Source organism: Rhinatrema bivittatum, chromosome 6 (assembly GCF_901001135.1).
Source record: "Rhinatrema bivittatum chromosome 6, aRhiBiv1.1, whole genome shotgun sequence".
In the NCBI taxonomy this organism is placed as follows: Eukaryota; Metazoa; Chordata; class Amphibia; order Gymnophiona; family Rhinatrematidae; genus Rhinatrema; species Rhinatrema bivittatum.
The window spans coordinates 119,425,665-119,497,753 of NC_042620.1; the positions used below are offsets into that span (position 1 = coordinate 119,425,665).

General features: G+C 43.2%; 1 long non-coding RNA gene across 1 annotated transcript; it reads left to right on the forward strand.

Annotated features, from left to right (window-relative positions):
- The first annotated feature begins 10,150 nt into the window (after positions 1-10,150).
- Positions 10,151-24,784, forward strand: LOC115093224. Its single transcript, XR_003857234.1, has 3 exons — positions 10,151-10,246; positions 17,894-18,078; positions 24,233-24,784. It is a non-coding gene; the product is annotated as an uncharacterized LOC115093224 (long non-coding RNA).
- Positions 24,785-72,089: the final 47,305 nt, after the last annotated feature.

Genomic DNA, 72,089 nt, shown 5'->3' on the forward strand with positions numbered 1-72,089 from the left:
AGAATTCTCCCATAATTCACATATCAACACTGCTACAGGATCCTCTCCATTTTTTATTGTATATGGGAGACAACCGACTTCCCCACTTCCATTACCCCTACCCATCTCTTCCCCAGCTGCTTAGTTAACTGTGCAGGAACTTCAAGAACTATGGGTCTGAACAGAAGCAATGATCAAAAGGGCCACCTAAAGAGCAAAACAGATGACAGATCAGCCCCACAGTTCAAACCAGGGAACAAGGTCTGGTTAAGTACCTGCCACATCCGACTCAGGGTACCTTGCCTTCTATGAAACTTACACCTTGCTACATCGGCCCTTTTCTGATCATTTCTCAAATAGGACCCGTTACTTATCAACTATGCCTACCCGTCTCACTGAGGATTCACAACTTATTTCATGTTTCCCACTGACATCATTGGGGCTTCCTTTTTAAGCCAGCCTGAACCTGATTCTGATGCCTCAGCAACAGGTCTCCACACCTTCGAGTAGCTGGTTGTGTTCTGTGTTCCTGGTTCCTGTATCCCTGGTTCCTGCATCCCTGATTCCTGCGTTCCTCGTCTAGTCCTCTCCTGTTGTTCCTGCTCCCTCGTTTTCGGCTCCCTTCTCCCAGGATTTATTCTCTGGTTTGGACCTTGACATGCACTCGTCTTCTTCCTGGACTGACTTCTGGCTGACCTCCTCTCAACTTTACTTGTGCTGCTGCCTGCCCTGACCACAGATCATCTTCACGTTCACTGTTCTACTGCCTGCCCCGACTCCAGCCTGTTTGGATCTCCTCTTAGCCTGCTCCTTTCTTCAGATTCCAAGCTTTTCAGAGGCCTGAGCCAAAATCCAGCCGGCCCCGGCACCCAAGGGCTCAACCTGTGGGGAACAAGGGCTGGTAGTGGCAAAGTTCCTGTTAGGCCTCTGCATCTGCCAACTTATGCCTGCTGACAGCAGGGACCTAGAGGGCTCTGCTCTGTAGGTGGCGCCAACTTCACTTTCACTCAAGCATCCACCGACGTTACAGATGTGTCATTTATTTGGCATTTTGTGATCTCCATTATGCATCTATTCAATCTGAATTTTATCTAAATTTCTTGATTTTACTTTGGTGAAGTATCCCTGTTATATATTTTTAATATCTGGGAATGTGAATCCAGGTATTTTAAATGGTTCAGAACAACAGAATACAAGTGTTAAATGATTGCTAACATAGACAATGAGTTAAGAGGTTACTATATGAAAGATATAAACTATATGAAAGATATAAACCTGCACCTTCAAGATGCATCTTTGTGTAGGTGCAAACATTGCATTCACATACCATAAAGATGTAATATTCTCATGTTTCTTTATAATATTCAAGTAATGTATATTTGAAAGATTTCTTTTTAGCAACTTTGATTACATTATGCAGTGTTTGTACTTCAGTCCTTGGAGCAAATGCTTATAATGGATTGTATAGATAACAATGAAATTAATCATCCTAGTGGTGCTCAAACTTGCCCTCAAACACCATCCCCCCCCCCCTTCTCCTAATCTGAACCCCACTCTTTGCCAGCCATTCGTGTTTTCTGGATATCCCTGATGAATAGGCATGATATATACTTACATACAATGGAGGCAGTGCATGCAAATACATTTAATGAATATTCATTAGGGATATCCTGAAAACCCAATGGGGTCGAGGTGGAGCAAGGACAGGATTTGGTACTAGAGATGTGAATCGTGTGATCGATCGTCTTAATGATCGATTTCGGCTGGGAGGGGGAGGGAATCGGATCATCGCCGTTTGGGTTTTTTAAATATCGTGAAAATCGTGAAAATCGTGTAAATCGAAAACCGGCACACTAAAACATCCCTAAAACCCACCCCGACCCTTTAAAATAAATCCCCCACCCTCCCAAACCCCCCCCCAAAATGCCTTAAATTACCTGGGGTCCAGAGGAAGGGTCCCGGTGTGATCTTTTACTCTCGGACCTCCGGTGCTTGTAGAAATGGCACCGGCGCTACCTTTGGTTTTTCCGTACGGAAAAACGATTCGCGGCAGGAGATCGCTCCCGGACCCCCGCTGGACCCCCAGGGACTTTTGGCCAGCTTGGGGGGGCCTCCTGACCCCCACAAGACTTGCCAAAAGTCCAGCAGGGGTCCGGAACGACCTCCTGCAGTCGAATCGTGTTGTCTACGGCCGGCGCCATTTTGCGCCGCCATTTTGCGCCCTCCCCCTTCCCCCGATTTACGATTTTTTGATGATAAATCGGGGGAATTGTTATTGTATCGCGGCTCTAACGATTTTTGACGATTTAAAATATATCGGACGATATTTTAAATCGTCAAAAAACGATTCACATCCCTATTTGGTACCACTGACCTAGAGGATGCTCTTCTACTGCAGGTATCCCAATAAATATTCTGATTATTGTAGTAACATGGTAACATCTTTAATAATAATTTGTATTTCAGGAATGAGCTGCAGCAAATGATTCTTGAACACATGCTACTTTATGAGGTTTATTGTCTAAATCAGTGCTCTTACTTTTTAGAAAATTCATTTTACTTATGATAAACATACTTTCCTAAATATAAAGTCTTATATTATTTAAGGTGAATTAAAAAAAACCAGCACACGCCAAAACTGGGAGATATGCATCTAGATATGCACTTATCTCTTGCTGCACACACACTTTTTTTTTTTATGAAAGGGGTGGGACCAGGGGCAGATTGGCCTATCGGGGGATCGGGCATCCCCCAGTGGGCCGGTCGCGCTAGTCACATGGTCTGTCTGCCGAGTGTGGCCGTGACAGAGCCGAACTCGGCAGACCACGTGGTATCTCCTGGGCCGGCCTGGGTGGCGAATCCCTGGGCCGGGCTTCATCGGGAATCCGCCGCTGGGTGGGACGTGGGCATGGGCTGGACATGGATGCTCCTGGATTCCTCAGTGAAACCAGCGTGTAAATACTTACACACACAAGGGCACGCTGGGCTCCCATACCACAAACTTTACTTCTGCTATGGATGGCATGTAAGCCATAAAATAAAAAATATAGACATGTCAGCAGGGTTTTAAGGGACAGATTAACAGGGAAAAAGAGAGGCTATTAAACTAGGGGGGTTTGAAAGTCCAGTCCCTTGCCTGGGTGAACTGGGAACAAACTGATGAAACTGGCAATGGCATGGATGTATGCCCCTTTTAAAATCTCCCCACTTAAGCGGTGGAAGTGGGATTTGCACACACATATGCATGTCCACTTAAATTCGTGCACACATGTGCATGCGCTCAGCTTATTTTATAACACGCATGCATAGATGCATATATGCCATAAAATAGCCACTTCCATGGGCACGAGCTTGCAAACGCCTGCACATGTGCACCCGCTAGCCGTTTAAAATTTACCATCCCTAATCCTACAGTATCATTACACCTTTTGGGGAAAAAGTCTTTTTGTTATTAAGGGATAAAATTCAAGAATCCAATACTTGGTCTACATTAAAAAAAATTCTTTAACATCTGAATCATCATTTTCCTTGGGTCTTTCTGCTTTTACTATTGAGATAGGATACACCTTATCTGTGGAAACACTTAATCACTAGTTTACATATTCAACACATTTTTCTTTTTCCTTTCTTTCTGTATTATTTATTTGCAACGTCTATTGTTAATAGTTTAAGAAAACATGTTTTAAAAACTGTCTATCATATATATATTATATATATAGAGAGAGAGAGAGAACTATAAAAACCCAATGTTAGTATAAAAGATATGGCTGAAGGTAGCCAATTACTTGATGCTTTCAAAACTGAAACGTGCTCATAGAAATCCCCACTCATGACCACAGATTTGTTCTTGAATTTGTGAAGAGAATGTTTTCATTAATATATGTTTATTTGAACTATAGTTGTCAGCATTTTTATTAACTTCTGTTGTCACCACAAATGACTGGTACAATAAGTGCTATATGAACTTTGTAAAAAGTTTTTAATTGAATGAGTGGATTAATTCACTTACCGCTCTATAATTTATAGCTGGAAGCAACACTTACCGATTTGTTTAAAACTATTTAAAACCTACCGTACATATGGCTACAGAATGCTAGCACCCTGACTTTGACTGATTGAGTTATACATTATAGAAGTCATTACTTTTGCAGCAAGCCCAATATTTGCAACATAATATGTTTTTAAACAGATCAGGACATCAGGGGGCAGATAAGTGTATCACTTATCTTTATTTTGCAATTTAACATATGGCGTGACAGGGAACAAAGAAATGGAATAAATTTATAATTCCTGCTCACACACAGCACAGAGAACTGATATAACTGTTTAATAAAGTTAAAAAGTGGAAAGGATGTGAGTGTGGGGGCAATCCTGCCAAAGAAAATAGAACATGAAGGATCATTTTGTAAGAGGGGGGAGTAATGAATTACTGGTCCAACAATGAAGTCACATCATACAGGACTTCTTTTATTTTCATTCCCCGTCCAGCACTGTTGATGACTGGTGGGTTCCTCCAAGTTTCCTCTGCGAAGGCCCACTAGTAGTTTTAATAAAAGAAGTCCATCAGAAAGAAAGAGGGGTTTTTATGCAGAAACAGTAACTCAACATAATATGAGAGAACAATTTTTTTTCCAGCTCCTGCTGCTCCACTGCTTCTAATAGCAACATGGAGCTTAATTTCCTCCTCAAGAACATTGAATTTCATGCAGAATGTCAATTATTAATATGCAGTGTCCCGTGTCTTACTTTTCCCTAGATGAATTCATTTGCAAAATGTACTAATTTATGCTAATGATCCTTATCCTGTAAGAGTCTGCAATGCAGGCTTCGGATAGTATTTTACTTTGCAACTTCTTAAATGAAAAAGAAGATATTAGGGTGACTCCATCTCTACAGAAATGGTAGTTCTTATATTAAGTCACCAAACATTTAATTCTGATTAACAAAAAGCAAATAGAATTCATAACAAGAAAATTATGAATCTAGTACCATAGGTAAGACTTAAGGCAAAAATAAGGCCCAATGTAGACAGGATGATCAGGTCTTTTAGGGATCCTTTAAGGAGAATTTTAAAAGCCTGACGCATGCATTAATTAGGGGATGCATGAATATGCCAGCCTTGCTCGCATCAAGTGTATTTTAAAAGATATGTTTATGTCCCAGAGCGAGCCAGGAATACAGTGGGAGAAAGGTCCACACTTGATATGCAATAGTGAAGACACAGCCTTTTGGGTGAAACATGGCATCCAGGTCAAGGGACATTCTGATCTGTGTCACATGAATGTTTTAAGATTCAGGAGTTCCTTCATTTATTAAAAATGAAAATTGCACCTGATTTGCAAGTATATTATTAACTTCTTTAAAGGATGATCATATTAAACTGCACGCCGTCTCTTTTCTATGTCCCGGAGCGCACATATCTCGGAAGTTTTCAAAAAAGGTGTGGGGTCTGGGCAGCCTACTCTGTGCCGGGCCTTTCCTAGGCACACGGCCGCGCCTCCTCTGAACCTTAAAGGGCTAGCCACGAAAAATGCAGCCCAGCACCCTGGATGACGTCAGGAGCCTGGGACTACTTCTGGGAGCTTCCTCTTCTTGTCCCTTGACTTGGCAACGAGTCTGCTCCACTTCAGTGGTGTCTTCTGAGCTTCATTGGTGCCTTGCATCCTGTTCCTGCCTTCCGAGTTCTGTTCCTGCCTTCCGAGCGCTGCTCCCACTCCCATCCATTGGTTTCTGCGGACGGATCTTCTGGCTTCTGACCTTGGACTGGCTATCGGTGACTCTTCTGGCTTCGACCTCGGACTGGCTCTCGGTGACTCTCTGGCTTCTGATCCTAGACTGGCTATCGGCGATCCTCTGGCTTCCGACCTTGGACTGACTACCGCAATTCTCCCGGCTGTTATCCAACCGCCTTCACAGGGGCCCACCTAAGACCAGCCGGCCCCGGCACCCAAAGACTCAACCCGCGGGGAACAGGGTTGGTATTCATGAAGCTCCAGTTGGCCCCTGCTCCAGCTCAACCTTGCCTCCTGGCAGTGGGGACCTGTGGGGGTTCGCCCTCCCAGGTAGCACTAACTCCCCCTCGGGCAAAGGGTCCAAATTCTCGTCCATCAACACAATAGATTGCCAAGTCCATGGACCCGGTAGAGGCCTCCACCCTCCAAGCCATTCCAGGCCTCGCTCAAAGGATCCTTGAGGAGCAGAAGGCCCTGGAGACACTCGCCTCTGCAGTAGAGAATCTAAACCGGCGCCTAGAGTCCGCAGCTCCTACGGTCCCTGCCACGCCACCGATGCCTACTGCCTCGCCTTCGGTAACGGCTGGTTGCCCGATGATTCCCCTACGTGCTCCTCCCCACTTCACCAGGGACCCACAGACTTGTAGGGGCTTCATTAATCAGTGCAGCATGCACTTTTTCTACAACCAGCCCTCTTCCCAGAAGACTTCACAAAGACAACCTACATCTTGTCTCTTCTTGATGGGAAAGCCCTGGCCTGAGCATCTCCCTTCTGGGAATGTGCAGATCCAGTTCTGTGAGACCTGAACAGCTTCCTGACTCTCTTCTGCACAGTGTTCAAAGACCCTACTTGGCAGGCGGTGTCCGGGGAGATGCTTCTTCACTTGCAACAAGGTTCCCGGACTCTATCTGAGTATGTGATTGAGTTTCGAACCTTATCCTCCAAGCTCCACTGGGACACTAGTTGTCTGAGGGCTATTTTTCTGGAAGGTTTAAATCCCAGAATCAAGGACAAACTCACAGCCCGTGAGCTACCAGGGTCATTAGACGCCTTGATCGACTTGACCGGGTGCATTGACCGGCACCTCCAAAAACGCTCTCAGGAGGTTCAATTCTCGAAGAAATCTTCTGCCGGCTTCAGATGCCTCTGGAGTTCGCTTTCACCGAAGGCCGACCCAGGCTCCCCAGGAACTGCAGTGGAGGAACCCATGCAACTTGGCCGGGGTAAATTAACCCCTCAGGAACGGCTCAGGTGCCGGAAAGGCGGCCTCTGTCTCTACTGCGGTGGAGCAGGGCATGTGCTGGCATCATGCCCAGTGCGTCCGGGAAACTCCCGGGCCTAGGTCCTGAAGGAGGACTCTTCCTAGGCCTTGCCTCACCCACTCCTCCATTAACCTTACTAGTAACCCTTAGGATGGAATCTCACGACTTCCACACCCTGGACCTGGTGGACTCGGGGGCCGGGAGGCAACTTTATTATGAAGAGTTTGGTGGAACATCTCTGACTTCCACTTCACTGCTCCCCGGTTCCATTGGTTCTCTCATCTATCCAGGGTGAACCCTTACCAGGTCGAGTCTCCCACATTATCGCTCCAATCCAAATCCGCACTAGGGTGCTTCACGTGGAGCATCTTGCCTTCCATGTACTTGATCTTCCTTTTGTAGCAGGCCTATGGCTAGCCTGTGCTGACAGTGGCCTGATAAGGTGATGTTTGTCTATATGACAATTCTAAAAAAATCACAGACTCCTTCTGAAGAACCCTCCATTGTACCACACCCATGTTTATTTTCTGCTGTTTTTATTGTGTATGTTTTGTCACCAATTTTTAATGTTATGCTTGTTTTACTGTAAATCGTTTAGGCCTATTTTGTGTTAAGCAATTAATACATGTTACCCAGGTAGAGAGTCCATCAAGCTAGGTTGAGAGAACCTTGCCCAAATCTCATCTTGGAGTGAGTTTCCTCACTCCGAAGGCCAGCAAATCTTCACAAGAGACCACTGTTCTGTTTGTAGGTGTCGCATAGAATGTCAGAGTGGCCCCTAACCCCCTACACTCTTACCTAAACCCCACCTCGAGTTACTAGGTGGGCCTACCGTAGGGATACAAATACCTACCTATGGGCCATGATATTATGGCCAGGCTTGCTCTCTCTCTCTCACCATTAACAATGGTCCCCGAGTGGTTGAATGCAGGAAATACAACAGGTTGGCACTTATCACAGAATCTGAAAATGGTATTGCAATTTGTGCTAACTTAGCTCTTCGCACAGGTAATTAGCACAAATTGTGATAAATGCTATATTAGCATAAAACACACCCCTTTTGCTATTGCATGCGGTACTTACTGCATTTTGATAAATCCACCCCTTAGCTGGATAAGTAGCACTTTTAAGACTTATCCAGATAAGTGGAGTACAACTACTATACCTGCATATATTTACTTCTGACTTTAAACATATACACTAGGACATTTTATCTGTGTAATTTTTATACATTTACATCCCATAAGTCATGTTTTATATGTGTAAGTGTAAATGGGGAGATTTTCTAACATGTGCAATTAATCAATTAATCTCTAGTGCATGTGCAATTTACATGTGCAATTTACAATGTGCAAACATGTGCAATTTACATGTGCAATTTACATGTGCATTTTACCAATTAATCTCTAGTGTGCCCAGTCCATCTGCAGGTCATCAAGATCCTCCTGGCGCTTCAGCCTCAACTCTCCCATTTCACCCAGATCCCCCACCTAGTCAGTATTTCACTTTTAAGATGTTTATGATCACTTACTCTAGATAAAGAACAGGTACAAATATATGTGAGTAAGCTGACAACTCTACATACATAAATCTCTTATAAAATAGCAACTTGAAGATGTTAATGTTTGTCCCTCCCAGGAAGGCACCTGCACCACCCTTTTTTTACACACGTAGATTTACCTGCGCACTGTTACTTACTTGTGTATGTTGTAGGTTTCTAAACTAAATATGCAATTTATACACACACACATATACTGATTTTTACCTGCTCAGCTTTTGAAAATTCAGCTCACAGTTTATAGCTGGCTAACTCCTTAGCCAGATAAATCTGTGGTTTATCCATAATTTTTATATATGGACCTTCAAGTTTTCCCAAAATCATATTTCTTTCTCCAACCTTCTTTGACCACTTGTTTCAAATTAAGATTTTAATATATAGTAGCATTTTTGTTTTCTTGTTAAACTGTTACTTTGTTGGTAAATATTTCAAGGTTAAAAATATCTCTATTATGCTTTTTTCATCTATCTCAGTTAAGAAAGAAAAAGTAGCAAAAATAAATCTTGAACTAAAAAGAAAAGGATAATATTTTGATAAAGAATCAATCTTTACACAATATATCTCTGCAGTTTGTATAATCTATTGTTCTTAAATTATCAATTAAATTGTCAATGACTTGCCGCAAATATTGATATTGCTATTCAATTAAGTGAAGCACTTCTATTTGCTATCTCTTTCTAACCATGATTTATAGGATGATATCACTTTAAATTCATCCAGGAAGATTTTCTTTCTGGCCCACAGGATGCCAAAATGACTTGATGATTTATTTATGTAGAGCTTGGCAGACTGTAGTCCAGATTGTGACTTAGCTTGCATTTTATGAACCTTTCCCTAGTGAGTACATTAAAGAAAATAAATAAAAATATATATATTTAATACCTTTGCAGAGATGAGTCCAAATACAAGCAAATAAAATGTACAAAGATTAGAAATGACTAGGAATATATTTTAACAGACAGAGTGAAAGTTAACCTATTGGTATTAGTATTAATTTTGCTAGTTTAGGAGTTTAAGCTGATTTAGTCAAAGGTGATGTTTGGCTAAAGTCATCGTGCCTTATATTGGGGGGTATTTTCACTCTATTCATTAACACATTAACTATCCTAATGCATTGCATCTTAGAAGGAACATTTGCATAGCTAATTCACATAGAAAAGCAAAGAAAATATATCAATATTTATTGCATCTTCCTTTGTGTTATCCCATAGTGAGGAAATAGCTAGTTGAAAAATTAGAAAGTGAAGTCAAGGAAAGGTGGCAGGATATGTGCATAGGCTGCCTCTGCCTACTTGGTCAATCAGGATCCAAAGGACTACTTAGTTTTCTGTCTGTGGCATAACAGAAGGATGATCAGGACTTGTAAGGCTTCTCTCTCTTCACTTCTCAAGGTTGGGATTAAAATCAGGCATTAGTGTGTTTTGTCTCCCTCTTCAGTGTTTGTTGGCAGGTGAGTTGGGTTGCCCCTATTTTCCTCCATAAACCTGTGCAGGACCAGGCTGGATGCCTAGTCCACCTTAATTCCCATTCAGAGAGAGAGAGAGAGAGAGCTCTGTGGGTGGGGCCCCACAGGGGAGGAATAAGAGTTGGGATCCAGGTGGGTTCATCAGACCAGTCCCAGGACTCCAGGAGGAAAGCAGCTCCTGTAGAATAATGCTGTCCAAAAACTGAGCTGTGACGAAACTGTGAATACTGAGGAAAGCGGAACTAAACTGTGAGTAATGAGAGTATACTGTTCTGAAGATAAGGCAATCTACTAATGTTTGTTTGCTGTACTTACTAAATAAAGTTAGAAGTGCTGTTAACAGGTCGGAGACAGACTAAGTTTGTGCCTCCAGGCCTGAGGGATCACCACTCAATTCCACAGCAGGATAAAGTTAGTCCAGGATTTGTTTCTTATTGGGTAGCAGAGTTACCACTGAGTCCTGTCAGAATCAGCAGAGTGTGTGTGCTTTTCAGGACTTATAGTAAAAAAAGAAAATTACAAACTGGAGGACAGCAGTTCATGAGTCCCAGCTATAAGTTTTCTATACTCTGTCTTGCCAGGGAACTTAAGAATTTCCCCTAGTCTCTGGGATCACTGCAGAACTCCCTGTTTTCAGTTCAGAGTCCTGTCAGATATGTCAAACCAAAGGGGTCCATTTTCATCCACCGACGGATTACAAAGTTAGGTAGATAAACTTATCTGGCTAACTTTGCTTGGATATTCAGTGGTGCAACCAATCAGCTGAATAACATCCACAGCTATTTCAAAGTTAGCTGGAAAAGTATATCTAGTGTACTTTAGGTCTGGTTCTAACCAGGCATGGAGACGGAAAGTTATCCAACTAACTCAGGCCTAGATTTATCAAAATGCTATAAATATAGCAGAAATAGCACCCACGATAAAAAAGAGGGCTTGGTTAGGCTAATTTCCCTGCTCCTGCATAACAAAGGTAATTTCTGCAAGCTGCAATAAATTAAATTTATCGAACCATTGCTAATTTTTCACATCACATGCTGATTAATCTACCACAGGCACATTAAAAAACTTTTTATTGCATATGACGAGAGAGAGAGACTTTGTAGAGAACAAGATGTAATTTTACTATTTATACCACTGTAAGAGGAGGCACTATTAACTCGGGGGTGGGGTACGTTGGGGGGGGGGGGCAGTTTTACAAACACAGTCAGAGGTATGAAGAGCAAAGTTGACATCACTGAAGATTTTCTGTCATTTGGAGCAATGAAAGGTAAAAGAGGAGTTGATTTGTACAGTGTACTCTCTACCTAGCTTATCTTGATCTCTACAGTGTCTCTCTCTCTCTCTCTCTCTTTCTCTCTCTCTCAATCAACATTTTTTACCACTAACGCAGGCTCAATGCACAGAAAAAAGGTGTAGTTATTTCTGGCATTAAAACCTGCATTGCTGTGCATTACTTTATTGCATTTGATGTTAGGAGCTGCTCATTTACATTAACTCCACCCAAATTCCTCCCACTTGCATAGCAAATGTTGCATTTGAATACTATCGCAGGTTGTGGTATTTACCGTGCACCTTACGTCATTATCGCTAGCATTAAGGCCTTAATGTGAAATGATAAATGATCCTGTAAGTCGGCTAAAGCTGAATATTAATTTTTTTTGACTAAATTAGCCGGATAGCTGATTTTATCCTGGAATGCTCAATCCTGTCTCAACTTACCTAGATAACATTTTAGCTAGATAAAAAGCCAGCTACGGGCTAGGTAGTAAGTCTGGAACCATTTATTTTTGTACAGCATACCAGGATTTAGCAAATGTTTTAGATATGTAGACCCTTTTCAATGCCTAAAGTTTTGGGGACCCAGCCCATCCACACCATCACCACTTAGTCCCCACCTGTATCTCTAAACTAGCCCCACCAGTCTCTTTCTTTCCCTCCAGCCCAGCCCCATCAGATTCTCTATCTCTATCTTTCCCAGTTATTTCCAACCAATTTGCCTTTTTCATTCCCAGCTCTTCCCCACCAGCCTCTTTCCTAGTCCAGTCTTCCACATTCTTTCTCTCCAGAGCCTATTTCCACCAGCCTCAGAATTCATGAAAGCATGGGATAAATACAAGGGCTAGATTGGAAGACTAGATGGGCCATACTGTTGTAGCGGGTTCCCCAGTTGGTGGTTTAGCTGGAGCAGGAGAGCTACAAATAACTGGGGTTTAACCTAGGGTTACCAACTGTCTGGATTTTCTCCGGACTGTATGGAAGCCAGAGGGTTAAAATGTCCAGAAATTGTCCGGATTATAACATTCCAGTTGGGCATAGCAGCTATCTTGGCACTTGTCAGCAACAAGCTTCTCCAAGCCTAATCAGAAGGAGCTGTGGTTTAACTCCACAGCGAATGGTGGTGCAACCTCTACATCTGGGAGATTGTCTCAGATTCTTTGGCCACCAGTGGTTCCCCTCCTGCCCACGGTAAAACATTAAGAGGCCCAGCAGGGGCATCGCGTGGCAGCTCCCCTCCCAGCCACAGTCCACAAGTAAATGCCAGTGGGCATTATTAGAAAGTTTTTGTGACCTGATAAGTAAGTATTTATGATTCTTCTCCTAATCCAGTGCATGTTTTCCTAATGGTGGAGATAGCAGTTATTAAGTAATTGTCATTTTCCTGACTATTCTAATGGAATGTTATTGGAATTTTTATATTTGAGATCATTTGGTTGTACCTCGCTTTGTGCACAGTTTTCTAGTAATAAGGCAAGTAAAAGTTTAAAATAAATAGTGTGGAAGCACATAGGTGAAAAGTTTACTCCGTGCGTCCAAGTTTTCAGAATATTCACAGTTGAAAGTTGGCAATCCTAGTTCAACCAGCAGGGGAGGAGGATACCCTCCTGGGCCCTAAGAGCTGTTGCAAGGATATCTCCCTGCTTCTCACTCCTCTCCACCTTGATAACACTGATCAGGGATAGTCTCAGCTGTAAATTAGGTTTACTAGGGGATTCCCAACAGCAAAAAGAACCACAGACCCCAAGGATGGTGTTCAAAATAAAAGTTTGCTTGCAGAAAAAAACAAAGACCAAACCAGTAAGGCAAAATCAAAACAGCATCAGAAAAAAATCATAATCAGAAAAAAGCCGAAGTCTATGATACATCTCCTGGATGTTCTTCTCCCATCTGAACCAGTGCCCCTTCAAGAAGTCCTTCCCTATGAAGGGTAGAATAACTCTTCAGACAGCAGCATAAAATAAGGGCTGGAGAGGAGAAAATCCTCCTGTCCAAAAATATAGAAACATAGAAACATAGAAATGATGGCAGAAGAAGACCAAACGGCCCATCCAGTCTGCCCAGCAAGCTTTCGCACTTTTTTTTCTTTCACATACTTATCTGTTTCTCTTGGCTCTTAGTAACCTTTTTTATTCTATTTCCCTTCCACCCCCACCATTAATGTAGAGAGCAGTGTTGGAACTGCATCTAAGTGAAATAGCTTAATTAGTTAGGGGTATTAACCACCACAATAAGCAAGCTACACCCATGCTTATCTGTTTATCCAGACTATGTAATTCAGTCCTTGTTGGTTGTTGCCTGAATATAGATCCACCTTTCTTCATTCCCCCCTGCCATTGAAGCAGCGAGCTATGCTGGCTTTGCATTGAAAGTAAAGTATCAGTCTTGCTCCCCTGCCATTGAAGCAGAGGGCTATGCTGCTGGATATGCATGAAGTGTCAAACTTTCTCCCCTGCCGTTGAAGCAGAGAGCTATGCTGGATATGCATTGAAAGTGAAGTATCAGTCTTGCTCCCCTGCCGTTGAAGCAGAGAGCTATGCTGGATATGCGTGAAGTGTCAAACTTTCTCCCCTGCCGTTGAAGCAGAGAGCAATGCTGGATATGCATTGAAAGTGAAGTATCAGGCTTATTTGGTTTGGGGTAGTAACCACCGTAACAAGCAAGCTACTCCCCGCTTTTTTGTGAATGCAAATCCTTTTTTCCACATTTCCTCATTGCCGCTGAAGCTTAGAGCAATGTTGGAGTCGCTTTAATAAGAGTATTATCACCAGGTAGTAGCCGTCGTTCCCGTGAGCCACCCACTCTTCATTCACATCCTCTAGACTTTGTATAAATAGATCTTTTTTTAAATAGATCTCAAAACTGTTAACTTCGACAGTCTGTACAAAATTCCCACAGTCCAGAAACTCAGCAAATCTCCAGCTTTGGTTGTTAACTGGTTACAAAGGCAAAAAATCCAAAGCCCAAGCCCTTTGAGACACTGGGGGTATGCCCTTCTCTCAGCTAACTTGGCTTACATACACAATTCCAAATAGCAAAAAGTCTACAAACTCTCCTCAAATCTTCTCCTCTTGATCAGTCAACCTTAGGAGTGGCAAAGACCCTCCTTTCCTCTGAACTGGTGAGCACAGTCCCAGCAGAAAGCTCCTTTCCTCTTCTTTCCAGTAACTCCTGCGCTTTGACTCTGAGCATGCTCAGAGGGCACTTTATAGTCCCTTCAAGCCTTCCCACAAAAAAAGGTGGGGTTTCAGCCAGGGTAGGATTCCTAAACCCATCCCCCAGCCTGTCTTGGACAGTTACATAGGTTAGTAACAGGCAAAGCCAGGTCACACGCTCTTTTGCTGCCTTTACATTTCAAAGTTTCTATGTTTCTATCTCTCTCTAGCCCATCCCCATCAGTCTCTTTCTCATCAGTCTCTCCCCCACCCCCCACCTCCCACCCAACTCTATCCCAGTCTTTCTCCCCCAGCCAAGCACAGCTCCAGCAGGGCTGATGCTAGTTTTCTTGCTGCTGCCCTGTGTGAAAAATTACAGTGCTGCCCCCCCGCCCCCCACCCGATTCATTCAGTACCTGTCCCGGGTCTATCAAATAAAGCCCAGCTCAGTCCTACAATCTATAATTTTAAAAACTGACAAGCCCCTCTGCCCAGAACCCATGGATAAGGAAGTGTGTTAGGTACCCTAGGCAAACCTTATAGCCCTGCACATATGCCCCCCCCCCACCACCACCACCACACACACACACACACACTCTCCCACACCCTTTACAGATACACACAATTAAATTATGCATTTATAACAAATTGTACATGAAAAAGAATATTCAAGAGTACAGTCTTCTGAGGCAAAAATATCACTTACAACATGCTTATTATATTTACATGCACTCCTGTGGTGCCAACCAGAAAACTCTGCAGAAAAGACAATTGGAGCTCCTATGGAATAAGACTTTCTGTAATGCGTGCTTGATGTGGGCTTGGCCCTCAGAAAGCCATGAATAAATGGAATTACCATTACAATATAGTAAATCTCTCATACTAAAACATCCCTAACAAACTTATCTATGAAAAGGCATCGCTGCACATATTACCCCAGGCCCTAGAACACCAATAAAAACTTTTATTAGGAAACCAGGCTGCTATAGAACCCTACACAGAAATTACATGCTAGAAAAATACCTCACCTCGGTCACATATGCAGAACACAGACAGACCCTCACCAAATACAGAATAAAGAGATCAGAAAGTATAAAGAGAAACGTGCTGAGAAGAAGTGAACTGGAACCAACAATAAGCCAGCCTCTATATGCAGAGCAACAATGGAAAACAGAAACATTACCATTCTTCATAAAACATTAAATAAAAGCAAGAAATATAAAACATTAATCATAATAGTAAAGTCATTCATAGAAAGAATATTTCAAACTAGTTAATGAATAGAATATCAAACATTTCCCAAACACCAAAAATAAAAAAAACAATTAAAAAATGTTCTATTCCCCCCGCCTCCAAAAAAAAAATATTTCAAAAGAGCAGAATCATCAAATTATACCCAATAATTAAAACTAATAAGGATTTAAAATTCTGCTTTCTATACCTGGGATCTGATTTCCAGTCACTCTGAGATTGTCGTGAACTGGAGAGGTAGGACCACACAAATTTTATCTTCTCTCTCACACACATGGACAGTAGCACATTCATTCTCTCACATACTCCCTCTCTCTAATATAAAGAGGCTGCCTCTCCCTCACCCTTGTAGATACAATATGTGTGTGTGTGTGTGTGTGTGTGTGTGCTGGTGAGAGCCTATATGTGACACACAGGCTCTCACAGACATAAAACATACACAAACACACAAGCTCTCACACAGACACATTCACAGGCCCACAGGTTCTCACACAGATTCACACAGAAGCTCTCACACAGACACACACATAGGCTCTTATACAGTCACTCTTTCACACACTCACACACAGACACCCTCACACACACAGACACCCTCACAGATATACACACATACACTCACCCTCTCATACACAGGCACTCTCTGTCATAGAGCCAATCTCTCGCTCTCTCACACATATTTTGGACCTCTTCTTCCGCTGCTATTTACTGAGCAGGGACTCTTTCTGGCAGGGAGTAGGAATCCTGCCAGCACGATACTTTGCACCGTCGTGGGACCTTCCTGTACCCGATCTTACTGCTTGGGCGGGAGTGGAAGCTGTGCGTAGGTGTGCCCACATGCATGGGCCTCTCCTTCCATCACCAGCACTCTGTCTTTCTTTGGCCGCCAGCTGATTAGGCTCTGCCAGCAGCCTGAGGCCTCTCCTGCTGTCTCCGGCCTGCCGCCTCCCAAGGTGTACTGCTCTGTGCAAATGCACGGTATGCACACTCTTTCACACCGGGCCTGAGCTCCAGTAGCCTCTCCCAAGCTCCTCGCTTTCATGGTCATAACAATCTCTATTTAATGCCTGTCCTTACCAGTCTTTCTTTCCATTTCCAACTCTTCCCCATCGGTCTCTCTCTCTCCATCCCCGGCTCTTTCCCACCAGTCTCTTTTTTTCTCCACCCAGATCCTCCCCACCAGTCTCTCCCTTGCTCTATCCCCTTTTGCTCTCTCTCACCACTCTCTCTCTCTCTCCTCTTTAATTCCTTATCTATCCCCATCCCAAACTTTTCCTCACTATTTCTATTTTAGGATCCCAAGTGAGGCACTCATTTTCAACATGTAACTTAGATTCCTAAAACTGAGAAACCTAAATTAGGCCTGCTATTTATTGGCCTACATTTGGGCACCAAAGTGAGATGCCTAGTGCTAGAAATCAGTAGTGAGTTCCTAACTGTTAATCCCTGACCTGACCCTACCCCTGGACCCACCCACTCTTTAGGAACCTGAATTAAAGTGCCTAGAAAAATATATACTTAAATTTAGGAGTTCAGCAAGGGTGAAGGTAGATCTCCTCAAGTTAGGTGCTAGATCTTTTGAATATTAGACTATCTGAGATTAGGTTGTTAAAACTTTTCTCTAGGAAAGGCTTCTCCAGATCTCTTTGGTAGGGTAATATAACAAATATTTTACATGGTAAACAGTTTTTATCTGCATAAAATCTTCTCTGAAAATTGTGCCTTCCCCTGCCAGGATACATACTATTACCTGCAGGATAAAAGAGGCAGGGTTAGGTCAGGGGCAGGAACGTACAGATGGGAATTTTATTATGAAATACCTGCGGATACTTTCACATATGTACTTTGCACCTGCTTCAAAGCAGGTGCAAAATTACAATGGTACAAAGTACCCACATTTCCCCCACTAGCCCCACTTTTCAAATGGAAGCTTCATGGGAAGTGCCTAGGCAGGGTTTTCCTGATCAAGAGTACCTACTGCCAGAAACTGTTTGGTTTCTTATGGGATTACCAGCGGTATATGAAATCTAATAAATAATAATAATACATGTGACTGGGCCTTTGATTTCTTTGAACTTTATTTTCTATATTGATTGTGCACCAGTCAAAATGATATCTACTGTGATTTTCATCTGCAATGAAGTGTGACTAGTAAAGGATTTTATTTTGAGCAACATTTATAGTGGTGGTGTGCATTTTTCCTACTGGACTGTTGCAGAGAACATCTAGAGAAACCCTAATGGTCTTGAAAGGCTTGTCCTGCCCGCCTATGCAGAGAGAACCCAAGAGAATGAGTGCTGCAATGGCTCATGTCCTCTCCTGTGAACCTCTGCCACCAAGAAGATGGGACAGGGACTACAGATTAATTTATTCAGATTTAATTTTCTGCCTTATCCAACACAGGTGACTAAAATTATCTTTTGTTTTTCCCCATTACAAAAATGTTTTGAAGCTAAATTGGCTGGTGCCTGTTCTGTAATTTTAAACAATTTTAAAGATAGTTAATCCATAGTGAGCCATTTGATACTACTTAGAGTTTTCCTCTGAGGTAGGCTGGGGCCAGTCTCTCAGTCAGAGAAAACATGGCTCATATTGGGATTTTTAAAATGTAGTTTGTTATCCATTGGGATATTTAGTCAGGTATCATTTTTTCAGGTTCCTGCCTTTTAGGTACTTAGGCTCAGGCAAGGTCAAGCCTTAAGCTTTGGTGCACAGGCTGGGAAACACTCAGGAGTCAATAGTTTCACTCAGGTAGACAGAGGCCTAGAACTTGGCATCTGCAGTTAACAAAAGCTGGAGCAGAACTGTATCCAGAGCTTTGCTACTGACCAGGAACTGGAATCAGCAGGCAGTTTACAAGGCTGGAATAGGTACTAGAAGCAGGCTGGATCTGCAGGTCAGGAGCTGGAGTCAGGAAGGTCCCAAGAAACAAAAAGGTAAGCGATCTAGAAAAGCCGTTAGGACAACAAAGGAGTCAGGAAGCCAGGTCACAAGCAGTAGCAGTAAACATTGGCACTGGTAGAAATGCAGGAAGGAAGTAAAAAACTTACAAGTTTGCAGTGACAGACTGGAACCAAAATCTGAACACAAAGGCGGGTCATATTATTCAGTAGGGCGTTTAGTGGACAAGTTATCTGGCTAAAGTTAGCCGAATAACTTGACCCGCCTACTCAGCAGGATAAACATCCCACTGAATACACTATCCTACAGTTAGCCGACTACATACAGCTGGATAACTTTAATACTAACTGGCCATTGCTTGAATTTGGTCGGTTAAGCCTAAAGTTATCTGGCCTTGTGTGGCCGGATAGCTAGCCACCTCCCAGATATCTTCAAGATTACTGGGTAAGCAGCACTTCTTTAAAAACTCTTGCAGGCCTCCCATCCCGATTCCCACACCCATAAAGTCTCAACACACCTGCTGACCAGGACACCCTCCAGCCCCTTGAAATGTTTTAAATTCAGAGAAATCAGCGCCGCTGGGCCTGGCCCTCCCTCCAGCCCTCCCTGCCTGTTAAATAGAAATAGAAATCTCTTGCCTTCTTCCCCCACCCTCCAAAACACCTCCCCCCAGAAGCCCTCCCACCCACCCTGGTGGGCCCCCTGTTTTGCCAGGATCAGGGCTGCTTCCTGCGTGATTTTGGGACTCTCTCAGCGTAAATGAGGGCTCCCAGCATTATTGCCAAAGTAACACTGGAAGCGCCTGTGATCCCCACATACTGAAAGTGGGCCCCACGTCAGGTTCTGGGCGGGTGGAAGGGCTTCTGGATGAGGGTGGCAGCATGGAAAATAAGTGTTTGTGGGGGGAGGGGGGCAGGAGGGAGGAAGTGGGGAGGGCTGAAGGGCTGGGCCAGGCGGTGCTGAGACTTGTGGCATAGGGACGGGGGGGGGGGGGAACGGGCCAGGAAGCCTGCAACTGTTTTTCTTTTTCCAAAAGGAGCACTGCTTACCCGGATATCCTTGAAGATATCTAAGTAAGTAGCTAGTTACGCGGCCACAGAAGGCTGGATAACGTAGCCAGTTAAAGTTTAAAATCGGATAAGTTAGCTGGATAACTTAATTCCTCCCCAAAATGCTGCTGGAATGCCTTTTTTTTTTTTTTAATCCAGTTAGATTATAACTGGATATTCAAAACTTTGCTATTTAGATGGATAACTTTAAGCTATCCATCTAAGGGGGTCATTTATCAAAATATGCTAAGGCTTTTTTGCATGTGTTAAGGGTATGCAAAAGCACCACATTGTATGATGCAAATATGAGCAGGGTTAGCATCCAACTAGGAGAGGGGGAGAGGGGGGGGAGAGAGAGAGAGAGAGAGAGAGAGAGAGAGAGAGAGAGAGAGAGAGAGAGAGAGAGAGCGAGCACCTGGCCATGATGGAATATCCCTAGATAGGTATTTGTATCCCTATGGTAGGCCCACCTAGTAACTCGAGGTGAGGGTTAGGTATCAGTGTAGGGGGTTAGGGGCCCCTTTGACATTCAATGTTAGATGTACAAACAGAACAGTGGTCTCTTGTGAACATTTGATGACCCTCGGAGTGAGGAAACTCACTCCAAGATGATATTTGGGCAATGTTCTCTCAACCTAGCTTGATGGACTCTCTACCTGGGTATCATCAAGCTAGGTGGAGAGAACATTGTACAAATCTCATCTTGGAGTGAGTTTCCTCACTCCGAGGGTCATCAAATGTTCACAAAAGACCACTGTTCTGTTCCTACATCTAACATTGAATGTCAAAGGGGCCCCTAACCCCCTACACTGATACCTAATCCTCACCTCGAGTTACTAGGTGGGCCTACCATAAGGATACAAATACCTATCTAGGGAGATGCCATCATGACCAGTCTCTCTCATTTGGAATCAGCCCCAGCCAATCCCTGATACTTAGGCATGTGGCCTTGGGGGGAATGCTTTAGGTCTGCAAGTTAGGAGTCCTGTTCAGAACCCCAGGACCAACCATGAATCAAGGCCTGGTCTGGATAGGATTGCAGGGGATGCAGAAGCTTAAATATCTTTTCTGAATTTTATCTCACTTGCATGTTTGTTGAACACTGGGAAGAATTTGGGTTAGCTTTTCTGCAATGCAAAATAGAGATCCGTGGTGAGCGGGAAGTTACTCAGGTAATTCTGCTGAATATATTCCGGTAACTTTACCCAGCTTACTTTAGAACCATGTTTTGTCTGATTTACATAGTAAATTTAGCACTCGATATCAGTGCTACCCAGCTAAACCTGAACCCCCCCCCCCCCCCACTCCTTTTTACCTGAGTAAAACATTACCTATAAAGGTGTTGCTAGGTATTTCAAAGATCAGGATCATGAGCCTATAGGCCCCTCAACATTACGATAATTAAACTGAACAATTTCCTCTCCTACAGCTCAGCATTCATATTATGTGTAAACCATTTTAAACAGAGTGGCCCAAGGATTAGAACAATGTACTAGAAATCAGGGAAATCAAGCGTTGAATCCCACTTCCCCCACTGACAGTTCTTGTGACTGTGGGCAAGTCATTTTATGTCCTGTTGCTTCAGGTGTCCACTTAAATTATAAGCTCTTTATGGCAAGGACTTATTGTACTTGGATTCTTTAAAAAAAAAACAAAAAACCTGTAAACTGCCTTGAGCATTATTTGGAAAGCAGGCTAAAAATCTCAACATTTAAATACATTAAATATGATTTTTAAAAGAAAAAGTACAATACAAACAGGAGCAGCTGAGACTCAGAGCATTGCTGAGCTGAATCAGGGCATAGGCCCTGAAGGCCCAGTTGTTAATGATTCCCCTGGTTACCTGGATAAAATTAAAGCAGTGAGAGGGGGAATGTTCAATAAGGGCCGGATTTTAAAAGGTTACTTGCATAAATCCCGGGGGTTTATGCACGTGGTCGGGCCTTACGCAAGCAGGGCCAATTTTCAAAGGCTCCGGCCACGCATGTAAACCCCCAGGATGCGTGTAAATCCCAGGGTAAGTGAAAGGGGCAATCTGGGGGGTAGGGCTAGAGGCGCCCGGCAGGGTGCCGGTGTGTGCAACTTGCTCCTGCTCAGAAGCAGGAGCAAAAGGAGGTCAAAGAATTTGGGGGGATTTAGGATAGGGATTGGAACCCATCCCACCCTGCCCCTCCCTGCCCAGACCATGCCCCCCCTTTTTCAGGGCCTGGCACTTGTGCACATATTGGTAGTTACTTCTGTGGCTGGGCCCTTTAGAAAATGCGCGCAGCACGCGCAGGCCAGGCTACATGTGTAACCGCCAGTATTTGCACACACAGGCCTTTGAAAATTTGGCCTTATATTTCTATTCATGTGAAAGAAAATGACATTAATGCATGAAAGTTCTACAGAGGAGAAATGAAACAGTTTTTTTCATGTCTTACACACAACACTTTGCTCCTTAATAATAATAAGGCAATGATAATTTAGGCACAAAAAGCAATTCTCAGTGCACAAAGGGCCTCATTTTCTAAACGGATCGCACACGATAAGGGACGTTTCGCATGCGAAACATCCCTTATCACGTGCGATACCAAAATGGGGGCGGAGTCAGCCCCGGAAGAGGAGGAGTTGGGGCATCACCGGGGCCGACTCCACGAAGACGCTGTGGACGACGAAAAGGTAAGGCCCTTTTTGCGTCCGAGTTCGCATCCAATAGCTACACCTTCTATGGTGTCGCTATTGGGTGCGAAACCAGCAGCGATCGCACCGCGACAGTGCGATAGCTGCCGGCTAGCGCACGCCCGCCCTCTGTTTCAGCCCCCCGCCCCTCATTCCCTAAAGTATCGCAGGCCTGTGATACTTTAGAAAATGAGGCCCAAAGTGACTTATCTTCCTATTATGTAGTTTGGCTGCAGTGTTAGTTCACTTGAATGCACAGAAATAAAGGTTATCAAATACGAGGGTAAGTCAGTAAGTCACAAACATACATGGGATTAATATTCATGAAATTTATTTAAATGCAAAAGATGAATTATTTACTGTGAAATATACAGAATATAGTCACAAACAGTTTTTCTGGAAAAACCAACTACTTTTCAACGTAATCGCCGCAAACATTTATACATTTGACCCAGCATTTGAAAAAGTCCGTCAAAACCTTCTGTGTAAAAGTCTTTTGGCTGGCATCATAACCGGCGCTTCACCTCTTGTTCCTCTTCTTCATTGCTGGTGAAATGTTTACCACCGAGATGGCTTTTCAGTTTGCCAAACAAGTGAAAATCACTGGGTGCCAAATCCGGACTGTATGGTGGATGTTCAAGAACTTCCCAGTGCAGGTTCACAATTGTCTGACGAGTCTCATTCGAAGTGTGTGGTCTGGCATTATCGTGAAGAATCAGCACTCCTCTTTTTTCCAGACCTAGACATTTTCTACAAATAGCTCCTTTAAGCTTTACTAGAGTAGCACAGTAGGAAGCCGAATTAACAGATTCACCACGCTTCTGAAAACTGGTTAAGAGTATCCCATTTCAATCCCAAAACACAGTCAACATCACCTTTCCTGCAGAAGGCACAAGCTTGAGCTTTCTCAGTGTCGGTGATAGTGGATGCTTCCACTGCATGGAATCGCGTTTCGCTTCTGGTTGATAGTGGTGCACCCACGACTCGTCACCAGTAACAATACGTGCCATCATTGATTCACCTTTGTTTGCATAACGGCAGAGATTTTCCAAACAGACACCCATCCGGTTGTTCTTATTGTCTTCGGTCAGCTGTTTGGGAACCCATCTGGCACAAACTTTGCGAAAGTTCAATGCATCGTGCACTAAGGAATATGCTAATCCGTGAGAACACCCAATTTCTTTGGCAACTTCGTCAATTGTTACCCTCCGGTTAGCGCGAACCATCTCTTCAACCTGCTTCACAGTTGCCTCTGTCGCAATCTCTACAGGTCGACCAGGTCTGGTTTCATCGTTCACATTGGCACGTCCTTGTGCAAATTTATCGGTCCAGTTAGAAATTGCTTTACGCGAGAGACATTTCTCTCCATATACTGGATACATTTCTTTATGAATGTCTTTTGCCACTAAGCCCTTAGCCCATAAAAATCGGACAACAGCACGTTGTTCTTCGACCTTACAATCTGTCAACATGGCAGCCATTTTCCTTGTGTACACAGCCCCTGCGAATGCACAGTTTAAATAACTATTTATGTACATAAGCACTTCTAAGGTGCTGCCATCTATGGAATATGATAACATTACAGATATATGTTTTATTACCTTAGTAGAGAGATTTGTGACTTACTTACTGACCCTCGTACAAAAAAGTATATTTACAAGGTGCCATCTTTTTATAGGATTAAAATCCATTTTTTGACTATCTTTTGAAAGAGGTAAAATAGGATTCTTAGTAAACTGGCCCCTAAGTTGTTTTCTCATATTTATAAAATTATTTTTCTCTCTAGATAATTTAAGGCATTTTAAAATGCATTTCTTCCTATGACTTTGTATAGGTTGTCATATATTTTCAGTATTAGAGTTACCTAGAATGTTTATAAAAGAAGTTGAATATGTTATTGTCACATTTCATCAATAATACAATTTTTTTAACATTATTTTTAACAGATCTCAGAGATGTGCCATAATCCAGGATAAACCTTCCAGGAATTTCCACCGTTTGCTGACCTTATTCTAAAATAAACTCAGCAATGTATTGAAACATGCAAACGCTTCTGAAAAGTGGAGGCAGACAATGATGCTGATGGAGTCTTTTCCCTGATATCCACAATGGACATCAGCCTGCCAGATGCCGTTTTGTAGGCCAATACATTAATATTCTTTGCAATCAAAGCTGAGCTAAAGAGCAAATAACGGTGTCAAGAAAGACAAGGAAGACCAACCATGCCATCAGCCCAGATTGGCCAAAAGATGGCATTAGAGCCAGAGCGACACTTCACAGCTGTCATCCTATGCAACATTGAAGCCATACATGAAACCAGCTAAGGGGCCAACCAGAGGGAGACACATATGCTACTGAAAAATCCAGATGTGAACCCTGCCGATGCTTGCAACTCTTAACAGCATTAAATGCATTTAAATGAAACAACATTTATTCCATGTAGGATTCTCGATTTTCAATAAATACTAATATATATAAACAAATAAAATGTATTTTGTAAATCACCCTGAACTTTATTACATTCCTAGAAGATGCCACATTTGTTCACTTTGTGTAGAATGTAAGAAAATATAATGATGCTGAGGCATTTTTATTCCCATGGTCTGAATCAGTAATCTTTTGAGCTCTAGAAGAGGATTTATATACTGTGAGGCATACAGTAAACACAGTATATGAAGTGCCTATAAGGTTTAATTGTTTCTCTTCCATTTCATTTCTTGATTGCTAGACTGATATACTCAGGTTCAAGAACCTAAAAAAATGGAACCTAAGGGAATACCTGCTACAGATCTCCTGCTGTGCTTTAACTTATCTCATCCACCTGCATTGGAAGGAGGTTGTAAGCTCTCTTTTCTGTATGTGTAGTAGTTTGGAGAAAAAAAAACCCCAATTTTAAAGGTAGGACTATTGCATTTCTTTTTGTTTCTCATTTCCTTTTAGAAGCAAAGTGCAATAATGCAAATTGGCACAATGAGGGTAATTTTCAAACAGCCTGCATTTTATTTATTTGCATTTCAAATTATACATCAAGCAACTTGACAGAAATAATCCCTGCTCAAATGCATACGTTTGAAAACAACATTCTGTTATCACTGGATGGTATGAGTCAGCATTAGGGTACAGAAAAATGAAGGTTCATTCAAAGGTGAGGGTGCTAGACTTCAGAAAAACCAGCTTTGCTAAAATGGGAGGAGTATCACCTCAAGGAGTCATTAGCTGGATGGGAAAATCTAGGGGAAATAGAAGAGCAGTGGGCAAAACTATATAGCGATATAAGGGCAACAAACCTTTTTGTTAGGAAAGTAAATAAAGGAAAAAGAAGCTGTTAAGGTTTATAAAAAAAACCTTAACAGCTTCTTTAATGTTCATAAACTACAAGAGATTGCAGAAGGATGAAGATGGGAAAAGCTAAGAGAAACTGGGAAAGTAGTCAGGAATGCATGGATTCAAAGGAAGAAAAATAGCAAATTCTTTAACATGGGGACACAAGACTTTTTTCAGATATGTTAGCGATAGGAGGAAGTGGAAAAGAAGCATTGTGAGACTCAGAAGTAAAGGGAAGGAATACGTAGAGGCTGATGAGGAAATAGCAAAATTGCTTAATAAATATTTCTGCTTCGTGTTTATTGTGGAAGGGCCTGGAGCAGGACCACATAAAACAAACACAAATAAGATTCGATATAAGGTAAACCTCAACTGAGTTTCAGAAAAGTGTGTTTGTGAAGACCTAACTAAAAGTCAATAAAGCAATGGGGACAGATGGAATATATCCAAGAGTATTAAGGAAACTTAAAGAAGTTCTAGCAACTTTTCTTTTCAATGCATCTTTAAAGTCGGGTATAGTTCTGGAGGACTGCAGACGGGCGGATGAGATTCTTGTTCACAAAATTAGAGCTAAGAAAGAAGCTGGGAAATACAAGCCGGTTAGTTTGACATCTGTGATGAACAAATTAATGGAATCGCTGCTTCCAAAAAAAAAAAAAAGGAAAAGGATAATACAGATTTTGGAATACAAAGGATTGCAAGATCTGAGGCAGCATGGTTTTACCAGAGGTAAATCTTATCTAAACTAAAGTTCATACTTTAGGGGTAGATTTTAAAAGGTTGCGTGCAGGCATACATGTATGCGCACTACCTGGCGTACGCACATGTACACCCCATTTTATAACTTGCGCGCACAGGCGCATGCAAGTTATAAAATCCGGGGTCGGCACACGCAAGGGGATGCACCATTGTGCACCTTGTGCGCGCTGAGTCGCGCAGCCTTCCCCCATTCCCTTCCCCTAACCTGACCTTCCCATCCCTTCCCCTAACCTTTCCCCCCCAGCCCTACTCTAACCCCCCCCCCCCAAAAAAAATTTTTTGTTTTACCTTTTGTGCCTGCCTCTGGACAGGCGCAAGTTGCACGCTCCGGCCAACTTCCGGCGCGTGATCCCCGGCACAACGGCAAATATGGCCACTGTGCTGGGAGCCTGACCCCGCCCCGCCCCGAACCGCCCCCACCCAGCTCCCCTGCCCTTTTTGCAAGCCACGGGACTTACACACGTCCCGGGGCTTTATGCGAGTCACCGGGCCTTTTAAAAATAGGTCCGGGCGCATAAGGCCGGTAACGCGCGTAAATCCAGAGGATTTATGTGCGTAACCTTTTTAAAATCAGGCCCTTAATGTCTAAGATGCAGAATATATCCCAATTAACTTGTTTAAAATCTGATTAGTATTGTCTCAACTGTTAGTTTATCCCATCCTTCCTCAAATAATTTCAAATTGTTGGTAAGGCTGAGGTAGAAAAGTATTTGTTTTACTTATACTGTCCTTAGAGTGGAGGAGTAGCTGGTGGTTAAAGCAGTGGGCTATGAACCAGGAGATCAGGGTTCCAGTCCTGCTGCCACTCCTTGAGACCTTGGGCAAGTCACTTTACCCTCCATTGCCTCAGGTACAAACTTAGGCCTCGATTTATCAAAATGCACCAAATATCGCCTGTGATAGGAAAAGGAGTGTGTTTTATGGTAAAGCAGTTTATCGCAAAGTGCACAATCTTAGCGCTTTGCATAGGTATTACTACAAACTGCGATAACTTTTTCACACTTTGCAATAAGAGCCAGAATTGTATTTCCTACATACAACCACCATTTTAAGCTGCTGGCGATCCAGCCTACCTATCAGGTGCCTTCTGCAACCACTGGGGGGGGAAGGAGAGAGAGATGGAGAGAGAGAGAAAGAAAGAACTTAGCTATAAGGCCCACATATACCACTATATGAGGCCTACCTAATCACTCAAGGTGAGGTTTAGGTATTAGTGTAGGGGGTTAGGGGCCACTTTGACATTCAAAGTGAGACGTATGAACAGAACAGTGCTCTCTTGTGAAGATTTGATGACCTTCGGAGTGAGGAAACTCACACAAAAATGAGATTTTTGCAATGTTCTGTCAACCTAGCTTGATGGACTTTCTACCCTCTCTCTCTCTCCGCCCCCCCCCAGTGGTTGTAGAAGGCCCCTGATAGCTAGGCTGGATCTCCAGCAGCTTAAAACTACTAAAAATGGCATTTGCGAAAACATCCCAAAGTGTGATAAAGCCCTATTGCACGGCTTTACGCAAATGAAAAAGGTGTAGTTAAAATATGCATTAAAGCCGTGCAATATGGCTTTGGAAATCATGAAGCCAGCCCACTTGGCCCCAAACTCCTCCCCTTTTTCTAATTTGCATCACACTATGAGTTATGGCATTTTCACAGGCATTAAAGGCGTTTTTTGCATGCAAAAAAGCCATATAACAGTTTGATAAATGACCCCCTTAGATTGTAAGCCCTCTGGGGGTAGGGAAATACCTACAGTACCTGAATGTAATCCACTTTGAAGCACTGAAAAAAGTGCAAAAAACAGAATATAAATCTATGTTTTAAAGTGGTGTGCATCAGGGGTAGGTGCTGCAGCGATGTCACTCTTTTGGGTGAATGAAAATTTTAAAAAATTAGATTCATGTTCTTCTCTAGTGTTATATCTTTTAAAGGATGATTTTCTGGATGTTTTGGTTCCTTTTCTAATCGTTCACTAACTGAAGGTCACATACCTGCTATTCTAAAGAAGGCAGTAATTCTACCAGTTCTTAAACATGGCAATTTGGTTATTTATTTATTTATTTATTTAAGAATTTTTTTATATACCGGGGCACGTTAAAAACATCACCCCGGTTCACAATGTAACGTAACGTAGCAACAGGCTTTACAATAATTTAGAATAGATAAGCATAGATAAACATTATTTAGCTTTACTATAAATTAGAATAGATAAACATTATGACAACTGTTCAACTTGGGATAGGTGGTTTATCAGGTGATTACGTGATAAACTCTTAAGGAGAGTAGAAGAGAAAAGGTGAATGGAATATGGGCGGGTAAGGAGAGGTAACTCTTAGGAGAGTAGAAGAAAAATAGGTTCTTTAACTATTCACAAGGTGACAGGTAAGAGGGCGGATATGGAGGGGTAGGAGGAGGATGGGGCTGTTCAAATGGGAGGAGGAGGAGGGGGGTGGGAGGAAGGGGAACAGGGATGTGGGAGGGGGCGGGGATGAGGGGGGGTCATGGTTGTTAAGATCAGTAGAGGCGTGTCAGTCGGGAGGGGCGTGAGGGTCGGGTATGTAGATTTGGGCGTGGTTGGTTAGTCGGGGTATGCTAGTTTGAAGAGCCAGGTTTTCAGATTCTGTTTGAATTTTTATGGATTCTCAATCCAGTTTTTGGATGATTTCTAATTTATGTATACTTGGGAAAATTCTGTAAAAATTGGTCTATTGTCAGTTTGCTGATTTCTTGAAGGAAAATAATATAATCCATCAATTTTGTTAGTTTCTGTTACCATCTACCTATTACATGAGTTTCACTACATGAGTTTCACCAAGTGAGGTCTATCATAGGAGCATCATTAGATATGTCCTCAGCCTTTGACACTGTTCTCACCTTATTCTCTTGGCTCAACTCAAGAGTCTGGGATAAGGTGGTGCAGTATATAGTTGGTTTGAATCTTATTTCAGTAACAGAGAACAATGAGTTATGATTGCCAGTTCTGTTTCTGAATGGTTTACCATTCCGATTGTGATTCCACAGGGCTCTTTGCTATCGGCTGCAGAATGTAATGTTTATATGACCTTATTGTGATCTATGTTAGATCATCAACAGTAAAGGAGTTAATTCCAGAATGCACACAGAAAGAATTACACAATACAATACAATACAAATAATTCAAGGCCAAGTAAAATTAATGAAAGGGCATCGTGTATGCAGAAATATAAATACTATAGATCTCATAACACCCATAAGAGTAGGCCATATGGTTTAGTCACACACCGGGTCACATATAATCATAGGTCTCTATTATTTTTTCATATTTATTATGCAGATAAAAGTAATTACTTCAACCATCCAGGGCAACAAGAGTTCTCATGGGACAACCCAACATAACACTATGTTTTGAAGTGGTGTGCATCAGGGGTAGGTGCTGCAGCGATGTTGCTCTTTTGGGTGAATGAAAAAGAATAATCAGTTTTAAAACACACAAGTATACATGACTAAACATACAACAGCTACAACATTCACAAAGCTTACTGGCATCAATCCTTTTTCCTTTCTTTTTGTGCTTCTCTTACAGTGTGCATAGAAAGCTAAGCAGCAAACTGGCACCTCATCAGTGCAATTTAAACTTAGGGAGGAGGAATAGCCTAGTGGTTAGAGCAGAGGGCTACAGACCAGGGTTCAAGTCCCACTGTTGTTCCTTGTGACCTTGGGCAAGTCACTTTACCCTCTATTGCCTCAGGTATAAAACTTAGGCCTGGATTTATCAAAATGTGGTAAGTATTGTCATACAATAGTAAAAGGGGTGTGGTTTATGCAAATATTCATGTTATTGCAATTTGTGGTAGTTACCTATGTGAAGAGTTAAATTAGTGCAAATTGTGATAACATTATCAGACTTTGTGATAGGAGCCAAACCTGTTGTATTTTCCACATATAACCCTTGGGGGGAGAGAGAGAGAGAGCCTGGCCATAATGTCATCTCCCTAGAAAGGTATTTGTATCCCTATGGTAGGCCCACCTAGTAACTCGAGGTGAGGGTTAGGTATCAGTGTAGGGGGTTAGGGGCCCCTTTGACATTCAATGTTAGATGTACGAACAGAACAGTGGTCTCTTGTGAACATTTGATGACCCTCGGAGTGAGGAAACTCACTCCAAGATGAGATTTGGGCAATGTTCTCTCAACCTAGCTTGATGGAGTCAACAAACAGAACAGTGGTCTCTTGTGAACATTTGATGACCCTCGGAGTGAGGAAACTCACTCCAAGATGAGATTTGGGCAATGTTCTCTCAACCTAGCTTGAACATTGCCCAAATCTCATCTTGGAGTGAGTTTCCTCACTCCGAGGGTCATCAAATGTTCACAAGAGACCACTGTTCTGTTCGTACATCTAACATTGAATGTCAAAGGGGCCCCTAACCCCCTACACTGATACCTAACCCTCACCTCGAGTTACTAGGTGGGCCTACCATAGGGATACAAATACCTATCTAGGGAGATGGCACTATGGCCAGGCTCTCTCTCATCCCCAAAGGCTAGGTGGCCACTCTGGGAGCTTCAATAAAACCTTACCACCCAGTCACAGCAGCTATCACACAGCCTAACACAATTCAAAAAGGTGTTGTTAAAACCAGCATTAAGTCTGTGCAATAGCTCTTCACAGTCAGGCAAACCCAGCCCACCCCTAACTCCTCCTATTTTCCATATTTGCATCACACCATACAATATGGTGCTATCACATGTGGTAAACACATTTTCACATGCATTAACAGGGCTTTTCGCATGCACTAAGCCCTTAACGCATGCGAAAAAGCCTTAGCGCATTTTGATAAATGACCCCCTTAGATTGTAAGCCCTCTGGGGATAGGGAAGTACCTGAATGTAAACCAAGTGTTAAGATTGAAAATCCATTGCTGTTCCCATTGTAATAAAAGTTTAGCCCGATTCCCCTCTCCTGTCTTGTGCAATTCATCTAGCACCAACCACGTTATGTCATTAAACAAGGGTCCCTGCTCAACATTCTATCATTTTTAGAATGTACGCAACTGACATCTATCTCTGTTTCCCAGTGTTTGGGTCTTTTCAGGTGACTTTGGTATCTATTAGAGAAGGTCTTCAAGTTATTGTTAATTAGATGAGTGAAAAATCATCTTATGCTAAATGTTGATAAGACCAAATTTGCCTGTTTCTCTAGAGATCCTGATTATTTGCAGAAAAAGAATATTAGCTTTCTTAACAATGGGGAAGAGCATTTATTTAAATCAGTAGTTCAGAACTTGGGTTTTATGTTTGATTCCAGTTTGTATTTTCATCTGCACATTCTTCATATTTTGTGTGCGGGTTTTTACAAACTGCGATTGTGTTGTCATTTGAGACATCTGAGACATTTGAGACATCATTTGAGACAAAGAATCACATTACTTCCCTTCCTCTCAAGGGGTGCCACAGGGCTCCTCCCTCTCACCCACGCTCTTCAATGTTTGCTTGCTCCCTCTCTGCTTACTACTAACGAAACTAAACCTAAAACACTTCCTTTTTGCAGACGACGTCCAAATCGTGATCCAGGTAAAAGAATCCATATCTAAAACACTGGAATTCTGGAATAGCTGCCTAACAGAAATCAACCACCTCCTCACCAATCTAAACCTAATTCTCAATGCCTCAAAAACGAAATTTCTACTTATTTCCCCGGAAAACAACAACACCCTTTCAAAACCACCATCTATCCTTCAAACCTCTCACGTAAGAGACCTAGGAGCCATCATGGACAACCGTCTCAACTTAAAATCATTCATCAACCAAACCACCAAAGATTGCTTTCACAAACTACATATCCTAAAAAGAATAAAACCTTTATTCCACTCACAGGACTTCAGAACAATTCTTCAAGCAAAAATCTTCTCCAAACTAGATTATTGTAACGTGCTACTACTAGGTCTACCAGCTTCCCACACCAAACCTCTACAAATGGTGCAGAAAAACAGCTGCCAGAATCCTGACGAACTCTAGGAGAATGGACCATATCACCCCTATCCTCAAAGACCTTCACTGGTTACCGATCCATTACAGAATCATATACAAATCAATCACCACCATCTACAAAGTCATTCACCAACAAGCCCGGATCAACCTACAAATCCCCTTCAAAAAACACTCATCCATCAGACCCATCAGGGAATTTTACAAAGAATCTCTTCAGGTGCCTCACGCTAAAACCATGCATCATAAGTCTCTCAGCGCCAGAGCATTCTCAACCGCAGGTCCACCATTATGGAACTCCATCCCAGCGGACCTGAGACAAGAACCCTGCCTTCCAACATTTAGAAAAAGGCTGAAAACATGGCTTTTTAAAAAAGCCTTTCCAATCCCTAACTGAGTCCTTCACCAGACATCTTAACCACACTATCCAAGCTCCGACTGAGACCAATGGTTTTAAACAACAAACTTTGTCATTCGCTGCCATCACCTTCACAGTGTTAACACTATCACTTACTATTTCAAATCACATTTAATCGGATTCAGTCTTGTAACCTTGTAAATAATTTGCTGTAATTTATATCCCCCTCTTCTCACCTCTAACTCCCAGTTATTTATTTCCTTGTTTTATTGTAACTGTCACTCTCCTTACAATGCTCTTGTTACAGTTGTTTTGAGTTATCACGTTTCTTGCACACTTTGTTAAATGTAAACCGGTTTGATGTGATCCATGTCATGAAATCCGGTATAGTAAAAATAATAAATAAATAAATAAAATCTTTTACAACATGATGATTTTTGGACAATTATTCAGTCATTTGTGCTTTCTGTAATTGATAATTGTAATTTCCTGTTTGTGGGACTTCCTGTATCTTCTATTTGCTTCCATTGCCTCAGGTACAAACTTACCCCTAGATTTATCAAAATGCTATAAATAATATAGCAGAAATAACACCTGTGCTAAAAAAAAGGGCACATGGTTAGGCTAATTACCCAGCTCCCAAGGGCAATTTATCGCACCTGTGCTATTTTTTTGCCTTGCCTTGCCTTGCAAGGCATGGATGGAGCAGGGCAGTGCTATTAACCACTGTCCCGCTGAAGTACGCCAGCTGCTGCCTTGGAGATCAAGCAAGTTTTAAAACAAAAAAAATGTAGGATAGTTAGTGGGGTTTTAGGGATTGGGGGTACTGGAGTGGACTGGGAGGGAACAGGGAATAGAACCGTTTGCGTCACCATGCGTAGGTTGTAAAATTCCCCCACTTACATGCGTGATTCGGTATGCACAAGGGTGCACCATTATAAAATCATGGGCGCATGTGAACGTGGGTAGCGGATTTCATAACATGCATGTGTTGATGCACATGTTATAAAATCGCCGCATCCATGTATGCTGCCGGCAACTGCATGCACATGGATGCCCGTGCTCAGGTTTGAAAGTTACCATCCCTGGGTGCAAAACCCAAGGTCCAATATAGGGCAGGGATGGTGAACTCCAGTCCTCAAGTGTCACAAACAGGCCAGGTTTTCAGGATATCCACAATGAATATGCATGAGAAAGATGTTCATGCACTGCCTCCATTGTATGCAAATCAATCTCATACATATTCATTATGGATATCCTGAAAACCTGGCCTGTTTGTGGCACTCAAAGACTGGAGTTCGCCATCCATGGTACAGAAAAGAAGAGCGTGATGTAGGAGTGATCATATCGGCTGATCTTAAGGTAGTCAAATAGATGGATATATGGTAGCAACATCCAAAGCCAGAAAGATGTTTGGGTGCATAGGAAGAAGAATGGTCAACAGAAAAAGAGAGGTGGTATTACCCCTTTATAGGCTCCTAGTGAGACCTCATTTGGAATACAGTTTTGGAGACCGCACCTTCATGGCGATATTAAGTCGGAGGTCCTGAAAGTTTAAAAAAGTAAAAAAAAAAAAAAAAAAATTTAAATAGGCCCGCGGCTCGCAGGTTGAAAACCGGATGCCCAATTTTGCCGGCGTCCGGTTTCTGAACCAGTAGCTGTCAGCGGGCTCGAGAACCGACGCCGGCAAAATTGAGCGTCGGCTGTCAAACCCACTGACAGCCGCCGCTCCTGTCCGAAAAGAGGCGCTGGGGACGTGCTAGTGTCCCTAGTGCCTCTTTTTACTGCCAGGCCTAATTTTAATAAATTTAAATACTGGCCTGTGAGAGTGGCCTGAAGAGTGGCCTGTGCGCGTGCCGGGAGAGCGGGCGCTCACCTGCTCTCCCACGTTTTTACTGTATCGGCCCGCTAGGAAGGTGGCTAGGGCCTAAAGTTGGGTGTTCCAGATAATGAATTCCTGAGAGGCTACGAGAAGATAAGAAGTTGTCTTAAGAAAGAGATGTTTAAGTCAATATATTCCTCATCAGTCAAAAAGCAGGTTTCAGAGGTTTGGAGAGAAAAAAAAAAGAGGATTGTCCTTAGTGGGTGTTCAGAGAAAAAACTGCCCAGCTGAGGAAGGCCTTGAAGAGCTGCTGAGAGAGAAAAAGGAGTCATCGAGAGGCTCATATACTGTGAGACTGAAAGAGAAGATATGGAGAGAAAAAGAAGAGCTGTATCCAGAACAGGTACCAGGGGAGATCCCAGAGAGGCTCCAGAGAACTTGCCTGCTACAGATGTGCCGCATTTTGCTTCTGAGAGCGACTGTGTTATTTTTTTTATGCTTTAGACTTTATTTAATGAACAGTTTTGGAGCATTCAACATCAGTGTGCTGCTTAGATTTTGTTTCTGCTATCAGAGACCAGTAAAGACTTTTCATTTGAACAATAGCTTTTGAGTGCAGTTTGGTATTTTGGCTGACTGTAACTCAACTGGGGTGCAGAAGAGCCCCAGAGAAAAGCACAAAAAAACCCCTCTTAAGGGCCTTGAAAATGTGATTCCCCCCCCCCCCCCCTAGGATAGGAGGCATGGCTAATGTTATGACCCATGACCCTGCCAGTGAGCCCCTGTGCCTGTACCCAGATTAGGGCAGGGGCTGCCGGTACAGAGTGACTAGAAAGCATTAAGGGATCGATTGTTTTTCTATTACTGTGATATAAAAGGGAAATTCATATAAGTACAACAACTCTAGAGAATAAAATACAGGAACCCAGCAATGCATCATGTGCTTGCATCAATTGTGATGCATCAGCACAACATTCTGTAAGGCAGAGTGGCCTACAGTCAGCATTTCAAGCTGTTTTCCTATCTAAACAGAGTAACCACAAACCTTAAACCTGCATGGTCCCACCTGGTTGCTCCTTGTTCATAAACATTGGTCATTTAATATGCAACGTACACACTGTTCTGATTGCTGAGAGAAAGTTGCCCAATAAACTGCATGATCTTTTTTTCTGGTGCTTATTTCCTGTAGACCTTGGCTCCAGCCTACAGCTGTGCTTACTGAAGTGAGACTTCAATTTGCTGCACCATGCCAGAGTATTAATAGACAATTATTTATTGCAAATCTGACCCATTTATACTGTTTACTGGCTGACAAGATGTGAAATTTTGATCCAAATGTTAATGTGTTCATGACATTGCATAATTCTGTTCCATGCCAAGGTTTTCCCTCTTTTAAATGAATGAAACTTGTGGTATGAGGAAATGGTATTTTTAACAGACGAATGATTTACAGCCCCAAACTTTATAACCTGGCTTATTTGTGCAGCTAATGCAAAATCACCTAATTGCAACAACAGAGAAAAATAAAGAAATACAACTTTTTCTTAGGATTAAAATTCTCGTGAGAAAGTTAAAATACCCTGAGAAGTATTTAAAGAGTGACTGGACTGATACTGTTGCAGACTTTCTAGAACAATGTAATTCTTCTCTGCAAGTAATTTTCAGCTAATTTTAAATATTGCATAAATCATATGTAACAGAGAAGCAGAATCTGGGGTACGGCAGCAAGGCTGAGTGGTTGCAAGACATCCAAGGTGTAGCATAAGAGGTACAGCAGCAAGGAAGAGTGTCAGCAAGACCCCCTCCCCCCCAGGAGTAGCATAATGATTATAGCAGCAAGAGAGCATGGCATCATGACCCCTAATGTGTACAGTCTGGGGTATGGCAGCACAGCTGAGTGGTAGCAAGTAGGGATGTGAATTGGGTGATCGATCATCTTAACGATCGATTTTGGCTGGGGGGGGGAGGGAAATCTGATCGTCATGGTTTTGTTTTTTTTTAAATCGTAAAAAATCGTAAATCCCGCCCTCCTCCCTCCCCCGATTTACGATTTTTTTACGTTAAATCGGGGGAATTGTTATTGTATCGCGGCTCTAACGCGATACAATAACAATTGTTATTGTATCGCGGCTCTAACATGATACAATTGCCACTGCAAGGATCCTTACCAACGCCAAAAAAAGGGACCATATCACCCCGATCCTCCAGCATCTCCATTGGCTGCCCATCAAATACAGGATTCAGTTCAAAACTTGCATGATGATTCATAAGGCACTACATAACATCTCTCCACTCAACTTAACCTTCCAGCTTCAACTACACTCTTCTAAAAAACCAACCAGAAGGGCATACCAGAACAGAATGAGCACCCAACCTGCAAAATCTACCCTGAGGAAACGCGCTCTATCCACAGCGGGCCCGTCTCTCTGGAACTCCCTACCACCGGACCTCCGCCTTGAGCAGTGCCATACTACTTTTAAAGCGAAACTCAAGACTTGGCTCTTCCGTCAAGCTTTCCCAGAGAGCTAAAAGCTTCTTACAGCAATAATCTAATGTTTATATTGCGTCAGTTATATGTTCCAAGTTGTGTTCTAAGTTGATCCTAGTTGTTTCATAATAGTTTGTACTTTACTATAGATTATCTGTTTTTATTCGATATGTTCCATGTAAACCGCCTCACCGGCGATAGTTATCTCTGTTAAATGTGAACCGGAGTGATATGTATTGTATACAGGAACTTCCGGTATATAAAAACCAAAAATAAATAAATAAATAAATAAATAAATAACGATTTTCGACGATTTAAAATATATCTGACGATTGTTTTAAATCGTCAAAAAACGATTCACATCCCTAGTAGCAAGATCCCAAGGTGTATCGTCAGAAGCAGGGCAGCTTCACCTTCATTGGTCCTCTGACCTGTCTCCATGCCTTCTTCTTCCAGCTCAGCTTTGTCCTGGCTACTGCCTCACTCAGGATTTTCTTGTTTGCTATACTTACTAGCCTCACTGCAGCAGTTTTCAATAGGTCATAGACTTGAACAGGAAATATAAACGAATGAAACTAAAGGTTTGGTTTAATTCATGGGCATCCTCCATTCATTTTGGGGATTTCCAAATGAATCAAAAATGGCCTCCTTCATTTCATTTTACCCATTTGTTTCAAGTGCATATACATCCCTGTTGTTTTGCTATCTTGAGATCATTAGCTATGATCATCCAAGATCTCTTTCCTGCTTGGTGGGCATTGGTATCTCTTAGGGGTGTGCATTCGGTCCCTACGTATTGGCAATCAGCAACGGATGTGCCAATATTCGTTGTATTCGTGGGGAAGCGAAACGTATCGCGATTCCCCACGGATACAACGAATTTTCGCCGAATTATTCGGCCGCCAATTTAAACAACCCTCCCACCCTCCTGACCCCCTCCAAGACTTACCAAAACTCCCTGGTGGTCCAGCAGGGGGTTCGGGAGCCCATCCCATGCACTCTACACCCTCGGTACCAGTTCAAAATGGCGCCGATAGCCTTTGCCCTACTATGTCACAGGGGCTACCCGTGCCATTGGTCAGCCCCTGTCACATGGCCATCGGCGCCATCTTGTGCTCCTGCCATGTGACAGGGGCTGACCAATGGCACGGGTAGCCCCTGTGACATAGTAAGGGCAAGGCTATTGGCGCCATTTTGGTTCCTGGCACCCGACGGCACGAGTGCAGGAGATCGCTCCTGGACCCCCACTGGACCCCCAGGGACTTTTGGCCAGCTTGGGGGGGCCTCCTGACCCCCACAAGACTTGCCAAAAGTCCAGTGGAGGTCCGGGAGCAACCTCCTGCACTCGGGCCGTATTGCCAGTATTCAAAATGGCACCAGCGCTACCTTTGCCCTCACTATGTCACAGGGGCTGACGGTCGGTGACATAGTGAGGGCAAAGGCTAGCGGCTGCCATGGTCCGGGAGCCTTGCCCTTACTATGTCACAGGGGCTACCGGTGCCATTGGTCAGCCCCTGTCACATGGCAGGAGCACAAGATGGCGCCGATGGCCATGTGACAGGGGCTGACCAATGGCACCGGTAGCCCCTTTGACATAGTAGGGCAAAGGCTATCGGCGCCATTTTGAACTGGTACCGAGGGTGTGAGTGCTCCCGGACCGCCGCTGGACCACCAGGGAGTTTTGGTAAGTCTTGGGGTGGTCAGGAGGGTGGGGGGTTGTAGTAAATTTAATTTTAGCCGGGTAACGAATAGGATTCGACGTATAACCATATCGGGACGCCATACGGCCGCATGCAACGTATCTGCCCTCCGACGAATACGTATCCCGAATGCAAGGTATGGCGTCCCTCTGCACATCCCTAGTATCTCTGACCTCCCCATTGTGTACTGCTCCCTTGTATTTATGCACCAAGAGGTAGATTTCAAAAGTGTTGCTTGTGCAAAAACGGCCACATAGGTGCGTATGCGGGACGCGCGAAAGCAACGCGAATTTTAAGAATCTGCAAAGTACACGTGTACATACCCATGTGCGCGTCAAGAAAACGGGAGTGGAAAGGGGCAGGGAATGAGCGGGGTGTGGGCGTTCCACACATTGTCTCTCCTGCAAACGGAATGTTATCCTACCCCAGTACCAAATGTATCCTTGTCAACGAGTGGTCCTTTTCCAGTCACTTCTTCAGTGAATGCTGAAAAACAGTTTGATTACTGTTTCTGCTTTTTTCATGTTACCCTCCATACATTCCTCCTTTTCTCTTACCATTCTTACAATCCCAGCTCTGCCATTTCTACTTTCAGTAACATATCTAGTGGTTATGAAGGCTGATTTCACCAAAGCCCCTGTAGGTGCCAGTTCTGATTGAGTTGGAAGGCCAAAGGAGTAGGGGGAAACTGCTGGGTCAAAACAGTCTGGAACTGGGCAATTATACCACACTATTATTTTTTTCACAACCTCTATGTCAGAAATAGGATGTGTCTTTTACTGCCATTTCATTTTAGCTGCTGTTGGTAGCAGGATTTATGAGCTTGAAATAAGATTTGTGCATTGTGTCAGTTTTTATCCACACTGCAGTATTTCTTAGAGCATTTGATATCCTAAGGATCCTGGTTTTGTGCAAGTTAAAGCATTTGCTGACACCTCCAAACTCCTAATCTTCAAAAGTGGTTGCTTTAGGAAATAGAAGTATATCTACAGCAATTATCTAGAGGTTTGTTTGGCAGGGTTGCATTACAGATATAACTTATTTTAAAGAGGGCTGTTCATATTCTCAACACCATTAACATTTTTATACAATGAGGGTGACCAGGTGACAAAGAGAAAGAACTTCCTAGAAAAGACACATTAATGTGCTTGGTCACTGCACTACACATTGATCTTTGACTGATCTACAATTAACACCTAGAAGAATTTTTAGTGGCAACTAAAAGCCTTTATATTTTGCAATTGTTTTACTTTGGGAGGGTAATTGTATAACAGCTAGGGTTGCTAACTGGCTCCAGATCTTCCGGACAGGTTGATCCAGTCCTGGTTTTACTCCCATGCATGCAGGTACTTACAGTCTTGATTTTCTTAGGGAATGCAATAGGTAAAGCAGAATAAGTCCCGGCATGCAATGGGTTAAAACCAGGACTGGATCAACCTGTCCTGAAAATCTGGAGCCAGTTGGCAACCCTAATAACAGCCCAGGTCAGGTTAAAGTCTGCGTGTAGAAAGTACCCATTTGTTTCAAGTGCATATGTATGCAGACTTTAGTCCAAATATTTAAACCAGATTTATACACATAGGGGTAGATTTTCAAACCGCGCGATTTGGCGTACTTTTGCTGGCGCATCAGGCGCAAGCAAAAGTACGCAGGATTTTAGTAGATACGCGCGTAGCAGCTCGTATCCGCTAAAATCCTGGATTGGCGCGCGCAAGGCTATCAATTCCGTATAGCCGGCGCGCGCCGAGTCGCGCAGCCTACCCCCGTTCCCTCCGAGGCCGCTCCGAAATTGGAGCGGCCTCGGAGGGAACTTTCTTTTGCCCTCCCCTCACCTTCCCCTCCCTTCCCCTACCTAACCCACCCGCCCGGCCCTGTCTAAACCCCCCCTTACCTTTGTCGGGGGATTTACGCCACCCGGAGGGAGACGTAAATCCCCGCGCGCCAGCGGGCTGCTAGCGCGCCGGGACGCGACCTGGGGGCGGGTCCGGAGGGCGTGGCCACGCCCCCGGACCGCCCCGGGCCGTAGCCACACCCCCGGGCCCGCCCCCGGAACGCTTCCGGCACGCCCCGAAACGCCACGCGGTTCGGGCCCGCCCCCGACACGCCCCCCTCAGAAAACCCCGGGACTTACGCGAGTCCCGGGGCTCTGTGCGCGCCGGTAGGCCTATGTAAAATAGGCTTACCGGTGCGCAGGGCCCTGCTCGCCTAAATCCGCCCGGATTTGGGCGGATTTAGGCGAGCAGGGCTCTTAAAATCCGCCCCATAAGTCTGCTTTGAAAATTAGCAGGTGTGCATGATGGTCAGTCCAGCACCCACACACACACACAGATTCACACCTACCCCCTCCCTCTTAATGCTTCTTTCTGGTACACATAAAAGTTCATATGAAATTGGGTTTACATGTACAGACAAGCCCCCATGCAATTTTCAAAAGCCCATTTACACACATAAGACAAGGTTTTATGCATGTAAATACTTTTGAAAATTCACCCCTTAATGCAAACCAGCATTTTTACTTCTAGGCTCTGTAAAAATGATAAAAAAAAAACAAATCTTGAAAGAGTAAACACTATTCACGGATATTTATTTCAATTAATCCTGCTTTACATCATAGAAGACAGAGAAAGCGACAAACAAGTATTTTTACATTTGTCACTGAGAGTGAATGTAAAACGAGCAGAATAAGCACAAACAAATTAAATTCCATTTTTTTGTAAATGTTATTCGTAATTTTGACAAATCTACCACATATTTAATGTAGCACTATAGTCTTCTTACTCAACTGTGTAGTAAAGAATACAGATATGAAACCAAACATTTTATTTTGATTTAAATTAACTGGATCACTTTCACCTCTGCAAAATCTTCTTTGCTCTGTACTGGAATCATCCCAGCAATCAAGGATCAGAAATGATGCAGCTAAGGCACACAAGGGCTCAATTTACTTTGATTTGAAGTTTTTTTACTTCTAGAACAAAGAAAATTTCAAAAGAATTTTCTCCAATTTGTTTTAAATGCACTACTTACTAACTTCATGGCATGCCCCCTAGTTTTTGTATTATTTGAAAGACTAAATAACCAATTCACATTTACTCATTCTGTTCCACTCATGATTTTATAGACCTCTATCATATCCCCCCTCAGCCATCTCGTCTCCAAGCTGAATAGCCCTAACATCTTTAGCCTTTCCTCATAGGGGAGTCATTCCATTCCCTTTATCATTTTGGTCACCCTTCTCTGTACTTTCTCCAGTGCAACTATATCTTTTTTGAAATGCGGCGATCAGAATCACACACAGTATTCAAGGTGCGGTCTAACCATTGAGCGATACAGAGGCATTATGACATCCTCCGTTTTATTTGCCGTGCCCTTCCTAATATTTCCTAACATTCTGTTTGCTTTTTTTGACTGCCGCAGCACACTGAACCGACGATTTCAATGTGTTATCCACTATGACACCTAGATCTCTTTCTTGGGTTGTAGCACCTAATATGGAACCCAACATTGTGTAATTATAGCATGGGTTATTTTTCCCTATATGCATCACCTTGCACTTATCCACATTAAATTTCATCTGCCATTTGGATGCCCAATTTTCCAGTCTCACAAGGTCTTCCTGCAATTTATCACAATTTGCTTGTGATTTAACTACTCTGAACAATTTTGTGTCATCTGCAAATTTGATTATCTCACTCGTCGTATTTCTTTCCAGATCATTTATAAATATATTGAAAAGTAAGGGTCCCAATACAGATCCCTGAGGCACTCCACTGTCCACTCCCTTCCACTGAGAAAATTGTCCATTTAATCCTACTCTCTGTTTCCTGTCTTTTAGCCAGTTTGCAATCCACGAAAGGACATCGCCACCTATCCCATGACTTTTTACTTTTCCTAGAAGCCTCTCATGAGGAACTTTGTCAAATGCCTTCTGAAAATCCAAGTATACTATATCTATCTACCGGTTCACCTTTATCCACATGAGTTGAGTGGCTGCAGTGGATTGCTGAGCTGGCTCTTCGAATACCTGCTTGAAGGCGTGGACGAACTGTTGAATATCTGGAATCGCCTCGCTCCCAGAAAGGTGAAGCCCAAGCCAGGGCTTGGCCATCCAACAAGGACAATATATAGGTTGTCTTAATCTGGTCAGACGGAAACTGCACAGGCTGCAGGGTGAAGCACATAAAGCAGTGGTTCAGGAAACCACGGCACTGCTTGAGATCCCCAGCATAGCGAGGGGGTGCAGGCAAGTGTAACGATGCGGCAGGCCTTGGAGCTGGAACGGGATAGGAATGTGAATCGTTTTTCTGATGAATTAAAATATCGTACGATATTTCATAATTCGTCAAAAATTTGTGAATAATGAGAAACGATCGCATTTCCCCCGAATTTTCGTCAAAAATCGTTTTTCCGATTAGTGCGCACTAACAAAAATAGCAAAAAATAACAAAAAATAACAAAAATTAACAGTTTTCATTAGTGCGCGCTAACTCCCCACTAATGCGGGCTAACTCCCATTAGCGCGCACTAACAAAAACCATTACTTTTTGTTACTTTTTGTTATTTTTTGCTATTTTTGTTAGTGCGCGCTAATGGGAGTTATCGCGCACCAATCTGAAAAAATGATTTTTCACTAAAAAAAAAAATGCCGATCCACAGGAAACCGAGATTTTCCCGTGGCCACACGAACCCGATAGCAGAAACGATAGGGCACCCAATTCGCATCCCTAGAACGGGAGCTAGAGGCGAAGCTGCAGCCGGGTGTGCCGAGTCCAGGCGGTTGGCCAATCTCTCGATCATAGCCGCTAAGAGGTCTAAGCAGTGCTGCTGCTGTTGCAGGCATTGGGCCATGACTGGAATAGCCTGGAGGCCAGAGATGGTCCATGACCTTGGCAAACTGTTGAGAACACGGACCCTTGAGCCGGCTCGAGAGTTGGAGGATCTACTGAAGGGAGGCCTACAGTGGCACTCGTAGCCGGGAGGCAGAGGACCAGGAGACATGACAGGACCTTCACCTATACCAGCCCTCATTCCCCGCAGGTTGAGACCTCAGGTGCCAGGGCCGGCAGGACTTAGGCGAAGATCTCCTGGCGAAGGAAGTCCGGTGAGCAGTCTGAGTTGAGGCAGGCAGAAGACTTGAGAAGACGATTGTCCAGAGGTTGTGGCGACAGCGGAGGTGGAAGATGAGGAATCAAGCCAGAGGTCAGGGCAGGCAGAAGACTAGAGAAGCCGGAGATCTCGCCAAGGGTCAGGACAGGCAGCAGACAGAAGAATCCAGGAACCAGGCCGAAGTCCAAAACAAAGAAGCAAGCAGAGGCAGAAGTGGGAGCAGGAGTGGAACCACAGGAACAGGAGCGGAGTTGGAACAGGCAGCAACATAAGGATGGTGGCAGGAACAAGCAGGAACGCTGGAGCGGGATCAGGAACAAGCAGGAACACTGGGGAGGAATCAGGTGCAAGCAGGAATAGCAACTAGCTACTTGAGAGAGTTGACCTGTTTCCTAGGCAAAGCATGGAGATCTGCAAAAGCCTTATATAGTAGAGATGTGCATTCGTTTATCACGAATTAGGCAATTTCAATGAAATTGCCTAATTCATCATGAGTCGGGGGGCCCCGAACCCCGAACCCCGAAACTGATTTTCCCCGAACTTCGGGGGAAATGCGTTTTTCCGGGTTTGTACGAGGAGAGGGGCACATTTTATTTTTTTAAATAAAAAACCACCCCAAGCATTAAAATTTACTATAATACAACCCCCCCCCCCCCACCATCCCGATCCCTCCCCAAGACTTACTAACATCCCTGATGGTCCAGCGGTCCCGTGAGCGATTTCTCCCTCCGTGCAGTCGGGCCTGCCTCACATCAAAATTGCACCGATAGCCTTTGACCTACTATGTCACAGGGGCTACCGGTGCCATTGGTCAGCCCCTGTCACATGGTAGGAGCAATGGATGGCCAGCGCCATCTTGTGCTCCTACCAAGTGACAGGGGCTGACCAATGGCACCGGTAGCCCCTGTGACATAGTAAGGGCAAAGGTTATCGGCGCCATTTTGATTACTGGCAGCCGATGGCGTGAATGCAGTAGATGGCTCCTGGACCCCCGCAAGACTTACCAAAAGTCCCTGGTGGTCCAGAGGGGGTCCAGAAGCAATCTCACCGTCGGCTCACCATGTGCAGTTCCTCACCTTGTCGTCACCAACACTTTTCTGGTTCTCCTTGCTCCAACTTGAACTTGACCGTGCTCCCTCTGTGTCTGTGGGTGTGCCGGACTATCATTCTCCCAGGAGACCCTGCAAGGCCCACCTAAATCCAAGCAGCCCGGGTCCCTACGGGCTCCTCACGGGGGGACCTCAGGCTTCCAGTGGTGAAGCTCTACCTAGCCTATGTCTCCTTCAGTGCTCCGTCCCCTGGGGCCAGTTACCTTCTGTTCCCTTTCAGGAGCCATTCCACCCTTGCCCCAGGCCAACGGTCCATCCCCGAGTGCAACACAACTGACTTCTTTGCAGGCTTTTTACTTCAAATGTATCTGAAAAAGTTTTCATTATGAGTTGTTGCTTGCATGGCAAACTTCTTTTCAAATTCTGTCGTTGCCTTCCTTATCAATGCTTTGCATCTAACTTGCCTATGATTATGCTGTTTCCTGTTTTCTTCATTTCAATTGCTTTTCCATTTCTTGAAAGATTTTTTTTTTTTTTTTTTTTGCTAGTATAGCCTCTCTCACTTCATCTTTTAACCATGCTAGTAATCGTTCAGCCTTCTTTCTGCCTTTTCTAATGCATGGAATACATTTGTTCTGGGTTTCCAAGATGGCATTTTTAAACAAGGTCCATGCCTTATGTAAACTCTTAACCTTAGCAGCTGCTCCTTTCAGTTTTTGCACCATTGTCTCATCCATGCATTGAGACTCCGGAGCTCTGCCTGCCAAGAGTTGGTAAATACTATAGGGGAATGGGATTTGGAAGGAACTTCATAGAGAACCAGAGCAATGGAAGAAGCACATTAAGGTACCAAGACCAGCTTGGAGTGCTGCAGCAGCAGTGGAACTAGCAATTATTAAAATCTGAAATGGTAGGAGCAGAAGCAATGAACTGTGAAGACTGCCCATAAACCAATCAAGGTTTACCTCAAGAGCTGAGGTGATGGAAGAATGGTATCAAAAGCCTGAGAAGTGGTGGAGCAAGTGTGGAAAGCAATGGATGATAAGGGCAACAGCAAGACTCAGCAACTACCATAGGTGAAGGGGATTTGGAAGGAATCTTGTAGACAATTGGAGCAGTAGAGGAAGCATCTTAAGATTCTAAGACTAGCTTGGAGCAGTGGTGGCAGCAGTGGTGCTGTTGATTATTAAAAACTAAAGTAGAAGAAGCAGAGCAATATAACAAGAAGATTAGCCCCCAAGGTGTACCATGAGCGCTGAGGCGGGATGAGATAGAAAGGTATCAAAAGCCTGAAAAGTGGTGCAACAGACTAAGTAATAGATGGCCAGGGCAAGACCAAGTGTCAGCAAGTACTGTAAGGAATGAGGATTTGGACAAATGCTTGAAGACAGCCAGAATTGTGGATGCCTGTTGCGCTTGTGCCTCTTCTCGCCCGTCGCTCCACCCTCTCTATCTTTGGAGCGACTCCCTTCGGCTCTGACGGACAGATGCAGCCGTGGCTTCTCCCTGCCTCTCGGTCCCGGTGTCCCTGGGCTGGCTTGACGCTATGGATCCGCCATGTTCCTGATGACGTAAGGGCGCACGCACGCGCGCGCTCCAGACTTTGTACCAGCAAGGGCGCAAACCTCGGGGGTGTCCCCCTGTAGTGACGTCATCCATTTCCACTTTAAAAGGTCTTTGTTTGCTAACCTTTAACGAGTTAGCAAGGAACTCCAACAGGACTTGCTTTGGCAGTCTACGATACTTGCAACAACGATCCGAGTCAGCAAGGGGAATCCTTCCCCACTGCTCGGCCTTTTCAAACTTACCAGGAATACCTGCTCCACAGGGGCTCTGCTCTCTCTTCTTGATTTCAGATTGCCAAGATGGGATCCGGTACTCGCTCCTTGAGGGCCTACGTCCCTGAATACTCAGAAGACTCCTCATTGCCTGGAAGCGATCGCAGACGTGAACACAGTGAGTTCTATTGTAGATAGGAATCGGTACTCGCTCCACGAGGGCCTTTATTCCTATAGCTCTGAAGACTCCCTTCCGTCCAAAACGTTATCGCATGTACGGAGATCGAGAGTTACATTGGCAAGATTGCAGATAGGAACCGGTACTCAGTCCACGAGGGCCCATGTTCCTAGAATCCTTTACAGATTCTCTTCTACTCTAGAAGCCATTCCATATACAGCTATTGTGAGTTCTTATTACAGACTGTTTGTAGGAACCAGTGCTCACCTATGGCTCCTGTTCCTAAATATACTGAAGACTCTCTGTGGCATAGAGACCATTGCAGACATCTACTATTGTGAGTGTATCATCTTGTATCCAGTATACCCTGTCTACTCACTACTTCTAGTCTCTCTCTACAGCTCAGCAACCCAGAGATTATTAGGGATGTGCAGAGCAAAAGTTTAAGTTCATAGAAACATAGAAACATAGAAATGACGGCAGAAGAAGACCAAACGGCCCATCCAGTCTGCCCAGCAAGCTTCACACATTTTTTTCTCTCATACTTATCATTTTCTCTTAACTCTTGGTTCTATTTCCCTTCCACCCCCACCATTAATGTAGAGAGCAGTGATGGAGCTGCTCTCTACATATGTCCAAAGGGGGTCCCATTTGCGGTCAATATGGACATAAACAGAATTCAATGAGTTGAGTATATGTCCATATGTGCAAATAAAAATTTAAACCCCTCACCCTCCTTAATCCCCCCCCCCCCAAGACTTACCACAACTCCCTGGTGGTCCAGCGGGGTCAGGACGCCATTTCTGACCAACTTTGCAAGGAGCACGTCACGTCGGAGTGACGCGGCGTCACGTGATTCCCCACGGGTTCGCGCCGGAACGCTCGTTCGGCCCAAAAGAAACTATTGGCCAGCTTGGGGGGGCCTCCTGACACCCCCAAGCTGGCCAAAAGTTCCTTTTGGGCCGAATGAGGGTGCCGGAGGGAACTCGCGGGGAATCACGTGACGCCGCGTCACTGCGACGTGGCGCCGACGTCACGTGATTCCCCGCGGGGTCGCTTCCGGGATCCTCGTTCGGCCCAAAAGGAACTTTTGGCCAGCTTGGGGGTGTCAGGAGGCCCCCCCAAGCTGGCCAAAAGTTCCTTTTGGGCCGAACGAGGATCCCGGAAGCGACCCCGCGGGGAATCACGTGACGTCGGCGTGACGCGGCGTCACGTGATTCCCCGCGAGTTCCCTCCGGCACCCTCGTTCAGCCCAAAAGGAACTTTTGGCCAGCTTGGGGGGGCCCCCAAGCTGGCCAAAAGTTCCTTTTGGGCCGAACGAGTGTTCCGGCGCGAACCCGCTGGGAATCACGTGACGCCGCATCACTCTGACGTGGCGCCGACGTCACGTGCTCCTCGGAAAGGCTTTCAGAAATGGCGTCCTCACTCCTCGCTGGATCACCAGGGAGTTGTGGTAAGTCTTTGGGGGGGGGATTAAGGAAGGTGAGGGGTTTAAATTTTTATTTTGGATCAACAATCGCGATTTCCAACTTATTCAACATAGCTATGTTGAATAAGTTGGAAATCCGATCGTTTATGTCTTATCACTTTTTTAAGTTAAAAAAAAAAAAAAGTAGCGTTTTACATTTATGTTCAATACGAATGCACACCCCTAGAGATTATATTCCAGTATCAGAAGGACTTCAGCCCTGTTGGACACATCGACTGACTACTGCCATCTCTGGTGGTCCAGCTTCCAGCCTAATAAAGAACTATTTGTGTTTATCTCATATTCTAGCCTAGCCGGTGGTTCCTCTCAGGATCTCCTCCTGGGGGCGCTGTCGTCTGCCATCGGCCCAGGGATTCACCATTTCCTCCAAGTGGTCATTCCTTACACTACTATCACTCTGTGGGAGCCAACCACTACCGACCACTAACACCGCTTACAGAAGTATTATATAGATAGCTACCTTCTCTTTCTATGGGACTTGCCAGCAGCCTATATATAACAGATTGCTACTCCATAGCGGAGGCATGATAGATTGCTATCTCTATAGCGAAGTACAATATACCTATTGTTAGCTCCTCTCCTCAGAAGAGTATCATTGAACAGATTGCCAACTCCTCTTCCCTGGGGAGTTGATCCATAACAGATTGCTATCTCCTTCCTTACAGGAGCATCTAACAGCAGTTCACTAACAGATTATTAACTCCGCCATCCTGGCGGGGTAAGCACTACAATTTGGGGACAGGACTAGTGCCTTTTATATCCCTGCTACTAGATTGGGCTCGATCTACACCACTTTCTCTGCTCTTGCCAAAGCTGGCAAGCCTGCAATTCCCTCCTCCCCCTTTTCCTTGCATGATGTAATTTGTTGAAGTACCCTGCTTACTGCTTACTAGGATTGGAGATATTACAAATGAGATTACTGATACTGTTACAGTATCCCCACTTACTGTATGAAAACTGTCTGTCGTACACACTGCACTACTGACTGACTCTTCACAGAAAAAATCCTTTAGTTAAACAGAACCAAAAAGACTGGAAGCCTGGTAAGAATCTACTTATCTTCAGTCTATTAGTGTGCTATGTTCACCTCACTGTACAGAGACAATAAAAATTACCAGCACTGCTACAATCTCCATATTGTCTCCTACCAGGGAAAGGTCCGATCAGACAAATCTTATTGATTTATTTTTTGATTGGGTGACTAGAGAATTGGATTGTGGAAGAGCACCTAATTGGATTTCAATAAAGCTTTTGATACGGTCCCACACAGGAGGCTTGTGAATAAAATGAGAAGCTTGGGAGTGAGTGCCAAAGTGGTAGCATAGATTACAAACTGGTTGACTGATAGGAACCAGAGTGTAATGGTAAATGAAGCCTACTCTGAAGAGAAAACCATGTTAAGTGGAGTGCCACAGGGTTTGGTTTTGGGAACGGTTCTGTTCCATATCTTTGTAAGCAATATTGTGGAAGGGATAGAAGGTTAAATTTGGCCATTTGCAGATAATACTAAGATCTGCAATACAGTAGAGATGTGCTTTCATTTATCATGAATTAGGCAATTTCAACAAAATTGCCTAATTTGTTGTGGTTCGAGGACATGAACCACGAAACGGACTTTCCCCGAACTTTGGGGAAAATCCATTTTTCGGGTTAGTATGGGGGGAAAGGGGCACATTTATTTAAAAATAAAACAACACAAAACCACCCCAACCCTTCAAATTTACTGTATTACAACCCCTCCCCCCCCCCCCCCCCCCACCACCACCACCATCCCGATCCCTCCCCAAGACTTACTAACAGCCCTGGTGGTCCAGCAGGGTCCCACGAGCGATCTCTCCCTCCGATGGCCCTTTGCCCTTACGATGTCACAGGGGCTACCGGTGCCATTGGTTGGCCCCTGTCACATGGTAGGAGCAGTGGACGGCCGGTGCCATCTTGTGCTCCTACCATGTGACATGGGCTGACCAAGGGCACCGGTAGCCCCTGTGATATCGTAAGGGCAAAGGGCCATCGGCGCCATTTTGATTCGTAGCAGGCCCGACAGCCCAATGGCCCAGAGGGAGAGATCGCTCGTGGGACCCCGCTGGACCACCAGGGCTTTTAGTAAGTCTTGGGGAGGGATTGGGATGGGGGGGGGGGGGGCGGGAGTTGTAATACAGATTCGGATTTTTTTTTTAATTCATTTTTCTGGTTTCTGAGGTATTCCCAGAGCTTCCACAAACACTCCTTTTCTTTGAGCTGGATTTCATTATTCAGCTAAATGACTTTTTCTACTTATTAAAGAAAAAAAACCCCAAATGTTTTTATTTCTTGGCAAAAGCTCAATGTGAAAATAAATAAATGATTTTTAAAAAGACCTTCAGAAAATGAATGACAGAAAATATTGTTAAAACTGCTATCAATTTATTCTGAAATAAAAATGATCATATCAACACAAGGAAGCCCATAAGCTGAATTTCTCTTATGATATCTTGGTGTCATAAAAATGAATGAGAGGTGAAATTGAGAACTTCATTTCTTTGAAATGTCATTAGTGTCTACATATGTTGTGGGAGGAAATGGAGCTTAGGCTTTGTAAAGATTTACCTTAAAAATAGATTTATAAAATCAAATGTACTTCTGCATATAGTTAGAAATAAAGGAGATAACATATTCAGCGTTTACAATCTGTACTTTTTGATGAGCCAAGAAATTCACATATGCAGTTTAATTGGCCAAGATATTATTTCTCAAGTCACACTTCTATAGAACTCCTAAAAAAATATCAATGGAGAGCAATCAAATAACCCAAACAACTTATTCACTGTAAAAATCAAGATTTCGGTGAAATCTAGTTATTTCACAATGTCTCATATATTAACATGGCTAGTGATTAGGGCTACACAATTAGGGGCAGATTTTTAAAAAGTCCACACGCGCATACTTTTGTTCGCGCACCCAGCGCAAACAAGAGTATGCTGGATTTTAATAGATACAAGCGTAGCCACACATATCTATTAAAATCCAGGGTCAGCGCATGCAAGGCTGCGCAAAATCGGCAGCCTGCACGTGCGGAGCCGCCCAGCCTGCCTCCGTTCCCTCCAAGGCCACGTATCTTATGCGCATACCCCTTTGAAAATCTGCCCCTTAGTGCATACAAGGAATTGAAAATGTATCTACTAGTATTTATGGGTTTATTTATTTATTTATTTATTTATTTATTTAAAAGCATTTATATACCGTTTTATAAAAATAAATTTTGTCAAAACGGTTTACAAAAAGTAAAAAAAAATAAAAATTAAAGAAACAATCGAAATCAAATTAAATTTAAAATGTACATAAAAATAAACAATAGCTAGATGAGATTCTAGCATAAAAATAAATCAATTACTCAAAAAATAAAAGTAAAATATTACTGCCGTGGGACTTATTATTCCTGAGGAAAAAAGGGGAAGGGGGATGAGATGAGAGATCGATGGCGTGGCTAGGGGGGGAGGGGAAAAGGAAGGAGTGGAAAGGAAAAGGAAGGGAATATGATGAAATGAGTGTGATGAATGGATGCTATAGATAGTTCGGTTGGTGTATGTTAAATGTTAAGTTTGATCTGATTGGGTGGGAATATTAAATGCAAGTTGGAAAAGATAAGTTTTAAGTGATTTTTTAAAATGAGAGGGATTTGATATTAACCGCAAAAGATTTGGAAGTGAATTCCAAAGTATTGGACCGGCTACTGAGAAAGCTCTCTTTCTGGTAATGTCTAATCTGGCTTGTTTGGGTGAGGGAATATCTAAGAGATTTTGAGTGAGTGATCTTATGTGTCGTGCAGGTTTGTAAATCCGTAGTAAAGAACAGAGCCATGTGGATGTCGGATTATGAATTAAACCATGAATGATTGAGAGAATTTTATATTTTACCCTGAACTTTATGGGTAGCCAATGTAATGATTGCAGAGTTGAAGTAATATGATTGCGTAGGGAAGTTCTGGTTAGTATCCGAGCCGCGCTATTTTGAATCAGTTGAAGAAGGTAAAGTGAAGAATCTGGTAATCCTAAGTAAAGAGCGTTGCAATAATCTAAACCAGAGAAGATTAAGGATTGAAGAATGGTTCTGTAATCGCGGTAGAAAAGTAGTGGTCGAAGGTGTTTTAGAAGCCGTAGTTTGTAAAAGGATTTTTTAGTGAGTGAGGAGATATGCTGTTTCAAGGAGAGGTCTGAGTTTATAATTATTCCTAGGTTTGTGGTATAACGTGTTATAGGAATGGTAGTATTGTTCATTATTAAATGTGATGGTGGACCTATTGAAGGATCTGAAATAGAGGATAAGTATATGATTTCAGTTTTTGAAGGATTCAATTTGAGCCGATTATGAGAGAGCCAAGAATTAATGGTGAATAGATAGAGAGAAACCATGGATAGTGTGGCGGACCAGGATGTTTTATATGGGACAAAAAACTGGATATCATCTGCATAGATTTTGAATTATAGATTAAGGGAAGATAGAATATTACATAAAGGAAGAAGATATATATTGAATAGTATGGGAGATAGTGATGAACCTTGAGGGACACCAGAATTGATGATGTAAGGAGTGGAAGAATGCTGATTATAATTAACTTGCTGAGGACGATCAGAGAGGAATGATGAAAACCAGTTCAAGACTGTTCCTGTGATGCCTATAGTTTTAAGGCCTGAGATGAGAATTTGGTGATCAACTCTATCGAATGCTGCTGAAATATCTAAAAAGACTATGATGTAATCTGTGTATGAATCAAATGCATGGAAAAAAGTGTCAAAAGAAGATAACAGGAGTGTTTCTGTAGAGTGTCCCTTTCTGAATCCATGTTGATTGATATGGAGAATATTGTATTCTGAAAGAAAGTCGGGTTACATATTCAAAACTGCCCATTTAAGTAACTTAGGCCTGGATTTATCAAAATGCACAGTACACTAATACATATGTGAAATGCTAACCTTTTTGAATTGTTGTAGTTCCTACATACCACTGGGAGGGAGAGAGAGCGAGAGAGACTAGCCATGGTAGCTTCACACTAGATAGGTATTTATATCCCTATGGGAGGCCCCCCTAGTAACTCGAGGTGAGGTTTAGGTATTAGTATAGGGGTTAGGGGCCACTTTGACATTCGAAGTGAGATGTACGAACAGCTCAGTGCTCTCTTGTGAAAATCTGAGGACCTTCGGAGTGAGGAAACTCACCTAAACATGAGATTTGTACAATGTTCTCAAAGCCCTAATGCAACTTATCGCACGGCCTAACGCTAATGAAAACGGTGTAGTTAAAATCAGCGTTAAAGTCATGCGATAGGGCTTCGCAAAATTGTGAGCCCAGCCCACTCCTCCTCTTTTTCAGATTTGCATCACACCATGCGTTATGGTGCTATCGCAGGCATTAAAGGGGTTTTTGCATACGTTAAGGGGTTTTCGCATGTGTTAAAGGCACTTAACGCATGCAAAAATGCCTTAACGCATGCAAAAATGCCATAATGCAATTTGATAAATGAATCCCCAAGCCAGTTAGAACTTATCCTGCTAAATTACAATGTATATAAGGGATTTATATGGCTAGGCAGAGACCGCTGATCGTAGGTGCATATTCAGTGGCTGCTACTTAGCCACATAAGTCCCTCTTATCCAGCTAAATAGCGCTGAACACACTTTGAACATCGGGCACCTAATATTTACAATAAAAAATTACTGTCATTTTCCAGCTACAAAATGTTTTATGGTATATAATGTCATAAGATGCTTCTATTCTTACAAAAATGGCACCACATTACAAGACACTTTTTATACTATCTTCATTCTCACGTTCATTCTGCCGCCTCCGTTTTCTGTCTCTGTTTGCATCCCCTTGGTTCCATAAACCTATTCTCTTGAAGTCACCTTAACTTGTCTCCTCTGCTCCTTTGACATTCAAGTCCTAGCTAAATGCTGACACTTCTTGCTATGCAATATGGCGAAAATCCATTCTTTCTTCATCAGTATGATTGCCAGAGCCCTCCCCCAGGAGCTTGTCCTTTCTGAGTACAGTACCCAATCCTTCCTTTTTCCTCTGCAGACAGTCTAAGATGCTGCCGTCAGGATTATATTCCAGGCTCAAAGACTTGGCTATGGTTTCTCCAATCTTTACCTTTCTGTTTGCGTTCTCTTTTTCCAAGGCAAAATCAAGATTCAAGCTGTCCATATGTTTATTTATTTATTTATTATGCATTTAGTTCACGCCTTCTTCATAGGTAGGTCAAGGCGAGTTTCTGTGCCTGAATGTAAGTATTTACTTTCTTCCCACCTTTCAAGCTCTAGTCAGTCCCATGTGTTTCCTCAGTCCTGTCCCTCTCTCATACATTCACTGGCTGCATCTTACCCCTGCTTGACTTGCTGCCTTCAAATCCTGATTCCAAAACCATTTTGAAAAGCATTTTATTAACCCTCAGGCTCTCTTCAAACCATCTTGCAGAGAGACCACGTTAAATTGCCTCCTCCCTATGTATCCCCTCCATCATGATTGTTTTCACTACGGGCAGGGGGCAGGGGGGCGGAGCGGGAGAAGCATAATAACTAAGGGGGTAGTTTTGTAACATCTTGCAAGTTATCTGGAAAATATGCACATAAGTTATATCAATTTCCCACAGAGTGGTGTACCTGCTTTTTTCTGTAGGTACTTTTTCCAGGGAAAACGGTGCGTGTAGTTCTGAAAATCTGAAATTGTGGGTGTTGTTGACTCTCCTGCACTAAATCCAACCCCAGGAATGCCTCCACGGTAAGCAGGTAAAAGTAAGCTCATCGTGGAATGCGCTTGCTTTTACCTGCATAGAATGTGGATTATTTTCAGCCTATTTCTAAAGGAATAACACTGTTTTACCTGCAGAAATGGCTTGGATTACTGCTCTCCTGATATGATGTGTCTACGAGAAAAATGCTTAGTACATCTAGCCCTAACTGCCTGATTCAAAGTTGCCTAGGCGCACAGATTATGTAAGGATAGCAACCTCCACCATGCACACGGCTTTAGATTTCTGTTTTGTCAGAAGGAGGCATGCAGCACAGAATAGCCAGAGGTGCCTTCTGTTGGTAGTTCAAAGGTAGTGGAGTCTTAGAGAGGGCGCCCCATCATCCGAGGGGCATGATGGCAGCAAATCTGGCCTTCTTTTCTCATGAGCACGTATGTCTTCAATAGTGGAAGATAACTACATATGGATAAAATTTGAATCAGGTTCTTAGACTGAAGCTATTTAACAAAATGTGCGCAGTAAAACATATCCCTGAAAGCATGTCAATGTTATTTTCATACACATTAACCTAACAAATGCAGTGATTAACTAGTGTGAACACATTATGTTGCATTTGGAAAGATAAATAGCACGTGTACACTAGACTGAGCATGCAGTCTCTGCCACCATGCTGCAAAACTCTGTAAAGGTATGCCTGCCTGGCACATGGAGCTGCTTGTTAGTGGTGAGGACAGAAGTGAGAGAGCATCTGGATTCCTGTTAGAAAATATGAAAGAAGAGACTTCCAGGAGCGGAAAAACCAGACTGAAAGCACATGCCTCCGAAATCTGCTGAGAAGGTAAAAGAAGTAGAGAAGGAGGAGAAAGAGAAGGAAAGTGCAGTCCACCAGGCAAATCCAGCTGCTAATTCTTTTACTATTGTTTCACATTTTTTGCAATTAAGGATTTTCTGTGATCATCAAGTGCCCTCTTGAAGTCTTTTACTGATGTCAAGAGGGCATGGGATAAGCGAGGAGAATCCTTAGTTGCAAAAAAATGTGAAGTGATAGAAGAAGACTTATCAGGTTGATCTGTCTGGCAAGCTGAAAGAACAGTGAAAACACTAACAGAGGTCTTCATGCTGCTAGGTTCATCTAGGAGACTATGTGCACCATCTGGGAAGGCCTTTAGGATCTAGAAGACCACATGTTCAGATAACAGCCACAATGATATGGGTGGCTGATTGGATTTGTGTTTCGACATGGAAGGGGAGGGAAAGAGTGCTGGTTGTGAACAAAATAAATCTTGCATGCTCAGTTACCCAGAAGGATGAAGTACAAAAGGAGGGGATGGCAAAAGTGTTTTGGATAAAGAGGATATCATACAGGCAGTTAAGCTCTATGGCTGGCAGCTGGCATATATCCTTGACAGTGTTGGCAGGAATAACAGGCAAACTGGATGGATTATTACTCTTATGGGCTAAAATTGTTTGTTTTAGGTTTGTTTTCAGGATAGTGGTTATATGTCTTTAAAATATATGTTGTATTATTTGAATTTTATGTTTGAATTATTCCTCACCTCGAGTCTTGCAGGGTACGGGTTATAAATCTGTTAAATAAATAATTTTAAATCTTGCAAATATTTAGAACAGTTAAGTCTATGAAATGGAAAGCTACTGTCAGATTAATGTCCTGTGTTCCATCCAATCAGATTGCTTGGAATCTAACAGCAAATTTCATGTAGTCTCCAATGTTCTGTATTGTTCCCACACATTCTGTACCTGGAATAAAATTTAAAATGTTTTCAAAATGAAGCCTCAAATATATCATAGCCCCAAAAAAAAAAACCAAGCACATCAAAGAGCTATGCAAATGTAAACAGTGGTTTATCAAAGTGTAGCCTCTCAGGTAAGGTTAATTTAAGGAATCACAAACATTCCCTCAGCAGTAAATTTGAGAGATTGAGACCAATACGCAATTCATTCCTGCCATGGTATACACAGAATAAATCCATTTGGAGACAAACCCCAGACAGGTTTGTAAGGCTTTGAACAGACTTTTACTACAAAGAAAACATAATATCCAAATAATGAAAGGGGGAAACGGTGAAAAACAAACAGAACTCTAGTTTTCACCAAGCTCTAACTTACATACACCAGTGGGTCCTAACTTAATTGCAGCAAGATGATAATACTGATAACCCAGTAAAGCAAGTTCAGGATGCTGCAGCTTTAAGTTCTCTCTTTTCTGAAGCTCTTCCTAATAGTTTATGATTTGTTGGAGTAACCCTGGGCTGAGGACATTACCGAGAGTCCACAGCCCACCTTCAATTCAACGGGCTTAGGATATTTAACTTTGGCATACAATCCAATCCCATTTGTCATAGCTTGATTCAGATGACTACTCCTTATCAAAACTCCTCCTGAATATCCTGACAATATGTGGTAATTAACACCAGATAAGTGCTACAGTTCTCCTTTCCCTCATTTTCTTTCCTTCTTCCAGGAATCAATGTCACTCCACTCCTTCTGTTGGCCTTTGATGGATCTTTGGATCTCTTTGGGTGAGAAACTCCTGAAAAACATTTTTAACTCTGACAGTGACTAAATTCCCTAGGCTTTGGGGAATTTAGTTGCTGGATCAAACACAAAAATCCAGACTTCCAGGCATGGCGGAGGAGATTGATTTGCCATTGCTATGTTCATCATGTGCATCTTTCTAACTATATTGTCACAAATATGAGGATTTGGAAAGATTTTTGTAAGGGAATTGGTGTCCCTGAAGAGGGGCTTGCACCTTTGTCTTTATGAAAAGATAACCCTAGCATATCAGTTTTTACCCGTAAGCTTGATGTGGCAGATTGGTGGAGTGTTGGTTTGTGATATTCTGGTCAATTATGGGATGAAAGGGGCTGGATGTCATTCTGTGATCTGAAAGCTAACTTTGGACTTGGAGATGACTCAGACACACACAATATACACAATAAAAAATGCACTGTTCAGAACTGAAGGGATGAGTTGGAGCCATAAGACCCCAAAAAAGCCTGATGAGGTCCTCATGTTTGTGGAAGAAGGAAGAAGGTTAATTTTTGTGTTGTATAAATCCATTATTTGGAATTTGGAAGAGGAGGCACACCTAACATTGTTAATGGATAAATGGAATGTTGTCCTGTACTTGACTTTAGGGGCTTTGTATTGGAAACATATATGGAAAGTTCCTCACAAGTTATCTATTTGTAGTCATAGAATGGAGTTAATATACAAGTTGTTATCCGGGACATATAAATATTCCTTATATTATACCAGGTTCTGTCCATCTTCCTCTCATGTGTGAGTGCGGAGACATGAGATCGTGATGATCCTGTGGGTTAATTCATTGACTCAGGTAGAGGTGGGTATTAACACTATTCTAAGAAGTGTTCACCAAGGCCTTGCTTATTTTGCTATGTTTATTCTTTTTATGTATATTCTTGATAAAAAGATTTGAAACATAACTCTATTCCAAGGACCTCACTAAGACCTAGATTCATCAAATCACTATAAATATAGCGGAAATAGTGCCCGCGATAAAAAAAAAAAGTGCGTGGCTAGGCAAATTTCAGCCTGCCGCATCGCATAGGTAAATAAAACATGCAATTATGTGGCATTGTGTCAACACAGGGAGTGTTGTGTCAGCGTGCCGCGCATTGTGTGAGCACGTCACACATTGCATCAGTGCATGCTGCGTCATTTTATGCAGCTAGTGTAAATTAGTCCATGGTGTGTTATTTTTTCAGTTTATATATCCTGGCTTCCTGCAGCTGCCTCTTTGAGGGTATGTCAGGAGTTTGGAAAGAGGAGGTAGGTAGATGTTGTTGGTGGCTAGGTGGAGGTTCTTTATAGTGATTACTGAGTGAGTTGTCTTGTTTTCTGTTGCCATCTGTTTCCCTTTGTCTTGGTCTTTTGTCTTCTCTGCTGGAGTGAAAGTTTTTATTTGTTAGTCCAGTTTATCTGTCTGTCTTTTAGTGAGGAGGAGTGGTGGTGGTGGTGGAGGAGTGAGGAAGAGTGGAGAAGTGGTGGTGAAGGAGTGGTGTTTGTAGTGAGGAGAATGGAGCATGAGAGGCTTGAGGAGAGAGGAGAGGAGAGGCTTGAGGATAGTAGGGGGAGGAGGGAGGAGAGGATGAGGGAAGATGAGGGCAGGAATCCTAGGGGAAGGAGTAGTAGGACTAGGGACAGGGACAAGAGAGAAGGGATAAGAGGTGGGAGGAGGAAGAGAATAGGCAGGCAAGGATGGAAGAAGGAGAAGTGTTACAGTTAATAATATGCAATTTTATGCAAAATTAAATTTCAATTTACCTTACATTTAACTTAAGTTCAACATGCCATTGGCCTAATTTTAATTAAATTACGAAAATATTTAAGGATTTATTGTTCTTGTTCAATGTTCTTTGTATTATGAATGTATTATATGTTATTGTTCAATGTTCTTTGTAAAAAAACCCCGATCTGACTTCCCAGACCAGGGCTATCTTTTCGTTCCATGTAAACCGGACTGATTTGTATTGTATACAGGAATTCCGGTATATAAAAAATTAAAATAAATAAATAAATAAATAAATAAATAAATAAATAAACATCAGGCTAGAAATAGACAGAGAGGGTAGAGGGGAAGGGAGTTGGCATGGCAGGGGCAGGAGGGAGGAGGAAGGGAGAGGAGAGGGAAGTATGAGGTAGAATGAGGTAGAATGAGGAAAGGGAGGACACCTCTCCGGAAGTGGAAGTAGCACCCCCTTCTGGCAGCCAGGCAGCAGGACGCCCTTGTTTCAGGGCTATCAAGTTCAGCATCCAGGATAATGAGATGATCATTGGAGGGGTCCTGGAGCATTATGCCATGCTGTTTGGCATCTGAGCAGCCAAGACTTCAAAGGCAGCCAAAAGCCAGATTTGGTGAAATATAGCCTAGGGCATCTCCAGGAAGAGTGGAGTCCAACGAACTAGGAAGCAGGTGGCCCACAGGTACCGGAACATCAAGGCTCAGCTGAAAGCCAAGGTGGCGGTGTTACACTTTCGGTCACAGACGGCTGCAACCTCTCATGCTCACCTCTTTTTTCCCCGCTCCATCAAGTTTGGGAAGAATGGCGGCCTCTTCCAGTCCCCGCCGACCTCTCTGGCGTTCCCGGGACACTGTGGTCGCCCGTATGACATAGTGAGGGCAAAGGTAGCGCCGGCGCCATTTTGAAGATTGGCAATACGGCCCGCGTGCAGGAGGTCGCTCCCGGACCCCCGCTGGACTTTTGGCAAGTCTTGTGGGGGTCAGGAGGCCCCCCCAAGCTGGCCAAAAGTCCCTGGGGGTCCCTGGGGATCCGGGGGTGATCTCCCACACGCGTGACGTCGGGAGCCAGGAAACAAAATGGCGCCGGTGCTACCTTTGCCCTGTCACATGATAAGGGCAAAGGGCCACCGGCGCCATTTCTCAATGCAGTGGTGGCCAGAGAGCGGGAGGAGATCACGTCGGGATCCCCCAACTGGACCCCAGGTAATTTAAAACATTTTGGGGGGGGTTCGGGAGGGGGGGGGATTTGTTTTAAAGGTTCGGGTGGGTTTTAGGGTTTTTTTGGTGTGCCGGTTTTCCCGCCCTCCCCTGATTTAAGATTTTTAACGATTTTTAGAAAAAAAAAAAACTCGACGATCAGATTTCACTCCCCCCCAGCCAAAATCGATCGTTAAGACGATCGAATACACGATTCACACCTCTATTAGATTTATGTCTTGTAAAGGAATATTTTAAATTCAGGAAACAACTAGGCTGTTTTCTAAAGTATTCTTTTAATGATCTGTTTTTCATTACTTGATCTTATTCATAGCTTTTAATTGCATTTTATTTAAATTAATGTTTCTTCTTATTAATTCTGTTTAGCTGCATATGCTCTCATTAATGGCCTAATTTTTAGAAGACCGCATGCATATATTTTGGGGGTTACGTACATAGCTGGGCTCTGTGTGCACCTTGCACATTTTCCAAAGGGCCCTGCCATGCACATAACTCCCAATACACATTGAAGTGGCAGGCCTAAAGAAAGGGGTGGGCTAGGGGCGTGGTCAGCGCCATTAGCTTCTGTCCTGGGGAAGCGTGACAGCAGCTGACCGGCGCAAGGAAGTTACTTCTGCTCCGAAGGAGCCCTAAGGTAAAAAATAAAAAAATTGGGAATAGGTAGGGTTCGTTTAGGGTCAGGGAGGAGAGGGGAAGAGGGAGGAAGGATAGGGGTAGGGGTAGGGAACTGGGGAAGCCCTACTCATATCGCCATGTGTAATTTACAAAATCATCACCCCTGCACGTGGAGGAGGCCACCCGCCCACACATACACGCACTGATATTAAAATCCGGTGTGCATGTGTGTGCAGGAATCCTATTTTGTAATTTGTGCACGCCGATGCGCTCATGTTATAAGATTGGCGCGTCCATTTGCGCGCGCCGGGAACCGCATGCACATAGACGTGTGTGCGCTCCTTTTAAAATCGACCCTTAAGTTTATATGTTTTTAAATCTGCATTTTTCTTTTTCATTTTGTTTGTTCTATATATGCTTTGTTTATAAATTTTGACTTTATGTTATTTTGTATGTTATTTTAAATTGTTTACAATTTGAATATTATTGTTTTTATGCTATTTTTATGTTCAATTTTATATTGTATTTTTATGTTTATTTTATTGTACATTGCAATGATATTTTTAATAAGAAATGTGACTCATGAAATCATTAAATTAACTAAACTATGTGGTATATAAATGTATTAAATAAATAAGCAGATAAATAATTAATGCAGCAACAAGATGATTATATTGCTTTTTCCTTGGGGACCAAGGCCACGGAATCATGGGAGCTTAGCTACACTGGCCATAATATTCCTAAGTAAAGAATGCAGTTGAGTGAAGACTGCATCATGTTTCTGTGATATCAGATACAAGTCTTCTGCATCTGATAATACAATCCATTTTTTCATTTAGTCAGTCTTTATCCCTAATATCCAGAGATATAAAAACTGATTTTCAAAGAATGCTGTATTATAGTTTTTTGTAACCTTTGACCCCCAAAATCTCTCATTTCAGACTATTTACATAGATATTTGAGCTCTTTAGTTTGTATTAGATGGACTTCTTAAATAGGGAAAATGAAAGTTACCATGGGCATTTTTCAGGGGAGTTCTGTTACCATGAAAGTCCTGTTTTGTTTTTCAATTGATCCTAACAAAGGAAATGGGCAAAGTATTTCATGAGCAGAATAGAAGTAGAAGCTTGTGATCGTTTTTATTTTTTCGAACAGGTATTCAGTAGTAATGGATTCACCTGTGTACATAAATTAAAGAGCTCCATGCAAAATAGCTTTTTAAAGAAATGTATGTAGTGCCAACCCAATGGTTCAATGACAGTGCTATATGCTGTCATGTGAATGCAATTTCCAGCAGTTAATCAGTTAAACCTCTTATGCTGGAAACCCCTTCTCCCCCATTTGAGTTCCTTAATCCACAAAGTGGTAAAATTTGGTCCATCTGAAGAGAGGTAACTCCAGAGGCATTCTAGCCAAGTTTAACTGGTTAACCGGGGCTGTTCAAATTGCAAGCCTACAGTTTGCCAGGCAATTTTTGTCCAGTAAACTTAAATTAGATAGCCAAAGCGAACCTAACTAGTCAAGTTCATACTGAATATGTGCTTAAACTTAATCAATCCAACCTGACTGGGTAACTTGTCTGTTCACTGTAGCTTTAAAATATCTACCCCAAAATTGCTTTCTCTTCATTCTTCTTTAGATATACTCAGCCAACAGCACAGTACATAGTGAGTTATGTCAACAAATGCTTTACCCTTCCGAGTGAAGGGGTGCCAGTAGGATTCTATTCAATTAGTCACCTCCAACAGACTACCATCTGCCCAGTCATGGAACTAGTTTCTCCTATTGTTTCCCATAAAAGTACAATTCCCTTGTTCCTTGTAACGCTCCCATGCGACATTCAGTTTCATTGTAAACCAGTGTGATTTGTATTTTTTACACAAACGTCAGTATAAAAAAGTTAAAAATAAGTAATTCTGAATTCAATACAATGATTCAGTTCACAAGGCATCACTTGTTGTTTCTACAGCTACCATCTTGACACCAACTTTCCAATTCTTTCATACTTTGAGTATTACTCTCACGCTCTCTCTCCTTCCTTTCAGTAAAATGTAAACTGGATCTCTCACTAGAATCTTTCATTAGCACCAGCACATAGAACGTAAACAGAATCTTAATGGGATCTCTTCTATCACTTCCCATTCAACCACAGAGATCTACTCCATCTTCCCCTAACAGGGATTCAGAAACACTCTGTCCATGCAATGCTGTTCTCAGGAGGAAATGTTTGCTTCCTTTTCATCACTGGAGGAGAGAATCAGTCATGTCCCTCAAAAATCTTTCCAAGCACACAATGGGCAATTATACTCCTCAACAAATCTGAGGGTTGAACTGGTTTATATCATTCCTGCTCTAGGTCCTGGACTAATATCAGGCACAGGGCTACAATTCAATACACCTAGCCTGAAATAAATATCCAGATTATAGACAGTATTTATGATCATGATCCTTTATTATGATTTTTCAGTTTACCAACACTTTTGTTTCCTCCAACTGCTATCTATAATCAATGGCCTTGTGAACATGTCAGTGGTGACGCTGTCCGATGATTAGTCTGCAGTTTTTGCATTATATTTATCATATCAAATAATTGTTTGTAAAATGTGATATGCAAAATATGTATCTCTTTCAGGGATTACATGTCATAAATATATAATCTGTCCCTGTGATTTATATTTAATGCTACATGGGACCATTTTGGAATATGGCATGCAGAACTGCTAGTGTAATATGTCTGTAGAGAGAGACTGAAGGTCTTGAGGTTGCGATATTTTCACAGCCTTCTGATTGTTTGGAAGACATGTCTCCTTTTATACTTGGCAATTTTCTTCTGCTCCTGTGGGCTTCCAGCTAATTTTGAAACATGGCTGAGATCCAGTGCCAAGAGCCTTCATTTGCAACTACTCAGGGGATTTTTCCTTTTATTTTATATTCCTTTGAATTCACTTAGTAGTTCATTCATTGTGGTGATAGTCTTCAGAAGGGGGCCTTCTACCAGGGCTCCTTTTACAACTCTGAAAGTGTTGCCATTGTGCAATGACTGTGAATGCTGTCTCCACAGCATCTCCATTGCTGGCTAACCTGGGAAGTAGAAGACCTGAGCTGGGAATTGAACATAGGTCACTCATGACTGCCTCTCCAAAAACTCCTCCTGAGTAATTGAATCACCCATACAATCTCTCAAGCTGACCCACCCTTTTAGGGTTGAACCTTACTATCACTGAAATTCTGCTACTTCTCCCATCGAACCTCCCATAATTAGAAACTTCCCACGTTCTACCTTATGGCTGAGCCTAGTGGGCTTTAGCTTTTTCTGTGGTAGGAGAATGTTATTGAATAAGGCCCAGTATCTTGCAATAGATCCATTGACTTCAGTCTTTGCAATCACTGGAAAATTCTCTGTGACTTAGAAATTCAGTTTCAACATTGTTGATTTACTCTGTATTGCTGGTTTACTGAGCAAATTTTGTAATTTCAGGATTCTCTAGCAGCAAATTCACAAGCTTAGCACTACTTAGAGCTTTTATTTTGATAGTCTGAATTTTTCACTGTGATACTATAAAAACAGAATGGTAATATGATCCATTTTACATACACTTTGCCATGCAGAAAGAGCAAGCTTAAAATAATTCATTCTGTATAACTAAATGTTATCATAAATTATTTGAAAGTTTGTTTGATTTCTTGCCTAGCAAAATGATTTCAAAGAAATAGAAAGGGGTTCATAGTTTAATGATGCTTCTACAGTTACCTCGACTCCTCTATTCCATAAGGAACAACATTTTTTTAGTACAGACAATTTCATTTCCTATCGACTAGCACAAAGACCCTTCTTATTAGGACAGCTTTCTTCTTCTTCTATTTTTAATAAGGAGAATAAATCAGGTCAGACCTAGATTTATCTGTAACTATGTCAGATACTATGTTACTGTGTATACTGCAAAATTAAATAAAATATAAGTACAAATTGGCAGCAAGGTATAGAGGCAGCAGTGTCAGACATGTATGTGTAGAATAAAATTTAATCAGAAGGGCAAATAAGATGTATTTCATTGCAGATTAGAAATCTGCAAGCATTTTTTTTTTGCACAGCAAATTCCTCCTGGTTATTTGGGCTTGCAGCTGAATTGGTTCCAGCTTCTGTTGGATTACATATCATGAAACTTCATTCACAATTACCCAGGAATGTTTCTGCTATTTTATATCCTCTGCAAACTCATTTAGCCAATCGTTACAACAACAGTCCTCACTAAGCAGGGGCCCATGCAAAATAAATTCTTTCAAAACCCTACAATCATGGACTTAAAATTTGGCCACAAGACATCACTGTTGTGTGATGACTAGGACTTCCTGCCCCCAGAGGCTGTGAACGCTGCCTCTGTATCATTCCCAGCCCCTCCCAGTTCAAGGAGCAGAAGAAACAACCTGGGAGTTGAACCCAGGTCATCCGTATGGTGGTGAACAGCACTAGCACTGAGCTATTAGGCAAGCCCAATTTATTTTAACTTTTTTAATGGAAATTTTACATCTGTTTATGTAAAACAGAGAATATGGAAATACTTGTGATGTTTACTGCTGCTATTTTAATTGCTGTTACTTTAAATTGTTATACACTATCCATTTGTTTTACAGCTTCTGCCTTTTCCCTTTCCCTTTCCCTTTCACCCTCACTTTAAGGGAAATAACTCTCCACCTCTAGTCCCCCCCCCCCCCTCCCTCACCTAGAAATCCCAGTTGGAGAAGACCTTATTTCCTCCGGCTGGGCTGTTCCCTTTCTGGCAGCTGATTGGTCTCTCTACTACCACATGTCAGTGAAAGGACCAATCCCCTTTCAGAATTCTGAAAGGGCAGCCTTCTAAAAGGGGATCAGTCTGCAGACAGTGAAGGAGTGCGCTTAAGCCTGTGTCTTATCTCGCTGGTGGGAAAATTAATGGACACTCTGCTAAAGGAAAGGATAGTGTCCCAATGCAGCCTGGTTTTTACTAGAGGCAGATTATATTAAACCCAATTGATTTCTTCAATTGGGTGAATAGATAATTAGTCCAAGGATGTGCACAGAATCTGGTTTACTTAGATTTCAGCAAGACATCATACTATCATCAACTATGAAGGGGTGGGTAATAAATACAACAAATAAGCAAACAAATAAATAAACAAGCAAATAAATAAACAAATCAATAAATAAATAGATAAAAGAGGCTCATTAATAAACTAAGCAGCCTGGAGATGGGCCCTAAGATGCTGGACTACATTAGAAACTGTGTGATCTATTACTATTGAACTGGGGTTCATCCAGCAGTGAGGGCGGGGGGAAGCTTGACTTCCTGGGCCCTTTGAGTAGACATGGTCCGTGGTTACTAACAGTCCTTCTGATCTCACTTCTCTTCTGAATTGGTGCCAAGGGTGAAGCTGGATGGGGCCAAAAGACACAGATTAATTAAAAAAACAAAAAACAAAAAAAACACCCCAATACTCTCTCGCTCTCTTAAAATCCAAAGTCCAAGAAAAAGAACAAGTCTTTGATTCCCCTTGATGTTCAAAACAAAAGTTTATTTCAGTTTGCAAATTAAAATCCAAGCCAATATGGTGTATATCAAATGTAACTTGAGAAAAATGTGCCAAGAATGCCAAAGTCTCTGTATCCATGCAGGCTCGGCACCACTGGGTGTGCAAACCGTGCAATTACACAGGGCGGCACACCAGGTGGTGCAGGTTCAGGAGCAGGGAGAGGCCCACGAGGCCACCAGTGGACTCTATCTCACCAGTGGCCTGGAAGTGGAATCGGCCCGTGAGGATGCCGGTGGACCCCATCTCACTAGTGGGAGAAGAAAGAAGAAAGAGCCTGTTCTCCTACTCCTTCTCAGAGCTGGCGTTCACTTTCCAAAACACATGCAGCTATCACATTTTCTATGCTGATCCTGCGATGCATGAGATCAGCATAGAGGAAGTGCTAGGCTCGCGTGGTTTGATTAGTGCATGAGCCAGCACATGAGGAAGAGCAGCAGAATGGCTCCAGGTAGTATGTGTGAATGAATGAATGAATGAATGAATGAATGAGTCTTATTGGGGTGTGGGGATGATGTGTGTGAATGAGAGCCTGACCTGGGGGTGTGGTGTATGTGAATGGGAGCCTGTCTGGGGTGAATGAGAGCCTGACTGGAGGGGGCACGGAAGGCAATTTGATGGGACAACCTATAGATTTAACTGGTAACCCTGTTGGATGATGGACAGAACCCACTGGTCTGAGCTTACCACTGGGCCACTGGCTCATGAACAACCATAGCCTTCCCCCAATCAGAGGGGTCATTGTTCCAGGTATGGGCAACTGGCTTATGCTCCCTGTTGCCCAGTCAAGACCCTGCCCCTGGTGTTGACTGAGGAGCCGACTGGGGCTTGGGGCTCTCTGCTGCCTGGAACGGCCGCAGGAGCTCTGATGGTGCTGATGGGATCGAGGAGGCGGAGGACAGTATTTCCTTTGGCGAAAGAAAGACTTTGTGGGCCCCACTCTCAAGAGCCTCCTGAATGAGGAGGATGGGTCCAGAGTACCAGTATAGAGTTGTTGGAGGGTTTCATAGTGGTCCCAAAGCTGGGCCACAGCATCCCTCACCTTATCTCCAAAGAGATTCTCTCCAGTGCATGGCATGTCAGTATATCTTTCCTGTACCTCCAGTCGGAGATCCAGAATCCATAGCCATGCCATTCTGCTGGTGCCGATTCCCACTGCAGAGACTTTCGATGCTGTCTCAAAAACATCATAGGTCGCACGGACCTTGTGATTTCCACTCTCCAGACCCTTGTGCACCAGTGACATGAGGATGTCTTGCTGCTGTTGAGGCAGCTGCTCAGCCACCTCCTGCACCTGCTTCCAAATGTCCCACAAGTACTGGTTCATGTAGTGCTGATAGTGATGTGGCAATAAGCATGTCACCTTGGAATACCTTCCTCCCCAAAGCATCCATTGCTCTTTGGTCCTTCCCCTTCAGCACCAAGGAATGGTCTGAGAGTGTTTGCCCCTCTTGAGAGTGAATGCGATCTGTTTCAGCTGATGCTTATTGAATTCGGCAGCTTCCGGATGACAAAGACCGTGTCTGCCTTCTTGTTAACAGGAGACACTGTGAGGGGGTGTTCCTATATCCTCAGCAGCAACTCCTTAAGGATCTCATGAACCAGGACTGCTACGATTTCTTTAGGAGGCTCAACAAATTAGAGGATCTCAAGCATTTTGTGCCTGGCATCCACCTCTTTCAAAAGCTGAAAAGGGATGGCCTCCGCCATCACCCTCACAAAACCTGTGAAGGTTAAGTCCTCAGGCGGAGACTTCCTTCACTCATCTGGAGGAAAAGGATCTTATGGGAGACCATCATAATCCTCAGAGAAGGACTCCAAAGGATCATCCCCCAGGGTCATAGGGACACTCATCCTCACTGTATGCTACAGGGGATGGGGCCTATGTTCTCGGCCTACGTCCAGAGGTACAGGCACTGGTAGAACTGGATGGGGGACTGCAGGCATCAGCATCTCTGTCTCTTCCAGCCTCAGTGGAGCTTCCTCCTCAGAGGAACTAGCAGCAACCACCGTATCATTAGAGGGAGGCCTTGGTGCCCCCATCAGGCACCGATGCTGCCCCAGGAACTGACACCAGATGGGTCAGTAACACACCACTAAGCACATTGAGCTTCTCCAGAAGTGGAATGAGGATGGGCGGCTCTGGTTCCGGTGCCATCGGTGCACAGGACCGAAGCCATGTAGCGACCACTCCACTGCCAGCTGGACTCGGCGCTCCAGCTCCTTCTCGAACATTGCCTAAGCCAACACAAACTGGGAGGAAGGAGGGGTGGTCAGATCTTCCTCGGACTTGCAAGGGGGAACAATGACTGGCACCAGGACCAGTGGAGACCACTGCAGACCCTGGGCATCAATAGAGAATAGGCACTCCTCACCATGATGCAGCTTCGGGGGCATTGCGGCAAAAGCTGGTGCATCCCTGTGCCCAGTACCGTGCATCAATGGGGACCAGTGCTGATGCTTCTTAGGCTTCCCTTGATGCTCGGCCCAGTCTTACCCCAGTGTCAAGGTCTAAGAAAGCAAAGCCAGTGTCCTCTGCCTGGAGGAGATTGACAACGGTCAGTCTCTGGAGTCCCTATACACTAGTGACATCAACAGAATCGATGGTCCCACCAATAGCAATGGCATGGTATCCACTGGTGCGGCTCTGAGGTCCTTCGATGCCAAAGCCACCGATGCCGATGGCTCAGACTTCCTCAACCCAAAGAGCTGATCCAACTTGTCAAGTCAAAGCCAACATCCCTTCAGGGTCATCTGGGTGTACAAGTGGCAACCCTGGATGTCATGCGATGCCCCCAGGCAGAGGATGCACAACTCATGAGAATCAGTGAGACACATAGTCCTCAGGTACTGGGGGTATCAGTAAAAACCGGAGATGGCCATCATGGGGCAAAATAAAAGGGCTATAAGTTGAAAGTGATCGCAGTGGGCAGCAATGGCCGGTGGGCACCGAGGTACCGCCACCACAGGGGGAATCGACTGCAAAAGGAAACGTACCCAAAATGCTGAAAACCCTGACTGGGGACACTATGGGATGGCACCGAGAGGCACCCAGCGATGGAGCAAAGAAAAAACTGCGAAAAACCGTGAAGAAAAACATCCACAAGGCAAAAATCACACCACAAAGCTTACAGCTCCACAGAAAAGAGACTGAAGAGGAACCTCGCGTGAATGTGTAGTTTAGGACATGCTGGGCATGCTCAGTGTGTCTAGTCAAAGTTCTAGAAACTTTGACATAAGTTTTCCACATCGGGGCTGCATCTGATGATGTCACCCATGTGTGAGGACTAACATCCTGCTTGTCCTCGCAGAAATGTAACATACTATTGTAGCAATTTTCAATGAGTAAAGTGCATTTACATGTGTAAAACCCAATTGTAATTGTGTAAATGCTTTTTAAAATCAGGCCCTAATAACATAATAATTATAATGAGGAGAAAAGAGAAGAAACTGTACCAGCTAATGTGCAGATAACAGAAATTTGTTTTCTCATAGCCAGAATGAGCACAAATAACTGCATCCCATGTGCATTTTTACTCCAAACCCACCCAAGGATACAATGATCCTCATATTTTGCTGTGTTTTTAACTGACAGACAGGCAGAATTTTGAGAATATTTGGTATTCCCAAAGACAAAAAATGAATGTACAAAGGGTGATAGAAGTATATGGCAGTTAAAATGAGACTTCAACATAGTGATCTTTCACAGTTACTTTTACCTTATATGTTTGTCTTGATTGGATTGTAAGCTCTATGAAGTAGGGACTGTCTCTTAGGTATTTTTTATAGTGCTACATATGTCGAGTAGCACTATAGAAGTGAAAAATAGTAGTAGTTTCCATATCACGTTTAGAGCAAGATTTAAATCTGATTTCTTGTGTGAAGAGTTAAATGTTATGCAGAGAAATTATTACTTTAAAAAAGTACATTTCTCAGTGGTTTTATTTGATTTTCCCTCCATTATGCTTAATATACTTGTTTTGGTAGAAGCAATATTTAGAGGTGAACTGGTTGTTTTTTTATCACAGGATTCTATTCTAAAAGGGGCCATTCTAAGTTTGGGGTATTTATAGTTTCTAATATGATTTTAATGACTTAGCTCAATCAGGTTAAAATTAACAAAATCCCTAGTAGTAAATGAGGAACTTTGTTACTTTTAAACCATTATATCCAGATGAAAATGAGCTTGGAGATCGTGGTACAAATGACCTGAGTCAGAAGGACTTTTTTGGATTGTGATCCTGTGACCCCCTCCCCCAACCCAAAAAAAAGAAAAATAATAATAATAATCTTGGCCATTATTGGAATAGAGTTGGAAAAGAAGTACAAAAGAGCTTCATCACAGTCTCAGAATTATAGGATATCACACAGTTCCATGCAGTAATTATTTAGCAAGCAGAAGTCAGAGGAAGTATGCCACAGTTAATCTGCTTCTAATTTTTATTTGATTGCATATCACTTGATGTCCCAGTGGTTTACTTTGCAGCATTGAGATCTCAGCTGTGTACTATTAACTAACCACAAATTAAAGTCATTACTTGATGCTTAATTTTCTCATAACGTTTCCCAGCAGCGTGTGCAAGAGAGATGTGGATTGAGAGAAGGTTATGGAATCTAACATGTCATAGTTAATTGTCAGATTCCACATCCTGCCCCTCATGTATTCCAGGGCTCGGGCGGAGCAGAGCCCTGGGGATTGGCACAGGCTAAGCCAGACATGGGCAAGGAAACAACCAGGAGTCAATAGTTCCACTCAGACAGATGGAGGCCTGGATCTCAGAGTCAGCTGGAGCAAGAGTTGAAGCAGAACTGGATCTGGAGTCTGGCTGCAAACCAGGAACTGGAATCAGCAGGCAGGTTGCAAGACTGTGACAGGTACTAGAAACTGGCTGGAACGGCAATTAAAGAGCGGGAGTCAGGAAGCATATAACCAGCAATAGCAGAACTAGTAAACACTAGCACTGGTAGAACTGCAGGAAGGTACTGAAAGACTTGAACTACAAGACTGTAGTCCCAGATTGGAACCAAAGTCTTGATAGACGGAGCCTGGAGATTTAAGGTTTGGAGTGTAGCAAATTCGATAGCAAGAGAGCGAATCGGTCTTCAGGTTGCTGCTAACAATTTCTTGTTCCTTGGTAACCCCTTCTGACTGAGCCCCAGCCAATTCCTATCACCTGGAAGTGTGGCTTTGCAGGCTACCTGAAGCAGCTATCTTCTCTGCTGCTTCTCCTTGCCTCCTAGCTTGTCTAAAGGTTAGAACTCCAGTCCTAAACCCTAAAGCTGACCCCAGTTCAAACCCTTGCTAGGATTTCAATCTAACAGTAAGGCCACAATGTAATAAGAAGAACTAAAGTGTTCACATATGTTAGCACCAAGTTTTGTG